This window comes from Pyrgilauda ruficollis, unplaced genomic scaffold (assembly GCF_017590135.1).
Source record: "Pyrgilauda ruficollis isolate IOZ18807 unplaced genomic scaffold, ASM1759013v1 scaffold3, whole genome shotgun sequence".
Classification (NCBI taxonomy): Eukaryota; Metazoa; Chordata; class Aves; order Passeriformes; family Passeridae; genus Pyrgilauda; species Pyrgilauda ruficollis.
Genome location: NW_024524377.1, coordinates 19825703 through 19886766, shown reverse-complemented (window position 1 = coordinate 19886766; position 61064 = coordinate 19825703). Strand labels below are relative to the sequence as shown.

The window sequence follows — 61064 nt, the reverse complement described above, 5'->3', positions numbered from 1 at the left end:
AGCCTCTGCCCCCTTAGCTTGGACATGGGGGCGCAAGGGAACGGAGCTCCCAAATGCTTCCCGGAGCGTCTCGGGGACAGTAGGTCTGAACTAAAGGGGATAGCTCCCTTTTCTTCCTGCCAGGTTGGGAGTCTTAATTCAAGAAGACAGACTCTGATTTTTGGAACGTATACCTTGCCTTTAAGCAACCATAATTTTTTTGGTCTTAATTCTATAACAGGAAGACTGCTTAAGTGTTGGAAAATGCTATAAAACTACATACTCAGTATGTTGATTGCAGAGAAGATAAAGGATATGTGAATTACTTGTTTCATTATCTTGCAGTCCCTCTTGATCCTCATTTCTTCAGCCGCACTTCAATAAGAATTAGAATATTTCATTTTATCAAGTATGACTTGCTTTGCTGTGAAGGACAGATAGCACAACATTTCAGTCTTGTAAAATCTTAAGTGTTTTATGTACAGAGGACTTGGGATATAAACACGTATTAATGTTTGCAAAGTAGGTGAAACTGCCCTGGTGACACTATCAAATCATTCTTCACATGAATATATTTAATATATTCTTCACATGATAGTAGAAGCATGCCATCTGAGCAGAAGAGACAGTAGATACATTGGAACAATGGACTGAGGACTTAAAACAGTGAAGTTTAAGACAACTGATTATTTTTAAATGCTGATGAAAGCTTCATTTCTAATTACAGCTGTAAGTTGGATAGCATTGAAATTACAGAAACTCTGAGCAGTCTTGAGAAGCTGAGTGGCTTTGCATTAAGAGATTGCAAGAGTCTAAATTAAGCTGGTTTGTGCTGTTTGAGTCCTTTCATCAGCAGCAGTACTTAGAAGGCTAAAAACACAAGCCATGGGCAAAAGGCCAAGCTTGGACTAGGGATAAGCTAGGCCAAATACATATATTAGCAGCCAATTAAAAAATAATGTTTCTTTGAAGAGCTCTGTTTGACACAGAGATGTCATCTGCAGAAATGGTGGCGGATGATGCAAAATAAATCAAGGTACAAAAATCAGAAAGTAATCTAGCAAGTATGAACAAATAAATGTCAACAGAAATCTGCTGCCAAATCCAAACAATTAGCCAAAACAGGAGAAAAAGTGAGTGGTGCTCAGGCCATGCCTCCAACAAGTGGCAGAACACAGACACTCAAGCTTCTGTCTCTGGGACAGGAGATTGGAGCAGTAGTTTTGTTTCTGCATTCCCAGTCCTGCTCCTACTGAAAGGACTGTTTTAGCAGAGTACCTTCTAGGAAATCCTCCAGGAAGATTTCCAGGGACAATAGATGGGAGCAATGAAACTGACTGCATCCCCACCTTCAACTTTATTCAATATGCCTCTCTCCTCCAGCTTTTCAGGGAAATGCATCAGTCTCACGAGCCTGGCTTTCTGCAGGATCTGCTTGTGAGTTGTTCCTTCAGATGGCCTCACCATTAACAAACTTCTTTTTGGTAGCTCTTGGCTCCATGCCATGGAAAGCTCCCTAGCTTCCCTAGATTTCAAAGGTTTCACAGCAGACCTCAAGGTGTTGGTCCCTCTGATTTCAGTGCAGAGAAGGATGCGCTTTCAGCTGGGTTTTCAAGGGAAACTGAAAGCAGAATTACACTGTCCCTTTGTCTTCACATTTCAGAAGGTCAGCCCTCAATGAGGGGGTGCTAACACGGGCACACCAAAAAGATGGAGTGCAGTTTTCTCGTAGCCCATCTCTCCACTGGGCTGCCTTTACCCCGTAAGGTATTAATTGCTAGGGTTAAACTGACTGCAGGTGAAACAGGACTAGGACACATATACATACATTGCTTTTTAAATAGTATGGAACTTGGATAGGATTAATATTCTGCCTAGGAAAAAGCAACTGTTCTTATTAGTTCCCTTAATATTATTTAGACAACTTTTAACATCTGTTTTTCTCTGTTAATATTTTACAAAATATATGGCTAACAATAGTACATACCTTTATCTGCAGAATGAGTTCTTTGCAGATACAATTGTTAGGAATACTTTACAAAAAGAATTGTGAGATGACAACAAAAGACTTTTGGTCTTGTGCATTTTTTCAAGCTGTTTGCTTTGTAACACTATTGTTACACTATTGGCCATTCAAATTACAGTCTAGCTAGCCATATGGATGACAGTAGATAAGATTAAACAAATCACCCAAAAATGAAGGCATTTAAATGAGTTTCTCCAAAACTGAGAACACTGCTAGGCGTCATGTGCAGTTCTCAAGTTCATGAAGCACATTATGGGCTAAGTCTGGTTTAAGGTGGATACAAGAGTATTGTATCAGCCCAACACTGATTGCAAATATTCCTCTTCAGAGAACTGTTGAGGTGGTAGAGGACACTGCAGAGTTGATCTGTGTTGCAGTATAACCTTTCTTCATGCCAAGACAGCAAGCTTGGGTCACACACTGCTCAGCAGACCTCATCAGAGCACTTTCTCAGTGCACACGTGGGGATGTCTGCCCAAAACACTGCTCTGCATTTCCACAGAGCAGGTCTCTAACAAGTCAGGCCCTTCCAAGACACAGGAGGAATGCTGACAGTCACAAATTCAATTAGCAATGGTTCTGTCAAAGAGAACGGTGCAGAAATTTTGTGCATGGGTGAAGTGTCTGAAGACTACTTGTGTGGGACAGCTGGAGTTTTGAGAAAAGGCCAAGAAGTAGAGAGACATGGGGGAAAAAACAGCACTGAAATGCCTTTTTCTTGCCTGGCCCACAGTCAGGCTGCCCCTCTGGTGTAACATAGAGCATCCTGGGGACTGCTCAGCGTTATGGTGCCTGTCAGTGTCTTTAAAGAGCTATTATGGCTGCTGGAAATCTCTACAATGAAGGAAGACTTGAGTAAGTCCTTCCCTGCCAGCACATCCAGTGCCAGGCAGCAGCAGGAGGGTGTTTTTAGCATGACTTCATGCCAGAGGTTCTCTGTACACTAAACAGTCTGGCAAAGTACACAGACCAACAGAAACAGATGAATCGGGAGTAGCATGATCAAATGGATCTAATAGGGCATTTGGTATACTTTTAAGGCAAGTGTTTGCCTATCAGCCATTTCATGCAATCCACTGTTCAGCATGAGGAATGGTGCCAAAACTATTCAAGCATGAGCCAAGTTGCAAATTTTTCAGTTTTTCACACAGGCCTATGATTATACTAAGGAGATACCATTATATGGAAACTGAATTCAAAAGTGAGGCCAGACTCAACCCTGTAGCTCCAATGCACTTGCTTGGGAAGTTGGTCTATATTTTTTGTAGTAGTGTCCCTGATGGAGTAAGAAATAAAGTTGGGTTTATAAAAGTTCAGCTGTGCCTTACAATCGATTTTCATACTAATAAAATTAATTGCATGCTGCTGACAGTATTTTCTTATTTTCATAATCAGATAGGCTCAAAAGGGTTTAATGGTTGCATAAAGAAGACAAGATATTATTTCTAAGAACATATGTCTATAAAAATGTAATAGTCAGAGTACTAACATTAATCACTTCACACTTAAGGAAGATACTGCATTCTTAATTGACAAACAAAATAATGCTGATGCATTTTCCAGCAACCTACATGAAGATAGAAAGGGTTTATTAGAGTTTTAAGAGATACAAGAATAGCATTTCTGAAAGCAAACAGGGAATCACAAACTCTATGAATGCCATTAGATTAATCATTTTCTTCTCCTTTTCTCACCTCCTTTTCTGCATTCTTTTATTCAGTAGGGTGAGATTTTCAGGGGCGCCAGGCCTACTGTAGCGCATCTGTCATCCTTGCAGCTGCACTGAGCGGACATCAAAGCAGCTGTGCAGAAACCCAAACTTCACTATTTTACTCACTGAAGGTGTTAGCAGCCCCCAGGCTCTTGCATATCCCTGTCATTCCCAGCAGCTGCTGAGGGAGCTTGCTCTGTGCTCTGAAATAGCTAAGATCTTGAAGTCAGACCTTGATGTTCCCAGCTTTACCTGAGCTTTCCCAGAGCAGCTCTGCAGGTGTGCAGGGCACAGCCTCTACAGCCCATCCCAGTGCTCTCGGCCCAGGGCATCAGGCACTTCCACAGGGACAGGGGCATCAGCTCATAGGTCAGAGTCTAAATAAGGAGGAGCCATGGCTAGGCAAAGAGGGCAATGACCTGGACGGAGCTTTGAATAGCTCCACTGGGTCACTGGAGGGGAGGCTGTCCCAGCTGGGGCCCAGGACCGTGACAGTGTCTCAGCTGCCCATGGAGCTTATTTCTCCATGCAAGTGGTGCATTTAGAGCAACACGTTTCACACAGCTTATGCTTTATGGGATCACGATTTGACTTTTAAACAAAAGCTCAGATCAGAGGGACCTGCAAGCAGGAGCTTCCAGAAGGGAGACAACAGGTTTGTCCTGGTTTCCCTGCCTGTGCTGCTGCACAGTCCACCCTGCCTTCCTCTACTCTCCTTGCCAAACTCTGCCTTTGGTTTCCTTGGATCCAACCTGTGTTAACAGGCTGCTTCCATACTTGTCTATCTTTTTTAATCCCTAGTTGACTAGACACCAACAGGTCTTTTTTTTTTTTTTTTTTTTTTTAAGCGTGGATCCGGACTGCATTGGCAAAATGGCACAAATGTCAAAGCAGCAGTCATGACTCCAGCTTGCAGCAGTGTCTGTAAAGGTTCATCCTGATATTTATGTAGCTCATACTGTAGCAAAATCCAGATCCATCTTGTTAATGAAAATAAGAGTAATGATTCACAATTTGACTGTAGGCACTGGTTAGGCAAGTCTTCTCAAACTCTACAGATGTTATCTGGAAAATTAAGGAGCTGCAATTCAGTTTCTGGACAAGCATGGTAAATACTGAGGAGGTTTATTAATTCATCAAAGTTCCTTGTGAGAGGGTCTAAATCCTTTTCTGGAGGCCAGCATAGAAAGAAAGTACTTTCTCCTTGCTGTAGAAATGATCAAAACTACCTACCCTGCATGGAGGGGAGAGGCAGCTGTAGTGAAATATTTATCTGCAACACAGCATAAGAGGGATATGCTGTGAATTATTGTAGAGCTGGGCAGGAAATGGTTGCCTTGTCCCAAAAGATTTTTGAGATTAAGAATGTGTTTCTATTCCACACCAGGGTAAAACTAAAACCCTTTGAATTATCTAAGAAAGGGAGAGGAAGCAAGACCCACCTACAAAACCCTCTCATCAGTCATATGTGTGGAGCTCTTAGAACACCTGAGAAGACAGTTTGGTAGAGAATTCATCAGATCCAAGCCAGCCCATTCAAACTCCACAGCCCTGGGGAGTGCTTTAGGGAAACCAACATGCAGGAGCAGGGACATGAGCCTTGCTGACCTTGTGTGAATGCTGTCTCTGCTCAGCCAGGATGGGGCTTAGGACTTGGCTTTTCATGCTGTTCATTTCACTTCAGCAAAAGAGTTGTGACTGGTTCTGCCTCATTACTTAGGCAACTATGAGGTTGCTCCTCATAGAAGCAACCCATTGTTTATGGGAGCTTTTCCATTTTTACAGCTAAATGCTGCAGAGCTGAATGGTCTTTTATAAAATTTTTACCTCTAGATGGGAAATCTCCTCTTTTAAAAAGCTTACATGGAAGTGACTTTATTTTCTGAATAATTTCCCCCATGTATCTCATAAATAAGAAGTTTTCTCTAGTGGGATTTGTTGGGGTTTTTTTCCAACACCTCTGGTTTAGACACATAGCCTGATCATCAGAGTGCCATTCTATATTTTTAAGGGAGGCTGAGAACTGATTCAGTAGATACAACATAGCAGAAACTTCAGAAGTTGAATCTATTCCATCTAAAATCATTGTCTTGTTCCATAAAAGGAACAAGAAAAGCTTTGCCATATCTTCATTACAGCTGTAGAAGTTCATACTTGACATAGTTTCTCCCCAGGGTACAACTGTGGTAAGGAAAAGAAAATATGCTGACTGAAATAACTTGGATGGATATACATTAAAAACACATGGTCTTTCTAGTTGTAGGTATGAGTTGGTGAGGCTGTGTACTCCCTGAGATTTGTGAGGAGATGTGGCAGATCAGATTGATCCCTTTCCTGGCACCAGGAGAAGATGCACCAGGTGGTTTTTTTGTCTTTGTAGAGACAGAGCCAGCAGAAATAAAAAGTTGTGCAGCAAGATGTGAGAAATGCACCAGGTGTTTTTTTTTTCTTTGTAGAGACAGAGCCAGCAGAAATAAAAAGTTGTGCAGCAATGATTTCAGAACATTTTGCAAATAAGATGCACTTTTTATCTTTTTGAGCACTGGGACATAGAAAACAAATGCCTGGTTGAGAAATATTTTGAGCCTGGTGAGCCATATTCAGTTTACATAAATGTGCAGGGAGCACAGGCTAGCTAAATTTCAACTTAATCCAGCTAAATTCCAGCCTAGTCCAGCTAACAGCCATGTGTATGCATGATGTTCCAAATCCCTTACTTCCTCTCAGCTCCCTGGAGGCTGGCAAAAGTTACAAGGGTAATGTTGCTAGGGCCTGAAAACCCTCTTAGTCAGATCTTTAGAACTAAATGTGTTTGGTTAAAGTAATGCTGGTATGGAAGACTTACTTATGAGTCAGATGGCCGGTCTGCCTGAACTATCAGCAGAGTTGGATGCAAAGACCAATGCAGAACAAGCCCTGAGACTGACAAATCCAGCAAATGTGAGCAATTGGTGATATTACTTGTACATCATGTGGCCACTGGCGAGGCTCAGGCTGCAGCTGAGGAAGACTTCAGGACACAAATTGCAGGCTGGCAGTGACCACAGGTCTGGGTGTCTATGTCTGGGTGTGACTGATGCCAACAACACCTAGATATGCCATCCTACCATCACCTTTTTATTAAATACAATGAAATTCAAATTTAGGAAATTTTTGCTCAGAAAAAGAGGCAAAGCCATGTTCTTCCAATTCTTGAAAGCATGGCTGTCTGCCTCTGGAATGGGTGAGCTCTGTTGCAGGCCTTAGATCACTGGTGATGGACACACAGCATCACAGATGAATGGCACTGACAGCCTGCAGACAGGATGTAAAGGTTTTATTCTTGTTTGGGTGTATCTTTATTTTTTTCTTTCAAATTCATTCTTACACCAGATTTGTGAGAGCCATTTTCTTGTCTAACTCTTGCTGCAGCAATTCGCTCATGTAAAGTCCCAAATCTGATTAATACATCTATTTGATTTAGTGCTACATTTGAAAAGCAACCAGAAGCACCAGGTGGTCCATTTCTTAAGTGAGACGTGACATTAAGAATGTTCAGCCAGTCCTGTCCTGTATTTTTGAACTTTCTGCCTGATCATTGAAATTAAAGTCACAGTTCTCACAGTGCTGGTTACAATTACAAAATTTTACAAAATCTTGGACCTATTAGAAGATGTCACCCTGTTACGTGCACTGTTGGGGGCTGGTCTCTCCAGCATGAGAAAATGGGGTTGATAGCTCATTGGTGTCGTGTACCTACTAGACATTTACTCAGCTGGATTTCTAAAGGGAAAGATAGATTATTTTATTGATAGGTTTTTAACACTGTTTGATAGTTATCATTGGATTTGATACATTTGGATGTTGAAGAAAATGTCACTTCACATAAATTGTGTAATTTATAAATCTATAAATGTCTGTGTATTAAAAATAATTATACCAATATCTATGCTTAAGATATGGATCAAATACTAGAGGTTGCCAGGATTAGAAACTGTTTCCATTATCTGAACAGTGACTGGGCAAAATCGGATCTGAGTAGTCATTAAAAAATTTAGTGATATTTTTATCTATTTTCAAATACCACTCTAAACTTTATAGTGTTTAATCTAGCTTACTTGTTAAAGAAACATAAAAAGAGGCATTAGGAATGTAGATTTAGTGTAGCACAGCCGTTAAGATGAAGAGTAATGGCAGGAAAGCCTTAGCTCTCAGATTCTCCTGCTGTGCTAATGTCACCAAAATCATATTACTGGGTTACAGGTGTTCTTCCTTGGCTGTATGGGCAGAAGGAATGGTTCTTTTTGCCCCACAGAAGCAGGTCTTCTGACTCACTGAATTCACACATGGGTGGCATTTTATGCTCACCCACAGCAGCATGAATTGATGCATTGCTGAGGTCTTTGTTCTCTGTGTCAGGGCTCAAGCACACAGGTTAGTGCGTCCCCCATGCTGGTCAGTGTAGGGGTCTCACTCTAAGGTCAGGGCCATAGGCCAGACTGGTTGAGTTAGACCTGTTAAACCCCTCCATAAGGCATAATACACCATCCTGGTTAAAAATGCCACATTTTTCAGAAGAAAATTAAAATTTTTTGAGTTATTATTTGCAACACTATGCTTTCTGGTGAAGCGTAGTAAAAAAAGATCTATTTTGGAGGTGGTGGGAAGTCTGCTAGGCTAGCAGAAAAGAAACTGACTGGATTTGTTCCTGTGTTTGTTTGTTTACTTAAACTAGTGGTTTTCAATCTGCTAATCACCAGTGGCTGTTGTCTTTTGAAGAAACAAAAGCACAAAAGTACCAAAATTGTTTATGAAAAGCTCTTTTGTGGACCAGTGGTCTAAACTTTTTCAGTATAAAGGAAGCCTTGTCCAGTTTACAAAAAGGTCTCAGGACTGTATCTCCAGCAGAGATTTTAACACTCTATGTAAGAGTAAATTAGCTTAAACAGCCAAGGAAGATTTACAGCCGAGGGTTACTTTGTTCACTTGGCTGATGATCAAGAACAGCAAAAGACTTCCAGAAAAAGATAAACTACAGTAAAACATTGGCTCTGTGGAGCATCTTTTCCCTATATATTTAGTTGGGGGGCATCTTAGACATGTGGTTAAGTAAACGTGTGAATAACAGACATTGTTGTGATAGGGAGAAGAATGATTTGTCATTGGGTTCACCTTTCTTTATCAGGGTGACTTTCCTTTGCCAAAGACTCCTTAGTTCACTGACATTAGGAAAAGTTGTAGAAAAACAATGGTTGAGATTGAGTGAATCACATAAACACATAGCTGTATGTAGCCACATATTGCAAACAGAACAGAATGTGTGTCCCCTAAACTTCAGTCACCTGTTCATGATAAGCTGGTAACAGCCACGTCTCATCTGGGGTTTCTCTCCATATCTATTTCTCTCCAGTCAGGCATTTGCAAGTGTTCTTGGGGGTTCCTTGGCACTTAGGCTAACAGAGGACAAATCATAAGTATGATTTCTTAGCTGCTAGAGACAAGTTCTTGGAACTCCAAGGAGGTGTTTGCAATTTGTAATTTTGTCTGCAAAGATTTTTCTTAGAAGAAGTAATAGTCTGCTCTCCTCTGCTAGCAATATGTACCATTATTAGCACAAACCACAGTTCCAGGTTGTACCAATAAATAATGGAGAGGGACACTTTCAAAAGGAGATTAAAATGTGGGGGTTGGGTTGCATATTTTTGTTTTCTACCTTGCTGCTGGCTTCTTGCATGGTCAAAATAAACCTGGATATGAAGCTCATTTCATAAAACAGTCGTTGGTTTGACCCTGAGCAAAGTGTTCCCTGTACTGTAATTCCAATTTAGTAACATCTGGTCCACTTGGGAAGACAGATACCCAGGCAAGCCTGGGTTCTTGCCTAAACTTGGTTTTCAAAGGGGTGCGTTCTTCTGTTATCATTTACCTATCCAAAAGATATTAAATCTCTACATTCACATATACCACTTAGGAACAGTAATTTTACAACTTTTTTTCCTCTTGGAAACCTTCCAAATCAATATTTTTGTTCTGTTTGAGGCAAAATGGGAACACATAAAAAATTACTTTGTTCATATCCCTTTGTAGCCTGGGGCCCTTTGAGCAACAGTCAGTAGGCAAAAAATTAATATATGACTGAAAGAGATTGGTCTTTCTGTGGTTTTCTGATGATGGCTGAGGAAAAATAATGCCAGGAAATAGTAGTTTCATAATTTGTGAAAAATTATATGGCAGTGGGTATCTATTGAGTCCAGTCTGGAATATTTTGTTCCGATTGCAGCGAAAACTGCAGCTTGTGCTCTTACAACTAGCTGCCAAATCTAAAACTTGTTTCCAACTGCTGGGCATCAAATTGAGCATGTGTGAAACACAACTCTTGGAATTAAGTTTATATGAGTGAATCTTAGACCTTATCTATCATTTATTTGTCTCATGTGTGCACACACAGATATCACAGGCATTTTTATTTAATTATTTAAGAATTGCCATGTGACTTGCATTAACTCCTTCCTTTGGGTAGCTTGCTGACAGAATAGTGCAAAGGAGCAATACCTAATCCTCATACAGCTAGAACTGTTTGTGAAGAGAAAGATCCTATTAAACTGGCCCTGTCATGTGAGCAGAAATCACAATTAATAAGAAGTACTGGTTCTTAAGACAGAATATAGCTGTGCTCATACCACCAAATTCAGACTGCCGTGAGAGAGTCATAAGGTTTCATCTTAATTTCAGAGTAAATCTCTGTGCATTCAGTCTGTGTCATTTTGATGGATACAGAACTGTGCACTGCTACAAGGCCAGGACATGTATTTATTTATTCAGGAAAATATATGTCACGAAAACATTCATTGTAAAAGACTTAGTGTGCTCTAATGGTCTGATCCAGCACCACTGAAATCAATGAGAATATTTCTTTCCATGTTGGTAGTGCAGGAGTGTGCCAGCAGTACAAGCAGCATTCCTCTGGCCTGAAGTGCCTGGCACAAATGTCAAAATCATTAGGAAAATAAAAGGCTGACAAACAAGCAACCCCAGAGACATGCGACAAATTTGGAGGCAACTGAAAATACAGCTGTTTTCTAAAGTTTGTATGTGAAACATGTGTTCTGAGTAAAATGGGTTATTCGAGCTGTATGTCTATGCTCATTTGTATTATCAAAAAAAAAAAATGAAAGAGTCGTAACAGAGGAGTTCATAAAAATGGACCTTAAAAACAGCTGCAGAAAAGGGTTGGTTAGCAGTGTACTTGCCTTTTAAATTCAGCTTGCAAAACAAATTTAATTTATTCAAATTTTCATTAATTTTACCAGATTTTGATTTATTCTGCTTTAAGTAGCACCTTAAAAAAAAAAAAAAAAAAAAAAAAAAAAGTGGCAGAAATATTATTTCCTGGTTTTTAATGAATGAGCAGCCTGCAGTATAAACACTTGTTTGGTGTCATTACTTTAATGAAGAACTGCAAACCACACATTTTGGTTGCAGCTAGTTTCACACGAGTACTTCAGTCCTGGGAATTTTTAGGGTTATGCCATGAAGTGAAGCAGCCCAAGGGATATGAACCATAACTCTATGTACAGAATAAAAATGTGCCTGTGTGCATGCACAACCGTGAGCCTCTAGCAGCATTGTCCTTTGCCAGTACAGTCAGGATATGATGTGTGACCAAACCCTTCTGTCTTGGGAAGTCCCTTCCTTCAGATGTTCACTATGGGGAACATCCATCTCCTTGTCAAGGAGGCTCCTGGCCCCGTTTAGCCATGGATTTGTTGCCACAACATCATCATAACTTGCCTGCCCAGCTTTTGGGAGTGGTTTCCCAGGGTTTCCACCAACCTCTGCTGAAGCTTCCATCAGCAGTGGCTTCCCAGTCCCTCAGCAGAAGTCTTCAGAAGAAAGCCTTAAGCAGAAGGGCACCCGAGGGGATGGAAAGTATTACACAGAGTAAAAATCTTCTTTGTTGCAGACTTTTTGACTTGAGACATCCATCTTCATCTTCTCTCTGTGTTCGTTTTACCCAGCAAGCATCCAACAAAGACAAATTGTTGTTGGTGTCTGGGGTTGGCTTCCAGACAGGGACCCAGTGCACTTCACAGGCCCCCTTGAAGCCTCTCTCCCCTAGTCCCATAATTGGTTTTTCACCCCAAAGTCCAACACTCAGCAGAAATCCAGGGCAGAAAGAGGCTTGTCCAAAATAAAAGTCCTGTCCACAAATAAATAAAATCACCTTCATGTAAATCCAGATGTCATTCCTCTCCACATTGCTGTTTTGCTTTCCCATGCACAAATGGGAAAAAAGTCTAAGCTTGGTTCCTTTGTCCGCTTTGATACTGTTATTTTATCTATGGGAACATTGCCAATCTTTTTTGTGCAAGTATCCAAGCAAAAGACCCAGGAATCCTCATCCCTTTTGCCAGCATTAGTCTTTGGTCAAACCCAAGCATCTTTCTGAGCTTCAACAGATCTTGAGGTTTTGCATGTGGTGAGATTTGTTCCAAACAGATTTATAATGATTCAATTTTTTAACCATGAGATACAATGAAGACTGAGAGGGCTAAATGCACTGATTCCGGCCCTAGATGCTGTAAGACGCTTTATATTGTCTACAGACATGAGAGGGGAGCTGGGAGTCAGCATAGTGGCCACTGGCCAGTCCTGGGCTGCCAGAGAAATCCCAGCACCTCTGCAACTCAAAAGGGAAGAGGTGCTCCTCTTAAGACTTTATTTCTTTTTAAATTTTACCTTGCCGTTTTTTCTGTCAAAACCAGATTTTTTACTAAATCAGTCACATCAGGAAAAGAAATGAATGAATGAATGAATGAATGAATGAATGAATGAATGAATGATAAATACAAGCAAAACCAGCCTCTTTTTTGCAGCAATTTTGCAAAGGGCAGGGCAGAAGACAAGGACACTTCTTTCAAAATGGGGTCTTGGATTCATGCCATGACCATCCCTGACCCTTCCTGTAAGAGGAAATTTCCCTGTTCTCCCTTCTCGGGGTTTCTCCCCTTCTGTACCAACGCTGCCTGAGCCCATGGATCTGTCTTTTTAAATGCAAAACGAAGAAAGGGTCGGGAGCACGGGGCAGCCGCTCCACGCACCCAGCTCCTCCCGAACCCAGGAGAGCTGGCAGAGCCGGTCGCTGCCCTGCCTTGGGGAAGCGGCGCTCTCCGCTAACTCCTAGCTGCACCCCGCCGCTGCCTCGGCCCGGTCCGACACCGAGCAGCGGCGCTCCGGGCCGGCGGTTTTCCCTGAATCCTCATAAATAAAACTGTACATAAAGTTGCAACAGAAAAAGCGGAACTGCACAGCCGCGGTCCCGGTGAAGGAACAGCCGGTGCCCCGCCGGCCGCAGTTTCCAGCCCAGCCCCGGCGTCCCCGCGGGCCCCTCCGTGCGGGCGGCGGAGCCTCAGGCGGGGCCGCCCGGGACAGCCGCGGGCACGGCTGCGGGGGCGGCCAGCGCCTCCCGCTCCCGCTTCTTCTGCTTCATGCGGCGGTTCTGGAACCAGACCTTCACCTGGGCGTCGCGGAGGCGCAGCGAGCGGGCCACCTCGAGGCGGCGGGCCCGCGACAGGTACCGGCTGAAGTGAAACTCCTTCTCCAGCTCCGTGAGCTGCCGGGTGCTGAAGCTGGTGCGTGCGGAGCAGGCGGGAGGTTCCCCCCCGCACGGCGCCGCACCGCCTGCAACGCCGAAAAACACCGCGCTTCAGCGGGGGCAAAGGCGTGGGGTCGAGGCAGGAGAAGGGCAGAGGGGAGCCGGGATGGGAGCAGCCCCCGCCCGCTCCCCGCCGCCCCACTCACTTCTCCCGGGCGGGCTCCGCTTCGCTCGCATCCACTCGAAGGTGCGGGGCGCCGCCGGGGCCGCCGCGGGAGTCGGGCAGCCGGGCGCGGGGGCGGCCCCGGGGCCCGCGCCCAGCGCCAGGAAGGCGTCGTCCTCTCGTCGGGGGTACGGGACCTGCGGGGCACCGCGGCACAGCCCCGGCGGGAAGGCGAGAGCAAAGTACCCCAGGTCCATGACCCACGGGGCACCACGGCGTCCCGCCGGGGCAATATTGCCCTAATATAGGCCCTGGAGCGGGGCGGCACGTCCCGCCCCGCGGCCAATGGGAGCCCGGAGGGGGGAGCCCGAGCCGGGGGTCCCGGGCGCTGCCAGCTCCCCTGCCCGCTCCCGGCTGCCCGGCGTTTGCGCGGGGCTGCAGGTGGGCAGCCCGCCGCACCGGGATTCCCCCGGGACAGGCCGTTCCCCCTGCGCTCGACGGAATCGCCGCACACTTGGGACGTTTGCCGGGAGTTTAGCAGGTGAGTGAGCTGGCGCTTTCCCGCTATCCGGGCTCCCGTCCGGGTACAGCTCTGCGCTCTCCCTTGCCCTGCAGCCGGCCAGACTCCTGGGGGCTCCCACGGGAGCCCACGCGGGCACACCCAGGTCTCCCCACCCGGAGGCTGGGGCGAGGGGCGGGTTGCTACTGCACCTCATGGCACTTAATGGTCTCGTTCCATCAGATAAGTGCTCTGCAGCCTCTCAAAAATGAATCTCCTCACCGTTAACAGGCTCACACCGTTAATGGACTTTTATTTTTCCCTTGGCGATTCAGCATTGTTTACTGAGTGTTTACAGCTGGCAGAGAGCACCAAGTTGCTCTACCCAGCCAAATCGTCTAACTCTCTCTTGGTTTTCAATCCCCCAGAACAGTAGGAAACAGCAACAAGGTGAAGGAAGCGAAATCTGGACTCCCGATGTGATCATCTTTCCCTAAATGTCTCCAAATGACACTTGACCATCCAGTCTGAGCCATGGTGATGTTTGATTTGGGTAATGATCGGTTTCATCCAGTGCCTTGATAACCATGTGATATAACCATGTGTCAGTGCAGTTCAGAATAGCAGAAGGGTGTGCTGGGCAAAGTACACCTGGGCTTTGGTGACTTGGGACTGGACATACAAGGAACTTGAAGAAGGGCTACATCATGCTGCGTTGAATTAGACTTGCAACCCTCTAATTCTTTGTAGGAGGAAGTGAAGTCAGCTGGGAAATGCAAGGGTTGTACATTATTAAAAAATATATATTTCTAAATAAAAGCATGAAATTTATATGCTTTCATCCATCATCCAGTGCCTTCCACTCAACAGCTTAAGGAGCTCTACAATCTCTTGGCAAAAGTGCCATTTGCTGTGGTCAGGAAGAGGCCACAAATTTTGCAAGGACCGAGCATGATGCCAACCTCATGAAGGCAACCAGAATCCTCATAGAAGAAAACATTCCACTGGATCTCCTGTGGATTTCAGAGGGCCAGACTGTTGACAGGAAAAGGATATAATGGGGAGACATAATCAGACCATTTCACTGAGTCAGTATCAACTCTTTCCCATGGAGATTCATGCTCCGCAGCTCAGCTCCACCATTATACCCAGCTGATGAATTCAGAGCAGATCTGTCTGTTGGGTTTTTCTTGCAGGGGCCCTGAGAGGACACATTGCTAGGACAGGCATGCACATCCTGCAAGGGTACAGGAGCATTTCCCTGCACAGGGACTCTGATCAGTGACATGGCCTCAGCCCTACTTTCTCCCCAGCTAACATTGGTTTTCTACTATAAACCAACTATTGCAGAGCAATAATACGCTGGCTTTGTAGGGATTATATCCTGAACTTTGAGTCTACAGACACAGCAGCACTGAAATCTCAGAGTCCTGACACTCAGTGTTCTCCTGGCACAGACTTGTTCACTCTGATGGGCTGTGCTGCCCTGATATTCTAATAATGGAGGATCACCTAAATTTCTGTTTTCAGGGGGTGCGAGTATAAATAAAGAACAGTTTAAATCAAATACACTTTTTAGGAAACATACATTTTGAGGAAGGGGTTAAGTTCTGGATGACGCAAACTTTCTCAGCACTCCCCTGACAATCAGAGCAGTTTGGAAAATGTTATCTTCTGAACAATCAGAAGCCTGGGAACACCAGGTTTTCTCTTTAGCAGAGAATGGCTGTCCATGCAGCAGAGCATCTGTGCTCTTCAGTCTCCCCTGCTGTACAAATTCCTGCCTGCAGTGAAGGAAAGAAAATTGGCTTCAGAACAGGTCTGCTGCTTTACTTGGGTCTTGTGTTTGCAGAATGCAACTGGTTTAATTACACCTAAGACTGTTTTAAGTGCTAGAAAAGCTGTCTGTGTTCACACCAACATATGATCTTTCCATTTACCCAGCTGGATGCTGTTACGAGTTTCCTGTTCATTACCTGTTTGTTTTGGCAGGACTGTTCAAGGGTGACAAAAGCAGAAATCAGTGGCTAAATACAGGCAAAACATCTCTTGTTGATGCTCTGGCTTTAGAGGGAGGGTTTTTTCCCCGACGCAGGAATTTCAGTGTTCAGACTTAAATAGTTAAGTTCCAGTGATACAGAATAGAGTGACTGAAGCTGGTTTTTTACAAGGAGTTTAAAGGAAAACATCAAGGACTTGTTGGAAGCCAAAAGAAAGAAGAAGAAAAGTGGAGAAAAAAGAATGTGAAGAACATGATGCTGTCAGAGACAATTTGAGAATGGCTGGGAAGTTTAGGGATGCCTGTGTGTGTAGTCAAGTGATGGCGAGACAGGGGAGCTGCTGGGGCAAAAACCTCTGTGAGAACAATGGACCAAAGGAGTCCTTGTGTCACCATGTTTCTGGAAGTATGTGGGGCTCTACAAAACCTGAGAAAGCCGCTGTGGAACCAAGACATGATGTAGGAGAAAGTCCAGCCAAAAAGCCCTGAGTCCCGTTGGGTGCACTCACCTTAGGGAGGCTGCTTGAGCAGCATGTGTTGAGGGCAATGGCAGCAAAAACTGGATATTTAAACAGTGTCTCTGTTAGCACAAATAAATCACCTAAGGCTCCTGTGAGAAAGGCTATTACAGAAGGAGGGGAAGCTCTTGGGAGTTTATTTTGTAAAATGTGAATAAACCCAGGGATGCACAGAGACTCCAGGGAGTTGTTCTGGCACGTCAGGGGAGCCACCCTGTACTAGCACAGCCCTTTCAGACAGTCACAGCAACCCTCAGGAAGGGGTGTTTCCCTCTGCCATCAATGTTTCCCTGCCACAAGTTCCTCTTTCCCAGCTGACCCCTGAGATAGGAACCTCTGTTCTCCCAGTATGTGGGATTAACAACAAAGATCCTCTATATGGACACAGAGAAGAGGATAGTCCATCCCTTCTTCTGTAAAGATTTGCTCTGAAGAATGATTCCATGCTGGCCCCTTGCCAAGTAAAGCCCTGTTTCCAGTCCCACGGCTGTGACTTTTGGGACAGAAATATTACACATATTGATAACCCAGATGTGTCAAGGTAAGCCATGCTGCTGTGTGCAAAATGGGTGTCAATGAGTTTGCAGCCAAGATTTCTGTCTTGTCTTGTCTTTCTTGCTCCTAAAGATCCTAAAATGTTTCTTAGAGGAAAGATTGAGCCCATGTACCTCAGCATGGGATTGCCTACTGCTCCCAAAACTTCTGTTGCAAGAAACACTGCACTTCAGCAAATAAAGAAAATTGTTTAAATCCTACATTCATGAGTATTTTTACCCAGAAGATATCCATCCTGTCTAGTACAAATTCCTTGCTGTCTCACTCTGCTTTGTGCTTATTGTCATTGTAGCTGAGTCTTTCTGTAATTCATCCCAGAACATTCGTAAAGCTTCAGGACCCTGTGCTCCAAAAAGGAGGACAAAGACTCATCTCTGCTCCTGAGCAGCATCTGCAGAGGCTTAGGGATGTGCAGGCACAGATACCTCACTGAGTCCCATTTTGTATCTTAGCCTATGTGATCGAAGGGGTTCAGTCCTGCCCTGGTACTCCATGGCTCTCAGGCTCTGGGACTGCATTCTGCTTCTGCTGGATGGGGTTTCTGCTCCAGTCCCAGCTGGCTCAGGTCCAAGCAGAAGTAGGAGGACCCACTGTCGAGTAAAAAGTGCTCTTTGTGTGATTGATGACCCTTAACAGAGCCAACCCTCTCACTCCCCTGGCAGCCCCACTCCAAGCAAGCACCACGGGGTACCCAGTGCTGCCTCTCACGTGGGAACAGAGAGACATTGCCCGTTCAGGGATTCACTTGCCATTCAATCCCTGGTGAGTGGCTGCAGCCAACAGAGGTCCAGTTTATCTTGCACCTTTTAAAAGCAGAGGTGTGTTGTTCATCAATGTATAACATCATGTGACCACTACAGCCCTACCTGCCCTGGCAGCACCAGCCCCTTTGTGCTGCCCACCCAGCTCCAGCTTTTGTTCCCAGGCAGGTCTGCAGTGGAGTGCTGGACATCTGGGCCTGCCCACCGTGCAGTACACTGTGCCTTTGCCAGGCTGCCATTGTGTGTGGCCACTGGGCACGCACAGCAGGCTGGCATGTAGAAGGATGGCATCTCAACCTGCAGCTCCTTTCTTCTCCCCTCAGCTGACACTAACAGCAAGGCACCCTCCCAGTGGTAGACCAGCAGCCCCATCCCCTTTACCCTGTTTTTTCCCCTGGGTGTGCAGCCAGCTGCATCCTCTTCATTTTTGGACAAGGTTGCCTGCAGCCCCAGGTGACCCTGGTGTGGTCTCATAGTGGAAGCCATGGGGGTGCCCCTGAGTCCTTCCCTGGCCTGCCCATGGACCAGGGCTGGGAGCCTGCAGTGTATGCTCAGGAAGTACTTGCTAATGGAGCAGGAGGCATTTGGCTTTTTTTTTTTCCAGCCAAACACAAGTGGCACCTACAAAACTGTGGCATCGCTGGAAGCCCCTGGCTGTGCCTATCTAGGTTCCTCTGCCCTGGTGCTGCTAACCAGGCCATGCACAGTGGGACAGTGATGCCCCCCCCTCAAAAAGAAACAGGATGCAAAGGGGTAGCTCAGCCTCAGTACACTGACTGCATGGAGATAACACAAAGCCTCAGCTCCTTTTTGCACTGGGGAAACTGCTGGAATGCCGTCCAATGGTGGGTTACTGTAAAGGCCAAACCAGAAAGTAGAGACCCAAACCCCATTGATCTGAACAAAATAACTCGCATGGCCTCACTGAAGCTCTGTGCACCCCTGATATCTCTCAACCAGTGCTATCAGCAGTTGCCTATCCCAAATAGTGCAACATCACTGCCAGCATTTAGAGAGCCTGTCTCACTTTTATGGGTCTGGAGCAGATGGAGGGAGCAGGGAAGGAGAGGAAGGGGTGCCGTGCCTCCTATTTGTAAAGAAAAGCAAAGCTAAGATCAGCCCCAGGCCTGGCCTTAGCTGGCTAGTTGTGTTTTAAATAGGTGACTGGAGTTCATCACATCAGATGTTGTTGCAAAGGAGCTGAGCTCCTGTTAAGTGTGAAAGGGGGTTGTTTATAATTTATGGGTTTTAAATGATGGGCCAAGAAAAAGTCTGGCTTGTGCCAAAGTGCATCTCTCCTCTAGATTGCTGATGCTTGTACAAACATTGTAAAAATGCCAGCAATCTTGCTAAAGTTACATTACTTCTAATAATTAGGTTATCATCATGGACTTCTATTGCATTACAAAGAAGACGCCTCTGCCAGAGTCACGGAGAAGAAAGTGAGTTTATTTACAAGAAGATTCTCCCTCACACAGGCTCCTCCTCCTCCCCCACTGGAAACCATATCTGCTGGCCCCATCTTTCTGCAACATGAAAGTGATTCAGGACAGTGGGCCTCAGTAACACTGTGTTTGTGGTCAGGGCTCCTCTGAACTCCCTTCCTTCCCCAGATCTCTAAACAGCCTTTTCTTTCTTAACAGATTTGATGAAGGACTAATAGTGTAAGTCGGGGCAGACCCTGTTTCACTAACAGCCTAGAGAGCACAAAGCAAAAGGGAAAAGGACGCTGGATGTCCTGCAGAAATGGTGGCGCCTTGCTGTTTCACCGATAGAAGCGGGTGATGCAAAATATATTGTGTTTCAAGAACACACAAAAAACCTACATGGACAATTTTGTTTGTGGACACATTGATTGCAGAAAGTTTTGGAGAGACAAACGTATGTATATATTTATGGCATATTACAGAAGTATCAATCACAAGTGGTGTCTAGCATTACTTTTTGTGTTGTTTGTATGTTTTGTTTACTCCTGGGTGATGTTTCTAAGAAACAATTTGTGCAAAAACTTCCATAGAATACAATTTTAGGGCTTAAAAGGGTTAAAATATGTCTCCAAACAAAGAAGTTTATTCTGTTCTGTTTACAGATCTGTAACACATATATCCAAATTTGCTTGGTTAAAAGTGGAATTTAACAAAAGATACACTTTTCACTGTATCACAGCATTGCTGAAATCTCACAGAGGGGAAAACAAAACCCTAAGTAATATTTTAAATCATTAGTGTTCAGCTGAACATAAATACCAAATGGCAAAGAAGAAAGCAGGGATGGGATGGGAAAGAAAAGAAGAATAAATAAAAGAAAACTTGTCTATATTGACCAGAATGGGAGGTGGCAAAATATTTCTCACAATAGGAATGCCAGGTCTGTCATTAGAGGATGGTGTAGGAGCTGCAGTGTTTGTCAGACTGGAAAGCGATGCATCAGACGCTTTGGTGGGGAATGTAGAAGTTTGGATTAATATTTAACTCGACACTTTTAGAAAGAGACAAGAATAGTCTTCTCAGAGCGATATGTACTGTCAGGAAGAGACTTTAATCACAGCGTTTACAAAAGAAGTATCTCTGTAAATCCAGCGAGTTCAATACAGCCGTGTAACTAGAGAGGAGGAAACACCAGGGTTCAGAGCATCGTTCCCTTTCTTTTTCCATTTTTTTTTTCTATCTTCTTGTTACTTTAATTTTTTCTTCCCCGTGTTAAGTGTCCTGTTTGTGGCAGGGAGAGGTGGCGGTGCCCCCTGCCGCGGTCAGGCCGGGTGGGACTGTCCTTGCCGGGCACCGGGGGAGCGCGGCGGCACCGCCCAGCCACTGCCCGCACCCCGAATCAGCGTCTCCCTTCGGCTGTGTGTATCTGATTGTCAATTTTCTTTCAAAGTTTATATTTATGGAAAGAAAGAAAAAAAAAACACAAGAGGAAAAGCTCGGCCTTCCAAAGATGTCTAAAAATTGATTTATGGTTAGTATAAAGACAACAGTATAAAAATAACAAAGGAGGTGGCAGCTGCTGCGCGGATTGCTATGGAGACCCTAATGAAATTAGCACTATCAGAGGGTTTCTAATTTTTTTGCCTTCTAAGCTCCTAATTTCTTTTCTATTTTGGATAGCCAGAGTGTAATTAAAAAAAAAAAAAAAAAAAAAAAGAAAAGAAAAAAAGAAAATAGCCCACTCAAATAATATGCACGATAGATACCCAGCCAATAAATAAATGTTAACCTCACCGAGGTTTTTATATGCAGGATTTGATCTGAAACAAGATGGCCAAGAGCCCCTCTTTGTAGATCGCCTCCTCAAAGCGGCTGCGCTTCCAACTAAAGGTGGCTTCACGCGGCCGAGCCAGCTGCCAGCCACGCCACCGAGGCGCTCGAGCGGGGCCAGCCGATTAGAAATAAATACTTTAAAAATACTTTCAATATTTTTTTTAAAGTGTAACGGCTCTTTGTGTGATGCCACAGTTTGTTTTACTCTATTAATGATTTACGACTTGCTGTCTTAATTAATCCTTACATAAACTACAAACACCAGCCACTGTTACAACTGTTCAAGACTACTCTCTCAACTAGCTCAGACCGATTATACTAAATAGGTGAAATGTAAGTCACCACGGACCTGAATCCCTCTCCCGAAGTATTGGTGAAGAAACTCTACAAATACCCACATAAATACATTAAGACGAGGATAAATAATCAGTGATACAAAAAATGTCTCGCTTAAAATAATAAATACATATCATTTAGTCCAATGCGATCCTTACGTTACGGAAGAACTCATAAATTAACTTCTCTGAAATAAGCTTACGCGCGGGCGAGTTCCGGCGGCTCACGACTGGTCTAAAACACCTCAGCATGACGCGCTGCTAACACTACAGCATCTCTAAGACTTACCTTCAAGTACATCATTACCAGCTTATCAGTCCCTCGGTTGGCAGTATATTGCACTGTCATGCTTAAAACAGCTCTAAGAGAAAGGCTCCTGTTCACGGACCTACTCGGGGCTGCGGGAGAAAGAAGGGAGCTGCTAAGGGAGACAAATCCACTAATACTGTTGGCACTCGAGAGCACAGTAACACTGTCCCGTCAGAAAAGTGAGGTAATGGAGAGGGGAGCGGGGCCCGCTGGCCGCCGCCCCGCTACAGATGCGTGAGCTTGGGCGCCTCCTGCATCCGTCCCTGAGAGGTGTGGTGAGAGGAAAGGTCCGTGTAGGTAGGGTGGGGGTCGCAAGGTCCGTGGTGGTGGCCACCGGGGATCTGGGCGGCGCAGCTGTAGTCCACGCTGGCGGAGGAGGGGTGCTGCAGGTGCCCCAGGTTGAACATGGGGCCTGAGGCCGGCATGGAGTCCACGAAGTTGCCCCCCACGTAGACGGGGCTGCCCTGCAGGCTGGGGTTGGCGAAGCCGCCGCCGCCGCTCTGCATGGGGTGGGGGTCGTACTCCGCGCCCGCGTAGCGCTTCTGCTGCGGCAGGCAGCTGCTCAGCGGCGCCGTGTAGGCGGCCAGCCCGTACATGCTCTGCTGGGACTTGGCGAAGGAGGTGGGCGAGGGCGCGTCGTAGCTGAGGCTGTTGACGCCGGGGAGCTGGCTGGAGTAGCCGACGTGGTTTGGGCCGCTTAGAGGGGGGCTGCGGTCCGGGGACTGTCCGACGGGGGAGTGCATGATGCCTTTGGCTTTTTGGTCCTTTTTGTACTTCATCCGGCGGTTCTGGAACCAGATCTTGATCTGCCGCTCGGTCAGGTTGAGTAGGTTGGCCATCTCCACGCGGCGCGGCCGGCACAGGTAGCGGTTGAAGTGAAACTCCTTCTCCAGCTCCACCAGCTGCGCGCTGGTGTAGGCTGTTCGCACCCTCTTGGAGGCCGGCCCGGGCGGGCTCTTGTCCTCGCAGCTCTCTCCTGCGGGGAAGAGGCACAAAGAGACATTGGTTCCCCACACGAAAGACAGCCCCCCGTTCCTCCCGGGGTCCCTCGGAAACCTGCTGTACCCTCTCGCTCTGTCGGCGCCCGGGGAGGGGGTGCAGAGGGCCCGGGAGCGGCCTCCCACTCCTCGCTGCCCGACATACAAACCCTCCCGCAGCTGCCTCCCCCCAGAGACCACCAGCGGCCACCCGTCCAGGCAGCCCGCCCCCAGCCTGTCCCACCTGCAGCGCCCGGCAGGGCTGGGACCGCTCAGCGGGGTGGGGTGGGGGGATAGGTGGGCGATGGCAGCTGGAGGAGCAGCAGACAAGGCCCGGAGCCAGGGGGCTCAGCCCGATGGGTTCAGCCCGAGGGACTCAGCCCGACTCTCCGGGCCAGGAGTGGGTCGGGGCGAGGGTTTTGGGCTACCTGGGGGGGCGCAGGTGCTTTTCTGCTTGGAGTTCTGCCGGGACTCCTTCATCCAAGGAAATATCTGCTTGCTGAGGGTGGCGCTGGCCGAGCCCGAGGAGTTGGGGCCCCCCTTAGCTTTTTTCGGAGGGGGCACACTGGGAGGGGGGTTGGGCGGGGAGGAGGGCGGCAGGGCCGGGGGCTGGTGCTCGCCGATCCCCGGGGGCTGACTGCCCCCGGGGCCGCCCCCGCCCGGCCGCATGCAGCTCCCGCTCAGCTCGCTGCCCTTGTGGGCCGGGGCGCGGCCGGGCGCCGAGCCCTGGACGGAGCAGGCGGAGCCGGGGTACTCGCCGTCCAGGCCGGCCTGGCCGTAGGGCTGGTGGGCCGCGCCGTAGGGGTAGGCGTCGGCCTTGCTGTAGGTGTAGCCCCCGAAGAGCCCCGCGTTGTCGTAGTAGGCGGCTTTCTGCATCCTCTGCTCTGCGATCGCCGAGGCCCGCGGCCCCCGCTCAAATAACATTGACCGCCGCCCCGCGCCTCACGTCGTCGGCCCGGGCCACTCGCAGCCACCTGGGGAGGGAAACAGCCGGGACACAAAAGAGACTTTTAGAGGGGGAAATCGGCTGGTAGCCGCTGGCACGGGACGGTTCCGGCACCCCCCGCCTCCCGGCACCCTCGGCCTCCCATCCCGGGGAGGGCTGGGAGACATCAAGGAAGGAGCAGGGGACCCAAAGAAGGACCAAGAGACAAAAGGAGAGGAGCAGGGTCACCAGGCAGGAGTCAGGGCAAACTGGGCCATACCAGGGAGAGAGCAGAGTACACCAGGGAAGGACCCGGGGCAAAGGGGAAAGAGCCACCCCAGAGCGATGGTGCAGGGCGGAACGGAACACGTTGGCGGGACATCCTACAGGCCACCTTTTGAAGCATTTTGGGGGATGTTTTATTCGCTTTGTTTTGCCTTTGGACCGTTCCCGCTCCAGTTTGGCTGGATGGGACCCCGCGGTTGTAGGCAAGGGCTCTCAGGGAGCAAATGTGCTGGGTGGTGTCCCCAAAGACCCAGTGGCCCATTTCGGGCGAGAGCATCCGCGCCCCCCGCCCCGCACGCGTGCGCACGGCCGTGCACGGTTGACATGATGGATGGAGCCCGGGCTGCGGCCGGGCAGAGGCAGAAAAATCCCGTCCCCTTTGTAAACCCGCCCTTCTTCTTTCCCCGGATTCCACCAGAGTTAAAGTATAACCGGCGCCATTCACTCCCTTTACTTTGCACTATAAAGGAAGTCGCAGGTCAGCTCCCCTATTTTGATTCTGTGATGAATTAAATTCCCTCACCCAACGTTTCTCGTCCCTTTTATTTGTACCCAGTAGAAAGAACCTGAGATATTTGAGGTAATTTTTAGAAGGTTCTTTTCTTTTTTCGGCCTGCAAGCTTATGGCTCTCCCCTCCCCGCCCCCCGGCTCCCACATGAGGCTGCTCCCACCGAAAGGCACGGTCCCCTTAGGGCAGACCTTTTGAGACAGGGTGCTGTTACCTTTCTCCTTGCTGCTCCCAAAACTTCTCTGCGCTTAGTACAAGATGGAAACTGTTCTGCAGTTTTGGTGCGGCTTTTTAATATTCCCTGCTCTTATTTTTCTTGTGGGATAGGGGTTTTCTCTGACACTTTTGGCAAATTTGTAAATTAGCACATACTTCACCTGACAATGTAAGTCTGTAAATCAACATATCTTGAGACTTCCTTGTATTTCTGCAGGATTTAAGGCTACTAACATACTAGAGAAAAGTAGCTAGAAATCTTTGAAAGATGTCCGACAATTATAGTTCTCCTGCCTATACTTATGCAATACTAGGAGAGTACTCTTCTTTCTCTCGCAAGTACCCTTGGTCCCGCCAAGTATCGTTGATCTGTTCTCTAAAATTCACAGGCAAACACATCTCTGTAAGTCAAAATAACCTAAGCGAGCTGCGATCCACGGCCGCTCTCGGCGGTTTATCCCGTGTCACAGACCGCCGGGGTCCTTTTCTTTCCTAAACAAAAGCTTGAGATGATCTGTGGAGCTGACAGAACGGGAATTGTTTTTTTTCTCCTGGAAAATTTTTGTTTTAAAAGTCAGCAGATATGGACGATGGCCATAAAAATGAGTTTTAATACGATGTGATAATCTTGACGAGTATTGGAAGTATTTTTGCTCAAATAACTCTGTCTCTCTTTTCCCACTTCTGTCATCTACATTTTCGGGACCGGTCTGGACTGAGGACTTTTGTTAGCACAACACTGCCTTAAGCGTAGGCTTTTATATGCCTTGTGAAATATAGTTCCCAAAAGAATACACAGAATCTTAAGAAAGAATATTGCTGTTAAGCTGTTAAAAGCCTTATTTCTTTTCTGAAATACCAACTGCTTGTGAACTCTGCTTGAACCTAAAAAGGAGGCTATGGGCCATAAATCACATGGACAATGCTCAACTGTTTGGTGGCTCATCTTTAGATCTTAAAAAGAGAGAGAGGGTGAAAAAGAGGGAGAGGGAGACCTATCCAGGGTTTGATTTTCCACGAGTGAAAGGCCCGGGGTGATGTTTTTATAGGTAACACCAAAGCAGAGGCTCAACACTTGGTGATTTGGCCAGAAAGAGCCTACGGGGAAGAAAAAAAAACCAAAAAAAAAGGTGACATCCAAATGGTGAGGCCGAGCCGTAGGAGGTGGGCTTGGAGGCACTGAGGGTAGGAAACCGCAAAGTATCCATGTCTGTGTTTCAGATTTCCCTTCTTCCCCTCCAGAAAGGTTAACCTCATCTGAACTGTTAGGCGTTGCACATGATAATGGGACTTTTTGTCCTGCCGCTGGTTCCAGCGCTTTTGCGGGATGCCGACCCTCTCGCGGCTCTGCCTGGAGAGCAGCTGGGAGCCCAGGCGTCCAGCCGCGCGTGTGCGCGGGAGCCGGCTGGCCCAGGCGCTGCCAGTCGCTTTCCTCCCGACACTTTCATATTAAGCAGTTCTCTACTAAAACTTCCACTACACTTAATTCTGCTTCGGATCAATATCTAATATGATACCGAATAAATAAGAGGCGGTGAGAGCGGCCAGCGAAGCGGTTATTAAAGCAGCCGGAGCTCTCAGGGTGCATATCAATGCACCTGTCATTGCGGTTGTAGCAAAATTTATGACTGCTAGCGCCGTGGCAGTAAACGCTCCGGCCAGGAATGAAAAGGAAAACACTTCCCAAGCCCCGGCACTTTCAGAAGTGCAAAGCAGCCGGCGCGTAGGAGGGAGCCCGGCAAAAGAATCTCCCGCTCGGCACGTTTCCCGGCCGCCGGCCCGGGGCAGCCCTGTATATAAGGAAAGCGCTGGGGCCGCCGCCGGACCCGGCCGCAAGCAGGGCAGCCGGGCACCCACCGCTGGGGCTGCGCCGGGGCCGCGGATGTCTCGTCTTTGAGAGCACTGGGGAGCGCGAAGGGGCCCTGCGGGACACGGAGCGGGGCCGCCCTGGGGCCTCTCAAACCAGCTATGGAGCCCCCCAGGGAGCCACCCGCGACCCGCCGCTGGCTCCAGGCCTTGGCTGCTCCCCAGCCGGGCTCGACTTGCGCGGAACAGGGGCGGCTTCCAGCGGGGCTTTCTGCGGGCCGTTCTTTATCTGACGTGGGGGGCGGCGAGCCCGGGGTGCAGCCGCCGGCGGGTTCCACCGAGCAGCTCTCCCGCTCGGAGGGCATGGGCCGGGGCCGGGCTGCGCTCCCTGCGACGGGCCTGTCGCGATAGGGAAAGCGAGAGGTGGATGGAAAAGGAAATTTAGAGAACTCACCAAACTTACGTTTTTTCTTGATTTTTGACTTTAACTGTGTGAGTAGGATCTTCAGGTTCCTTTGGATAATCCGTGGGCACAGACCTGCAACAGAAGTGATAACTCTCAGCGGAAACTGCTTTGTTTTGGACTTTCTTCCTTAGGACTTTGTTAATAAATGCACATCTCGTCCGCAGCCCCTCACCGTGTCTTTCCGTCCGCGTCAGATCTTTTACCAGACAAAGGGTAGATGTTTCTCTTCATTTATTAATAGCGCATTGAGAGAAGCGGGGAGCAAACAAAAGTGCAAAGTGCTCCGGTTGTGGCTGGGAGACGGGCAGGGCGGCCTGCGGCAGCCGCTCCGGCGGGCCCCGGGCCCCGGCCACGAACCCATGCCTGCCTTCCCGAGCAGCCAGCCCAGTCCCGGCCGGGGCGCGGGGAGGCAGCGCACGGGGAAAGCGAGCGCCTTTGCGGGGGAGCTGCGGGCACCTTCGAGGGTCACAAGCACCTCTCCCGCCGCCCGCACCCACGGCCCGCGAGGAGTTCCGCGGAAACGAAGCTAGCGCGGGTCTGTCTCCGTTCTCCCCCCAGATACCGAATAAGACCGAGAGAAAGATAAGCGAAGAGGTCCCAGCATTGAAAATGCGCTGCAAACATTTGCGTCTCGAAATGAGTATTTTGCCTTTGTCTGTGCAATGTGTCGATTCAGGACTTTAAGAACTTAAGAGTGCCAGAAAATCCCCCACAAAGAAGCCCAGGTCATTATAAAGACGATATCTAGCCACCATAAGCCTTTGAAATGACCTTTGGCTCTTATAGCAATAACTCACCACTTAATGAACAACCAACGGAAGCGCCTCCGATAGCTCACAACACAACAGATCTTACAACTTTCCACCAAGTCTTCTCTCTCCCTAACCAAACTCAGTAGGATGCTACATTCCCCTTCCAAATCACCTTAATTTATGCTGGCAAACTGGAGTTAGGGAAGTGGAGCTTCATGATTACACATGATGCTCGCTCAGGTTCCTGGCCCAGGCCTGTCCCAGTAACGTCTTATATAATGTATTCACGTGGGCGTACGTCAACTTTAAGTGCTTTATTTTTTTTAAAGAGAATTCATTAGAAATAGCACTTTACACGGTGTATGAAGGCAACCTAAAGTGGGTTGCACCTTAGCCCCTGAGCGGAGAGATCATAATATTGCAAACCAAGTCATTGTTAGCCGCTGTTGATTAACACGGTAAGTTTTCATTTTGTGCCTAATTAATTATCGACTTCTCATCCCTTTCCGAAGCAGCTTCTCAGCCTCACAAGCGATAGCCTTCTAGCTCTAGACATGCTTTATTTAGCCAGAGCTTGGCCAAATACCAAGACTTCCACGGCCACAGGAATAACCCCCAAAGTTTGTACTGCGGAGAGAGGAGTCTGGGCACGCTGGGGTTGTGCTCGTCTCCCAGCGCTCGGAGAAGACGTTGCCAGAGCTGAACCCAGGAAAATCTTTAGAATTATTCAGGCGTGGGACCAATATAGGTATTATTGAAATTTTAGGTGAAGTTACAAGTGAGTGCTTCCATCGAGCCAAATGAAATGCTGCTTGCAGTAATTGGATTCAGCTGACTAACTTGGCAGGCCAGCAGCTTGGAGGCATAGAGCTAAGAAAAATGTTCAGTGCTTTTAACTTCTGATCGAGCAGAGCAACACGCAACAGAAAATAATAAATAAATAAATAAATAAATAAACAAACACCCTAAATTTCTCCTTTTCCTTTGGCCTCCCACCTATTTCCTTCGGGGCTCTCCGACCCCCGCCGAGGACTCGCCCGGGTGACTCGGGGAGGGCAGGGTCCGTTCCAGCCTTACACACATTCTCGCTCGACAGCACAACGCTGGGCTTTACGCAGGGGCTTTACAGCAGACATAACCGAGAGTTCACCCGGGCTCCAGGCAGGCCACCAGTCAGTAGAAGCAGGCGTTCCTGGGAGAGTCGGGCTAGTTGCAGCAGCCCAAGCGGGAGCTGAGCTGTGTTTGAGGGGAGGCTGTGTGGCCACTTCCAGACCCCCAGTCCGCCCAGAGGCACCGGTCCCCCCCAGGCATCTTCCCACCGCCTTATTGATCAAACCACACAAATGCAGGGCAAGAAACTTCTCGGTAGATAAATATCAAGCCGTGCTTCAAGTCGCAAGTGTAACTCGAAGGCATGAGCATACTGGTAACAACAGTACTAAAACAACTGCGGAAGGAACACAACAGCCACTAAGGAACACGAATGCGCTGCCAGGGAAAAAGGTTCGGGAAGACACTTGGCACGAACATTTGAGAGATCCTATGTAGGGGCTACGTTACCGATGAGCCTATTTTAAATCGCCCTTTACAAATCAACACGGCTACCCCCTGCCCGGCTAACCACGGCAATGCATTAACGTGATGCTCAATCTCACTTTGGCAATGGGAGCATCTAGCAAAGTTCTCTCCCTCGTTTGTTTGCTTATTTGTAATTCCCTTCCTGAAACCACCGAAAACTGGGGAAAGGACAGGGTTAAACGTATTCCCCTAGCTTTTGAAAATGAGTTCACTTTTTATTTAAAGAACATAATAAAAAGAAGATACAGCTTAAAACGTTCAAGTAGGTGGAGACCACTCCATACATTTGCAGCCACTATGGGCAGAGATTGCAAACAAATTCCAGACCGTCTCTGAGTAAAGGAGATAATACAGCCCCTGCGGTTAAACGTCCCATTTTGTCATGCAGTTGCTTACCTGTGTATCAATTTATCATAAACCTGGGTTCCTCACTTTTCAGGATCTGCGCTTGCAGTTCTTAGAATATATCCTTCACCCTTTGTCTGCAGACAATACTCCCCTAAACCTGATCTTGCGGTTTTACAAATATTTCCATACACCAGAATTCCCGATAGAACGAAAACAGGCTCAGGCTCAACTACCAATAAAAGAGAGCGAGTGGAAATCGGAATTTGTTGGGCTTTAAAAAAAAAAAATCAACACACAACCCTTTAGCCATCAGCCTCCTGGAACCAACGACAGCAATTGGCCGGCTCTTGTTTTGTTTTGGTTTTAAATCGTGCGGCCATTGATGAATTTTGGGGGCGAGCAGGAGAAATCCCTTTATAATCAGAAATATAGGCACTGCCTTAAAATACAGGCATATTGGCCCACGTGATCGCAGAGCAGCGCGCCGGGGCCGAGGCTGGCGCGCTCCCCGCGCCCCCGCGCAGCGGGGCTGCCGCGCCGGGCCCCGTGGGGCGGCCGGCCCCGCGCCCCTGCGCGCCCGCCCGCGCTGCCCAGCCCGCTCCGCTCCGCTCCGCACCGCTCCGCACCGCGGCCCCCGCACTTACGCGCCCTGCGGGGCCGGCGGAGCAAGGGAAAAAGGTGAATTCCGCGGGATGATCCCAGCGCGCAGAAATTCCCAGCGGAGACAGAGGAGGTATTTGGAACCAGCTGCGGCCGGGAGCCTGTGCAGGGGGCAGCTCCGCAGCAACGCTGCTCTGGCGGACAGGCGCTGGGGCCCACTGGCGTGCGCGACTTTTTGCTTTCTCCTTCTCCGGACCGGGAAGATGCGGGGCAGCGGGGACTACCCCTGTCTGGAGGCTAAACAAACGTTGGGGGAAAAAAACCCTCACGACATTTGTGCGTGTGTGTGTCTGCCCTGAGCCTGCCTCCCTGCTCTGTGTGTGTGAACAGACATGGAGCAAACCCTGTGTATATCTGTCATGTGTGCCCACAAAGCTCCCCAACAATACCAGCTAGGCAAAAGGAAAAAATATATATGTATTAGCTTCTCTGTTTGATTTTTTGTAACATATCTGTAGCTATAAATACAACACACCTAATCTAACATCTGCTATGATTTCATTACCATCCAAAGCATGTGGATGTGACAGTAACGTATTACCTTACAATACTAACCGTAAGTGCATTGTAACATTTATCTAAATTACATTGCTTTTCCTGACTTTGCAAACCAGTTATAAAAAGATTGGAGTCCAGTGATGGAAACATAAGTTCAATGTAAATTATTGTGTATGGCTTCGGATTTATAATCCTATATTTCTTCGAAATGGTGCACTTAAATCTCGCCTCAAGAAAGAGGTAATGGTTCTTTATATCCTTTTTAGTCAGCCATATATTTTGGTGTCTGGGTAGTTTTGCCGAGCCCCCCGCGCTCGCGTGTCTGTGTGTACATACAGCAACCCCTACACGCACAGCGTGTTCTGCATACTTGTGTACATGCACACAAAGCCGAACATAATTCTGGCCGCTGTTTAGACATTTTGGATGACGGAGAGGTCTTTAGCTTCCTACACAAAAGTGAGAGGGGGAAAGCTGGACACGAGCAAAGAACACGAAGAGGATTCAGAAGAAAATGCCTTTTTGGAGGGCAGTTCGGAACCCCCCGGAGAAAGCCTCCCAGCCCTTCCGTGTCTTTTCAGAGTCTAGTGAAAAGAAAAAGAAAAAGAAAAAGAAAAAGAAAAAGAAAAAGAAACGGGGAAAAATAGAAAGAAAAAGAAAAACCAGGCAAATTTAACGTGAAAATGGAGGACGGCTGAAAGAAAGGAGCACCTTTGCCACCAACGCCAGAATTAAGATATCGTAAAGGGGACTGAAAAAGTATTAAGGAACTGTTAATCCTTTGGTTGGTGGGACTCCAGCTTTGCGCGAATTTGTCTCCAGTAAAGGATCTAAGACTTCTTCAATCGGAGCATATGTTCATAGAGCAATAAAACAGAAAGATTTACAGTCTCCGCCCGCCCCCCAGCAGCCTCGCACCCTTTCAGGAATTACTTATGATGATTTATAACAACAACTCCGGCAATTGTCAAACTGATAAAATAGCCCGGGCTATATGCGAGAATAAACGCTCTTATGAAAGGGTTGCGATTTATGTTCAGGTCCATTTTACTGCGTGTCTTGGTGGAGTTTGGTTTCTTTCCCGGCCCAATAGGATAATATAAAACTTCATTGATAAAAATGTAGGAGTTCTCGTGAAGTAGCGAATCTGTTCCTTAGTCACTACCACAGCACATAAACATTTGTCATTTTTGAATAATTGAATTAATGTGTTATTGTTTGAATGTATAATTCATAACATAGGAAACTTTGTCTCTGTCCTGCCACCGAAACGGAAGCAATAAAAAGCTACAATCTAGGGTTTTTAGAAATTACTCCAGCAAGGGATAATAAAGAATATCCTGTTTGCAGGAGGTATTTCCAGCTGACTGGGATTTCACAGAGAAATCTCAGACTCGTCCGTATTCTATGGAGTTTATAGAGAGTGGCTTTGTACAAAAACAAAAATGCTATTTTTCCCCAGTCCGAGCTATTGATCGGGAACTTGCAAGCCGGCATGCCCGCTCCGGGGGCTGCGTGCGGCCGGACTCCCCTGCAGCCCCGCGGCGGGGCCGGCCGGGGCAGGAGCGGCGGGGACAGCGGGGCCGGAGCCGGCCTTTGTGCGGGCGGCGGGGGAAGGCGCGCCCGGCCCCGGCTCCGGCCCCGCTGTCAAAGACCCACGGCAAAATTTACGAGCCCGCTGGCGAAGGAGCCGAGGGCCTTTCCCCGCCGCTGGGAGCGGGCAGCGGCTGCACTGACAGCCGCATTGTTTCCTCCGCTCCGCTCCGCGCCCCGCCGCGCAGGCAGCCGCGGCCGAGCCGCCGCTCCGGGAGGCGGTCCGGCCATCAGCCTCCCTGCTCCGCGGAGCTCCGCGGCGCTCCGCGCTCGTCCTCTTTCCCCCGCTCCCTGGGAAGCAAAGGTCATCGCTTGCGCCCGGTCCGGTTCCCGGCCGCTGCCGCGCTGGAAATCAGGAAGCAGCGTGCCCTATTTGTCAAGTGTTTGACAGCTGAGTTCATTAAGGCTTAAATAAGGAGGAATAAAAGTAAAAAATATTTACGTACCGGGCGTCTCTTTTTCAGCAGCTACCCAAGAGCTAGGTGTGCAGGGAGAGGGACGGCACCCTTTGTATATTATATTCTTGGGATCTCTTCAGTTTTCAAGTCTGATAGAGTCCTTTGCTTGGCAGATTAATGACGACTCCGTGTTTCTTAAGGGACGTGCTGAATTAATTATTTCGCAAATCACGTGGTCAGGACTTGTAGAAATCTATTCTTATCATCTTCCTTGCACTTTGAAATTCTGCCTGTTATGACTGTTCCTAGCAAGATTATTTTGGTCTCTAGGCTTGGGGGGAAGGAGAAAAAAAAAAAAAAAAAAAAAAAAAGGAAAAAAGAATCAGGGGAAAGGGCTAACAAACATGGCCGTTGGAAGCGGTGTGGCTCTGCACCGAGAGGTCCCTATTTACTGTACTGTACAGTGAGTGGGGTTTGCTATTGACTCTGCCTTTCCTCTTCATTCTTACCTTAACGACTAGTGGTGATATAATATACAGAACTGTATTGATGTATCGGGAGTAACAGGAGGAGCCATTAAACAGCAGAGAGAGAAAGTATAATCACAAGATATGCCTCAATATTTAAACTTAGCGAGTGTGTGCTTAGAAAGGCAGCCCCAGCCTCCCCTCGGCGCACTTGGGCAGTAAGGGCACATGGTTTCTGCTGGGCACCCTGCTCCCTGCCCGGGCTGAGCCACAGACTGTATTTTTGGACTCGTGCCTTGACCACGCTCCAGGAGAGGACAAGCCCTCACTGACAAGTACTTATGACAAAAATAGTGCAATCGACTTCTCCTGGCTGTGTTATCGTCTGAGATACTTACGCTGGGAAGAAAAAAAAAAAAATGTGCTTGCCGTAGGTGCATGGCAAAGTTTGAAGTCTCCAGGTTGTGTTTTCTTGTGATCTTTCTTTTGTATCCGCTGTCAAAGTGAGAGTTACTGCTCAGGAAAAACTACTCTCTGCATTGCAATTTCGAATTCCCATTTCTTTATTTAATTGATTCTTTCTAGGACTCACCTAAAAGACACACATCTGTGTGGGCATCGAGGTGACTTCAGGTGTGGCTCCTTGCCTCCTACCACACATGCAGAAATCCAGGAGTCATTCTAGGAGGGCTTGTTAAATGCAAAGCAGCAGCAAATGTATGACAGGCACTTTTAACTGCAGCCCAAAAGTAAATATAGACTCCAGCTTGGCCTAGAGTCACACCATTATGGCTGAGGCAAACAGCAAACCTGTTCAAAGGGACATTTGGAAGGATGCTATGCCGAGTCACTCATTTTTTAACACTGTAATGAAGGGAGGGACCAGCATTTTCACAGAAGAGAGACCCACCTTGTAAAGACTGATTGTTCAAGGTACAAACCAGAATCTATTTCGCTACACCTTTTATTATTTCAGAAGTATGTGGAGGGCTTACATCAAAACTACAGGCGACAGTTAGTATAAATAACGCTTTAATCAATGGCAGCAAAACATCAGCAAAGTCTATAAAAAGCATCACACTTTAACAGAGATGAGAGCAGCGCTGGACAATGCGACCGTTTAACAAAGGCTCCAGTACACAACCTTTACCCGGGATAAACAAAAATAATCAGCTTCCCTTCATACAAAAAATAACTCTGGAGGAGGGTTACAACCATTGAAAAAAAAATCCAAAAATACACCTCGGGTTCGTTTTGCATGGGAGATAACGACCAGTGGGTGCTACTGGTCATTATTACAGACATTCCTGACCATTCAGAGCAATGGCAGCTGGAAGCTGTTTCTGTTTGGTACTCTCTGCCTCCACTTCACATATTCTCCTGTCTCACGGTGCAATCACACCTATGTGAACCTATAGTGCTCCAGCCTCGCTCAAAGGGGACGTGCAAACAGGGTTGTGAGAGCTGTGCCTGCTGAAGCCAACACTCGTCCTGGAGTTATTAACATTTCAAAAGACAATGAGACAAATTCTGCTCGCAGCTACATGCCTGTTTGACTTCAGTGGGCGGGGGAAGGAAATCTGGGAGCAGAAGTTGGTCCTTTAACTTCGGGAGCCATGTCGGTTGATTAGAAGCACAAAGCAAGGATTTGCTTATCCCAGGCCAGTATTTTCCAGGACTGTACCACAGATGCCAAAGTTGGTAGCTCTCTCTCAAATAACACTTTTGCCCTGCTCGCAGCCAACTTATGGGACTTTAGGAAAACAGCGGGGGTCCGGGAGGAGCATTTTCAAGAAGGGCAGCTAGAGGGATTTTATTTCCCCACACCCCTTTTTCTTCTTTATTTTAATAGATACGTATGAAGAGCAAAAGGATGGCTTTGAGCAGCTCTGGAGAGGAAAGGCCACTAGTGCAGGAACCTAGTGTAACAAAACTTGCAAACTTGTCTCAGGAATTCCCTCCTCAAGCGCTGCTGCTAGCTGCTCTCCATGCTAGAGAAAGGGAAGGGTAGTTTGGGTCCAAAAGGTTAAGGGTTTAGAGGTCACTCTTCCCGGCTGAAATACAACTAATCGAATAGAAAATTTGTCCTCTGGGTGAACCTGTTCCTGCAATTTAGCCGAACTTCAGTAAAATACCTTTTCAGCTTCTCAACGTGAAGGCGTCAGAAAAAAGACGTCTTTACTATGTATGAACTCGGTGCTTTTTGTCATAGAAACAATGATGCGAATAATGCGGGAATATCCATCTTTAATATCACGACGTGGAGATATTCAAGTATTGCCATGTGCAAGTCTGAGAACTGGGCTAACCCTAAGGAAGAACAAAGAGTTTTCTCCAGGCTCTAAAACAAAAGGCCAAGTCTTAAAGACACTTTGCGGACTTCAAGGGATGAGAAAAGGGCAGAAATTAACTGCTGGCCACAGTTAACGTTGCCGAATACACTCTTGTTGAAAAGCTCGCCTTTTATTTTCGAATTAATTCAAGCCCATTTTGGCCAGTGTTTTCCCGAGCGAGCCCAGAGAGCCGTGAGTTCTCAGTGGGAAGCATCCAGCCTGGAGAAGGGCACGTTAACTCACCCCCTGCTCTTTCCACCTCCCTTCAGTGTTTGCTGAGTTTCCTTCTCCGCCACTTTTTTCTTTAATAAAGGGATCACCCCGTTACAATTTTGGCTATGTGGTCCCTTTCCTAGGCTGCCCTGAGGGTAAAGGAGATAAGGGCTGAGCTTTAAAACCGCCTGAGCAGAGGTGTAAGTGGCTCAGGGAGCTGGTTTGGCTTGGTTTGGTAGTTACAGCGCACTAAAACTTTGACAACCAGCAGGCAGGGACAAATTCGTGGGTATTAGACCAGCTCTGCTCCCATCCAAGCCTTTCATCTTTCCTGAAAACAACTTGCTGAGATTTCCAGCCATTGCAGTCATGTGTCATGGTTTGCTTAAAAACAATCACTGCTCTTAAAAAAAAAAAAAAAAATTTAAAAAAAAACCTCAGACAAACAAAAAAACCCTCCAAAAACACCAAAACCAGAAAAACCCCACCAAAACAAAAAAAGAAAAAACCCTACCCAATCTTAAAAAAAACACCCAAACCTAAAAACCAAACAAACCAAAGCCATAAACAACCCAATATAAACCCAAAACAAAACAAATCAGCAACCCACATAGACTACCTCTCTCTAGCAGAAAAGAAATTTAAAAACAGATTGAAATAACGTGTTCAGCTTTCAGCTTTGAGTGGCTCAGTTTATATCAGAAATCACATTAATTTTTCAGTCTGGGTTGCTGTTGTTTTTTGTGGGATTATTTTTTGTGGTCTCGCCTCTTTCTTTTTTCTTTCTTTCTTTCTTTCTTTCTTTCTTTCTTTCTTTCTTTCTTTCTTTCTTTCTTTCTTTCTTTCCATTTTTAAATGAGGTATCGATGGTTTAAAGCACAGCGCTGAACAGAGCAGACTTTGGAAACAGATTTCAAGCCTGTTAGCTCTGGATGGCACACGGTAAGAAGCAGGGACACTTTTCCTATTCACAAAGATGGAAATTTCAAAAAAAGGGTGGGGGGGAACAAGAAAGTTGTGTACGTTCAAGACAAGTAAACATTACATATGTGTTCATGAGACTGGGAAGGAAAAATACTGTATTTCAGTTCCCCTTCCTCCTTTTTGGTTTGACTATTTTTCTTTTTGTATTCATTCTTCTATGCAACAAATAAATAAATACACTAACATTACCAGAACATAAAATAACCCGTTTTCACTTCATTTCTATGCACACTTTCTGAGACGTTATGGAAATGAGCAAGAATTTTCATTACACCGAGAAAGGTAAAGCAGCACCAAAAAAAAAAAAAAAAAAAAAAAAAAAAAAGTTCACAATTACTAGTCTTTATGTTCGAATAAAAGACTATGCTATGAATTTCCTGTCCTCAACTTGCCCAAAATGCATTCTCCCGAAATTGCATGGGATAAAAAGACAATTAAAAGTATAAATCCCAGAATAAAGCATCCAATCTTCACTTTAGAATTCAAAACTGAAACACAGGACAGTTTCATTTTCAATGATTTATTATTTTTTTAAGGACAGAAGGTCTCATTTAATATTTTCCCAATTCCCACTGCCTGCATGATGGTTTGTTTGTTTTTCCCTCTCTCTTTCTTTCCTTTTTTTTTTTTTTTTTTTTTTTTTTTTTTTTTTTTTGTTTTGTTTTGTTTTGTTTTGTTTTGTTTTCCTTTTTTAGGTTGTGCTAGCAGAGGCAAATAAAATAAAGTCCAAAGCAGCGTCATTTTGTCTCCTTTGTACAACAGTACCTTAAAGAAAGATGACAGTTTCTCGTGTCCTTAGCTGCTACATGCAGGTTCTGCTTGGGCAGTGTCAGTTATGTACAGTACTGGTCAGAAGCGAAGGATGAAATGGAAAATTTCACCTCTTCTACAAAGTTGTCAAGTCAGTCTGATGGTCCTTGGAACCAGTTTGTAAATGGGGGTTTGAACCAGAGGAAGAAGATCTGCCCTTCGTGTTGGGCAGTTTGTGATCTTTTTTCCACTTCATTCTTCTGTTCTGAAACCAGATCTTGATCTGGCGCTCAGAGAGACACAAAGTGTGGGCTATCTCGATACGGCGGCGCCTGGTCAGGTACCTGTTAAAATGAAATTCTTTTTCCAGTTCTAGGACTTGCTGTCTGGTGTAAGCTGTGCGGGAGCGTTTAGGTTCCCCTCCGTTGTAATTGGGATTCACTGGGAAAAAAATACGGAGAACTTTTACAAAGCTAATCTTGACTTGCCGGTCCGACTTTACAAAAGAAAACCTTACGAGCTGCGAGCATGTGGCCGAGCTGGATTCGTCCCAGTTGCTTACAATGGCCGGGCTGCTTTCCCCCCTCGTTTGAGGTAGGCACTACGGGCACACGCAGCTAGGTAGGCTGGGAGCCTCTAGAAGGCTCCTAAAATGGAGTTTTATCCTGCACGGCAAAGCCCCGCATGGCCAACGGCCTATTTCCTCAGCAATAAAAATTTATGGCGAGTGTAATTGGCCACCTCGGTTTAAAAAGCTCGCCCACGAGCCTGGCAGGGACTCGGCAGAGCGCCGCTGAGGACGATCGGAAGCAGGGTAGAAGAGCAAAGTAAGAAGAGGATCCTTACCCGAGTTAACATGGACTTTCTTCATCCAGGGATAAACTACTGCTGGCTGCTTAACTGCGGAGCCGTTTGGGGGTTTGAGGGCCGGCTGCTGGCTGCAGGCTCGCGAGTTGGACATTGGAGGCGGTGGACAATGCTCTGCTGGGCCGGGGAAGTGGCTCGCCGGGCCGGATTGCTCCTGTCCGTGACCCCGCGGCTGCCCGGCAGAGCCCTGGGCATTGCTACAGCTAAAGGGCTGCTCGCTGTAGTTTGACCGTGGGTAGAGTCCCTGGTGCTGGAAATCAGCGCCCTGCGAGGCACTGTAGTACTCGGCCCCCTGCTCGCCTAAGTAGCTATTCTGCAAATATTCCTCGCAAGGAGGAAATTTGGGATCCACATACTTAGAGTTCACCATATACGAACTCATGGCCATTAATTTCTGAAGGTAGAAAATACTAATTTTTCTCGTGTTGTCTTTTTTTCCCCTGCCATAGAGCCCTCCTACTTGCTGTCAACTGAATAAAGTTAGGCGGGCATGTGACCGGCCCGGCCAATGGGGAGCCGGGCGCCCACCGCCGCATTTCCCCGCATTTCCAGCGATTCCACTCAATAACATCCCTCTAACCGAATGACCCCCCTCTCCGGCGGGCCGCACCCGCAAACCAGGTACCGGAGGTGTGGGGGTACCCCGGGGCGGCGGCCGCTGCCCTGCCCACAGCCTTTTGTCTGAGCCGGCTTCCCCCAGCCCCGGGGGATGCTGCCCTGCCGTCCGATCTACTAGCCAGGATCGCCACCGGGGCTTGGTACCTCGCTTTAAATAAAATAAGAAAAAGAATCGAAAGGAATATACAGAGCGATGAGCTGAAGCGGGGTTAAAAGGGAAGAAACTGATAAGCAGGCGAGCAAAAGAAAAGCCATCAAAGACGAGGGTAATATGACGTACAATAGATCTGTCCTGTCTTTGTCTAGCAGAGGTCATCCAAAAGTTACCAGAATTTAGTTCTGCTGAATAAAATTAGGCAATCAGTAACTTCTCATTCACTTTCGAGCCTCAAAATATACGTGTGCATACGTATGCGTGCACAGACGCAAACGCCAAGGTATATTTATAAATCTATACGTGTATGTACATAAAATCATACAGATGGCAAGAAAGAGTTCACTTTTAACCACTAAAGTTCAATCAATTGAACTGGAGACGTCATTTAATTAGGTTAAAAATATCACGGGTTTAATGAGATAAATTCGGTCTTCATTCGTCAATATCATTCCTGGAGCACAAGTAAATACATTCCAGCGAGGCGAATGATGCTTTTGCTGCTGTCGTAAATATTTTGATGCGATCTGGACCCTTGACAGGGAAATTTTGCTAACGTCTGGCATATCTAGCTAATTTATGAGTATCTTATAAAAGACTCATTCACTGATTGGTAGATAATATCTTTTTTTTTTTTTTTCCCAGAAATTTTGTAAGTTCTGGTGAATTTAACTGCTTAAATTCACAGATTGTCAGTGACAGTTAGGACTGAACGACAACCGAAGTTTTAAGAAACGTCCTAAAACCTAGCGAATAGGAGCGAGGCAGCAAAACTTTTATAATTTCTGAGTGTTCAGCACGCACATGCCTCTTGATTCCGCCAGTATTTTAACTTCTAACCATCTGCAGAAAGGTGAAGTTTTTGCATCGACCATATATTCCCCTAGAATCGAATCTGTGACTATATGAATATCACACAAATTCGGTTCTACAGGGTATATATAGACAACGTAATAACATTCTGTTTTCATCTACAATATAGCAGGTCTTTGCAATTCTCTTAGTCTCTTACTGTCTTCTGAGGAATGCAAACTATTCTGCTGGGACTCAGTTCTGAAATACAGATTTGCAGGAAGGTGGGATTTCAGAAAAGATTCACGCTTGTTATTATTTGCTGCAATAGAGCTATACGACCCTCCACCAATTCATAGAGACGAATTTCGCCTACCAAATTCTCAGAAAGACCTGCCGCTTTCTTTATATTCTCTGCCACTTACGTCCTCGCTATGGAAAATGGACGTGGTCAGTCAAATTGAGCTATTTAGAATAATAATGGTTAAAGTAATTTAGTAAGGAGTCTTTAAATATTTAGGCTAACACGAATCTGAAAAGATTCTCCAGAATTAGAAATTCCCCCCCAAAAAAAAAAAAATTAAAAAAAAGAATTTCTAAAAAATCGAAACAGAAGTAAAACAGCCTACAACAGAAACAGCGTTTGGTGAAAAAGATGAGATTAAAAGCTGGAGTTAGTTGCTCTCGGGAAAAAGAGAGTTTCCAAATTTACCTTCATCCTATTATGCTGGTCTAGCTATTATCCCCGCGATCTGCCTGCGAGCCTTAGCCTCGCACCCTCCCAGGTTTTCCCTGCCGTAGCGTTTATGGTGAAGGGCAGGGCGAGAGGTCAGCCGAAATCATTTACAAACATATCACAAAGTTTCATTATTTTTACTTTGTCGACAGCGGCACACAGGAGTACAAAAGTTCATGAATTGTGTCTGACCCAGCTCCTCACTGCTGTCCTGCGGTCAACCTCTTCTCCTTCCACTATTTAAAACAGGCACCATAAGGACAAATAATGGTGCGGGTGTGATACATCCAACCACTGCGGAGGGCAGATTTGGGGGTGTTGCGCTTATCCGAGCGATGTGTACCGGGCTGTTTGGCTGCCTCCAGCTCCCAAGTGCCTGAGCTGGGAGATGCTATTTTCAAACGTCTGCTTTCTGACCACTGCGGCGGTGCCTCCTTCACAGCAAGTGCAACTCAAAACGACTTTATATCCTTAATCTCCCCACGGATTCTTCAAATCCCTACCCAGCTATTTTCAGCATCTCTCCCTGCTTTCGCATCCTTTCTCTGAGGGGAGAGGGGACACCCCCCCGCCCTCGCGGGGGTTATTTACCACCCGGCTGAACTGGCAGGGTAACTCCCCTCCGCCCCCCAAAGAGAGCTATCGTTTGGGGCAGCCCCCGGGAGCGGACAAGCCCGCCTAGGGCTGCCCAGGGAGCAGCGACGGAGCTGGGGAAGCAGCAGCTCCCCGTTCTGCTTAATACTACACATTTTCATATTTGTTAGACGCTGTGACCTGCGTTTCACCTTATTGCACGACTTGCTCAGACAGGTCAAAGCCAAAGAGTTATTGATGAACAAAAGCGTTATATATTCACCTCCTGTTCAACTGCCCATACAAAATACTTTTGATCTATCAGGCTTTTTGTATTCTGGTTCATAATCAGTATGCTAAATGTACGTTGGCAGAAAACAAGTAATCCATACATTTAGGGCCGACCCTGTAATAAAATGCCAAGGGCGTCTACGTAGCGCAGGACTGAGCTATGGGGGAAGGAAAGTTACCTATGGAACACAATTAAAATTGCAACGCTGAAGGCGATTCTTTAGTTCGTATTTATAGTACTCGAAAACCAATATTGCAACGGAAGACAAAAAGACCAGGAGAAGCTTGGCACACATAGTGAAATAGATTATTTATCAGGAAACAGGGAGAGGAAGCGGGGAAATGCAAACAAACACACAGGCAAACACTCCTCTCCTTTACATGCTCCGGGTCAGAGCCGGGCTAGCAGAAACGGGAAGGGCGATGTACAACCTAATGAATCTCCAAATATCACAGTCTTTCCCTCCCTCTTTGAGAGACAAGCCGGTCTCAGCCTGGAGGACCAGGACCAAGGCACTCAGCTCCTCACTGGAGCCAGAAAGGTTCAACAGCAGTTCCTGATGCACACTGATCTTCTGCCCTCCCCTCCGTCCCCCCTGGTCTCAGGCAGGACCATCTGGGATGCGAAAACCCCTACGGTAAAAGATTGCCCTGCTAAGCTCTGATACCCATTCTGTTCCGTGCCTTCACAGCATTTAAATCCACATTGGAGTCTCCCTTGCCCCGAGACCTCTCGCACCAGCAGATCAGCTCTGCTGCCCGCAGAACCAGGCTGCAGCTGGGCTGCCCGGGCTTGCCAGAGCTGACCGCCCCCAGCTCCTGCCGCCTCTTTCACCCAGCCACCAGCCTGTGCCAAACGAGGGAACATCAGAAAGCAGGCACAGCTCTGCTTGGGATCCCGTCTGGAGAAAAGAGTGGGAGTAGCCAAGGTTATGAGGTGCTGGGATACAACGTGATCCGTCTGGATTCTGCACAGGGAGGCGCTGTACAGTCCCGCCGAGTTAAAATGGAAACGCTGCTAATTGCTTTGGAGTGCTTAAAAGCAGGACGACACCTGTACAGCCCTGTAATAAACCCCTAGGAGACTGCACCTCTGCTTTTAATGCTAGCCAGGATTATGACATGGTACCACAAACTGACTCCACAAGAACCTTCACATGCTGACATAGTCCTTTCTCCTTTTTTTCTTTTTTTCTTTTATTTTTTTTTTTCTTTTTTGGAGGGGAGGGGTGGTGGGGGAGGAGAAAGAAGAAATATTCATCAGGAATCATAGTTTGGGTTTATTTAGGTCTGGAGGGAAGAACCAAGATTTTCGAATAACACAAACTCCACAAGAAATAAAAGGCTACTTACTCTGGATGTTCTTCCATGCTGCAGAACCTGTTGCAATAAAAACGTTTGTTACTGTTGTATTCCACATACGGGTGATATTTCTGGAGAACAATTACAAACCACGTTTGATAGATGAAGGCAGAGAGGAGCTGGTGGCAAATCCTGCAAGCAGAGGAGTGGTGGGACGGAAGACCCTTCCAAATGAGGACCACGTTGCATTCAGGCAGTTTTTTATGAATACACGCTTTCTCGGTGCCTGGGGTGTGATCTTTCACTTTTAATATTCATAGTCTAAATTTTATACCGGATAATTTCTAAAGAAATGAAGAGCCAGACCTCCCTCTTTCACTAATGGAAAAGAATAACAAAGGCCTTTTTTTTTTTTTTTTTTGTTCTGTGGGAATCCAGTCACATTCAGATCACCTTTGCCAAACCATCACCCACAAAATACGCCATGCAGCATTATATCCTTGCTAAACACAGAAAGACCTACAATTTTATTAGAATAAATATCGGGTTACTCCAAAATAGTTCTCTTTTAGGATCACCTAATCAACCTATCAGTAACCACGAGATATGCGCCTTTGTTTGCATTACAGAAGGATAGATTTGACTTCAAATTTCCTTCAAATATTTTATTAAATGTATCCAAAGGTCACATAAGGGAAACAAATCCACACTCTTAGTCTAGTAATCCTGAAACGCGTCATATATTTGAACGTAAATACTAGTGGGGGGTTCTTTTCTGTAAGCGACTTTTCATCTCCTGTATGCCTTCCTACGATATCTTGGCGAGTTATTGTATTAAACACAGGGCAAATGCCTCGGTATCAGTAGTTCACTGCATAGAGCTTCCCAACACCTTTCCTGTTAATTTTTTTTTTTTTTTAGGTTCTGCCCAGTCTAGGTAACATTCATAGCCTGCGAGGAGAGTGGATTAATATCAACATTTTGGCACTAAGCACCCCCTTAAGGAGCCTTTCCTTTTATCTTCAATTTGTATTAAAATAAATGGTTTTTACTTTAAAAAAAAAAAAAAAAAAAAAAAAAAAGCTTATCTCCATTAAGAAATCCCATTAAATTCCGAAATCTCAGAGAGCAGCGGGCTCATCCCGGCGCGGCGCAGCACCTGAGCGGTACCTGCCGTGTCCCCGGCAGAGCCGTGCCGCGTTGCCGGCGCAGCGCTGCCCCGCTCGCAGCGAGGCGCTGGGCTGCGGGAGCCCGAGCGCGGCCGCGGAGGGGAGGCGGATAGCGGACTTACTGTGCGCTCCCCCCGCGGCCTGCGGGACCCGGGAGCAGAGGTGCCTGCGCGGTCGCATTCCGCCGACGGTTCCCTGCTAACACTTTCCCGATTACTGCTTCCAGGAACGAAAGCATCTGCACTTGTATGCTCTTAAACTAATTTATGGTGGGAATTATATTTTGGCTTGTCAACTCTCAAGCCATAAAACAAAGTTTATTGGAATCACGTGCTTCTAAATAGCCACTCAGGACTTATCTCTGTGGAACCATAAATAACCTTCAGCTTTAAACTTTTATTCGCTAAATAAAGGTTCTCTGAATCTGTCCTATAAAACGGGACCGGGTCGAAATAGCGGGGATGGGTGGAAGCTCAGCTGCATGGCGTTATGCCGGCCTTTTTGAGGAGCGTGTTTTAGGAAAAGCTACAAAGGGGACTTATCGCTCCCAAAGTGCTCTTGGGAAAGGAGCCGGGCGTGTTTTCTGTGGGTTCCCGTCCAAACCTTTCTTTATAGCTCTTGGGGAGCTCTTTTCTTTAGGAGGAAAGAAAAAAAAAGTCCCACCAAAACAAACAAACAAACAAGAAAACACACACACACACAAACCCACAAAAAAAACCCAAACAAACCAACAGAAAGATGGAACCTTTTCTCCCTTCCCTGGGTGTTTATGGCATTTTGGTGAGGCTCCCCCGCAAAACGGCTTTGAGTCATTCATCTCAAAACTTGGGAGAGCTGTGCCAGGGTCTGCAGGTTCGCCGGGCACCCGAGGGACCTTTGTAAGTGACCAAACTGCTGCCAACAGTGAGTGCACAGGGCTTCGGAAAGGGAGAAAGTGTGAAGCCTGCCACAATGAGATCTTTGAGGACTGGAAGTTTAAGGACGGTTATAAAGCAATAAAAGAGCCCTGGTGTGAAGGGAGCAGGGTGTGAGTTCGCAAATGAGAATTTCAAGGAGCCCGAGCACAGGAAGTCAAATGTCCCTGGCAGTCACACAGCATGAAGAAACCCGGGCATCAGCTCCCAATCTATCACGGCTAAGATGAGCACGTCGGAGCGGCCAGCAGCTCCTGGAGCATCCCAGGAAGGGTTCGTGCCTTCGCCAGAGGGCGGGGAGCTGTGTCAGCCCCGCCGGGGACCGGCCGCCTGCAGAGGGGACACGGCCACTCGCCCGGCCCGCGGGTGAGAGTGCGCCTCCGCCCGGGGGCTCAGCTCTGAAAAACGAGCAAAATGCAATTCCTTGCTGGGTGGTGGCACCAGCTGAGTGGTGCCTGTTTAACTCTACAGTTTGCTCTTACTTCTTATGAAGTCACCAAAAGGGCCAGCTCAGCTCTCTCTATATTTTTTAGATGGCTGGACAATTACTTTTCCTTCAGACAACAAGAGGCATCCTGAGGTCCTTCCCTGCTCCTTCTTTATGATCCAGAGTGGCTTTGAATTCCACTATTTTTCTTGCTCTTTGCAAGGCCTTACTCACACAGCATTGCCTTTGTTGTTTTTTAGTGGCCTAAGCTGTGGAACAGCCCTTTCCCCCTCCCTTGTCCAGGACAGCTGGCAGAGACTGTGCACAAGGTGGCATTTCAGACACAGTGCATGGTCTGGGAAACTTTATCAGGCCCAGGGGCTCCAGCCAGCCAGCCATCCCAGAAATAGGAGTGGGTTGCCTTGCATGGGGCTGGCCGCAGGTTCTCTTTCAGCTGGTGCATGACCTGTGCTCCCAGTCCTGGGCAGGCAGAGGGACAAGGTCCCTGGAGCTCCCAGAGCCTTGCTCAGGCACCTGGGCCTGGCCACAGTGGGCCCTGGATCAGGCTTTGTGGTAGCCTCCAGCTACTCTCCTCCCCAAACACATCACCCTCACTGCCTTCTGGAAGAAGGGCTTCAGCAGCAGGCAGCTGCAGGGAGCCAAAGCAGCCATACCTGGAGAGGGGCAAGAAAAGGCTGTGTACTGGGACGTGAGGGGTAGGGTGTAATGATAAAGTGCAATAAAATGTGGGGAAAATCGTTTGAGACAAGAATTACGACGCAGAGTGGAGTGTGCTTGCCCCAGGTCTGGCACTGAGTGCTGGGTGTGGCAAAGGTCAGGTCTCAGGCAGCAGGGCCCACAGGTGGGCTCCAGGCCCTGTGCAGTACAGCGAGCATCACATCCCTCCCTCCGTGTCTGCGATTGCTTCAGCTCTCTTGGCCTGTCTCGTGGGCAAGGGAAGGCCATAGTTTGGAGATCAGAGACTGCCTGGTGTGTGCAGGAGGAGGGGAGCCATGGAGAGGCAGGTGGCACGGCAGTCAGGCTGCAGAAGTGACAGCCCCTGGCAAATGGGGTGGCCCAGGCTGGGCATGTGCTTCAGACACACGTGTCCAGGACATGGGGCTGTGAAAGATGAGGCTGTGAGATAGTGAGGAATTGATGATTGAGATACAGCTCCCTCTCATTTAAGAATAAGACAAATGTTTCAGTAACTGACTAATTCTAGCCATGAGATTTTTGAAGTGGGAATTAGAATGATTTTCACATTTCCTATTCTAAAATGCAGATGTGAAATTTGACTTTGAAGCTCTGGCCAGTTCATTCTCTAGCCTTTTATGCAAGTTTTCATATTTGGGGCTGATGATCTGGAGACAGATAAGAGGTGTAATGACATAACACAGTAACAATTGGTTTCCCTCTAGTAATTGTGATAAAGAGGTTGGGGGAATTGAATCACATGTGTATGCCGCCATCGCTCTCAATGCGACTTGGCAGACATGACGACCGGCATCCTACCCCGAGGACCACATTGCCAGAAAATTACAGGCTCCTTGTCCGACTTTGAAGACCTACTAAGCACCTTGATAGCGTCCAACGCATTTTGCCCCTCTGCTTTTATCACAACCCCGACTTTTCAACAGTCACCTCGTCGCCCATGCCCTCGCAGAGCAGGATGTGGGCATGCAAAGTCCCCTGCCTGCAGCACCCCACGCCCGCAGGCAGATCCGGTGGCAGCAGGGGCCCGGAGCGGGCAGGGCGGCGTCGAGCCGCGCCTCAACATCAAACGGGGCAGCGGCGGCGACACCTCGGGTCCGCGGGGGAAGAGGGCGAGGAGTGCGGGGCAGGGAGGGGAGGCCGGGGGCCGTGGGAGCGTCTCGCCGGGGTAGGCACGGCCCGTGGGGGTGGGTGCCGCCAGGGTCGTGTCCGGGCACGGCTGGGGAAGGTGAAGCCTGCAGGCAACAGGTGAGGCGGAGGCAGGGAACTCTGCCGGGCCCCGGCTTGCAGGAGGCAAGGGAGGGTGTGCGGGGGCCGGGGGCTCTGCCCGCGGGAAGGGAGCCGGCGGGAAGGAGGGTGCTCTGGCACCCGCATCAAAGGAACAGGGAGGGAAGAGGCGGCTGCCCGACATCAAAGCGCGGGGTGGTGACCGGGAGGGCAGCGGGGCACACGAGGGGAGCCCCGCGGCACCGCGGGTTAGGCAGGGAGAGCGGGAGGGCGCGCACGGGGAGCCCCAGCGTCTGCGGACCCGGGTGAGACGGGAAATCGCGGCGCTGGAGAGAGTGGGACAGCCGGGTCGCGGCTTGAGACGCCCGAGGAGGGCGGTGGAGCCCCGCCCATGTCCCCCGCCCGCCGGTGGGCCTCTGCCGCGGGCAGGCGGGCTGCAGGCGCGGGTCCCGAGGCTGGCGGCGGGGCTGTGGGCCCCTCGCCCCGCGGAGGGGAGAGCGGCCAGGCTTGTCCTACAGCGCCTTCTCCTGGAAGAGGCCGTGGAGACATAAGGGCTGGTGGCTGCGGCCGGGGCCTGCCGCGCCCCCGGCGGTCGCTGCACGGCCCGGCTCGGCGGCCCTGAGGGCGGGAGCCGCGGGCAGGTGGCCGCGTCCCGGTCCGTCGGGGCGTGCGCCCACACGCGGACAGATGCGGCGGAGCCGGGCCACGACGGCGGGGCCGGCCGGGCGGCTGAGATGACCCCCGGCGCCCTGCACTCCCACAGGCTCCAGCTCGGGTGGCTCCGGGCGTGGGGCACTGGGGAGGCACTGCGGGCTGCCTCCCCTTCTGGCCGCACCCTCCCCCGCGGGTGATGGGAGGCGAGCGCTGAGCTTGGGCAGAGCCTGCTGCCGCTGAATGCAGTTTTATTGCCTCTTGTCTCTCGCAGAGACCCTTCCTCCGCGCCCCGCCCGGCCTCCGCGACCTGCTGCAATGTTTATTGCGCCTCATCTTTTCCTTTCGCTTCCTGTTTTTTCCTCTCCCGCTCCAGCAGCATTGAGTGCCGCACTGCAGTAGAGCAGTAAATACCTTTAACAGCTGCCTGCCAACCGAGGGGTGAAATACCGTCTTTGTTCGGGTTTCTTTTTCTACCCCTAAGTGCACATAAAACACCCCGTAGGAATTATATTTTTTGGGGGGAACGAGAAAATGAATCGGCGGGATTTTCAGTTCTTAAGAACGCAAAACCAGCGTGCATATCTCCGCCTAGTCTTATCGATTTTCCCGGGTCCGCAGTTCACAACGCACCCCCCTCCTTGCACCAAAGCCCTGCCCGACTGGGGGAACAGAGGCTGCACTTCTCTTGCAGGCAACCTGCAGCAGCTAAGCGGGAGCCAACCTGACTTCCCGAATGGCAGCCGGTGCCAACGGTGCCCCGGCACTGTCAGGGACAGTGGGCTGCCGCTTCCTGCCAGCTGCTTTGTGGTGGTGTTTTTATACTGCCCGTGCGTCAGTAAAGGGTGCACTGGGGATCGGCTGTTTCCTTTCAACACACATACACAGAGAAAAAAAAAAAAAAAAAAAAAAAAAAAGAGTAAAATTCTGTCAAATACATCGGGAAACGAAGCAAGTGCGAGAAATTTGACTGTGAACCTTGTACTCCAAAAATTTCAGCACACCAACACATCTATACTCATACCATGTTTTATAGGTGCATAAATAGATATAAAAATACAGCCCTTATATGTGCCACATATATATAAGCATGCACATATAAATATATATATATATATGTGCCATATATATAAAGGCGTATTTATTTGCTATGAATACTTACAATTCCATAGGTATGTTTAAGAACATAAACAGACCTATGTGTACTTGAATGTTAATAATAAATAAATAAATACACATATACATACATCCGATAAGAAAAAGAATAAGAGCAAAAGCAAGCCAGGAAGGAAGCCATTTAGAAAAAAGCCGAATTCCCACATGAACCAGTGGAATCATAAATGCATGTGTGTATCCGCATGTGTCAGCAGATGGACCCGCAGACACACACATACATATTAGAATTCGTTAGAACATCCTGCTTTTGTTTTTTTTTTTTCTTTTTCCCCAGGCTACGAATAATTTCAAAACAGCTCAAGGACGAGATTTTCCGAAGTTTTTGGAGAGATTTATAGTCAAGTAGCTATAATTACTGTGTCACCTAGGAGGGATTCTGAGAGTGAAACCTAACGCAGCGCATATTTTCCACGTTACTCTTGAAGACTGTTGCTATGTTGAAAACGATTCGTCCCAAATAATCCCCAAGCCCTGCAGGAGCGCAGGGCGGCCGGCTAGTGCAAACAGGCGAAGCGTGGGGGACAGGGATCTTATCGCTTACTGCAGTGGGGCTCGGGCTCAGCAGGCTGAGGGGTGCTCGGGGGTGGAATAAAGAACAACTTCTTCTGTGGGTTCAAAATATGTACTCGGGGCATGACTGGCACCTTTCCACCCTCACTGTGTGTTGTGTAGCCAGGCGTTCTGCTTTACCGCTAGTTAACTGGCTGCTTTCGGGGTAAATGGCGAGTGGGTAAATTCCTGCAGTGCAACAGCACGGTGCACTGCAACCACCGAGCACCGCTGTGAACGCTAAATATCAACCGGCGGGTTCTCCGCCGTGCACTCACAGTTTGAAAATGAAGATGAAATGAGTAAAGCGTATATACGTTCACAACAACGTACTCCCAAAGAATATGTGTTCTACAGAGAGAAATAGATGTGTAGATACGATATATATGTATGTATATAGGTAATGTGAATATGGATGTACAAACATATATGGGTAACGCAGGAATAGTTAACTATTCTATCTCCTCAGCATATTTTAAAATAAACCCAAGGATTTGTTGTTGGGTTTATTTCCGAGAGCTTGTCCTCCATTTAGCCCCCGGTGATTTCCACGTGGGTAAGTAGCCGTACTGCGGGCGTGCGCTCCTGGCCGTGTCTCCGCGCAGCCGCCCCCGCGTTCCGGCTGCCGAGCCCGGCCCGTGCGCTGCCCACCGAGCAGCTCGGAGCCGCAGCCCTGGCTCCGCGCTGCAGCGGGACAAGGATGTGAGAAAAAGTCCCTGCGGGGCAGGCGAGGGCTCTCGGGACTGGCCCCGGGCACAGCCCCCGGCTCGACCGGCTCGGAGGAGCCGCCCCGCGCCCTCCGCCCCCGCGGGAGCACTGACCCTGATTCTCCTGCGAAAACACCTGTTAGGCTTTAAAGTTACTCGACTGCCCTTCCGCCGTGGGGGAAGCAAACTAGAGCATCACCACAGCACGCTTCAGGCTACCGGGGGAAAAACGTATCCCAAAAACAGAGGGCCTTATATCGGAAGGAACCCCACCGGCGGGCGAGGCACTGCCTGCGCGCACTGCGCCCCAGCCTTCCGCCCCTCACGGCGGAACACCGAGACATCGTGGCCCGCGGCGCGCTTTCCGTGAGACAGCGCGCGCAACAGCCGCTCTCACTCTGCGGCATGCCCACAACCGCTGTTAATAGTAATAACACCACCGATAATTACAATAGCAATAACAACAACAGCAATCGTAGCGGTAATAATAGTAATAGCAACACTAAAAGGAAGAATATGGGTTTTCGAGGGACAGGTGATGAAGAGGGACAGGAGGACAGGGGAGCCGGTGCCGTGCCGCACATCGCGGGGTACCGGCCCGAGGGGAACTGGGTGCTTACCGGTTCGCGGCATTGCCCGCCTGCGGAGAAGCCCGGGAGGGTCGCTGTAATCCATTTTGCACCAGCGTAGCAATCCGTGTGCCGGAGGAGATAGCGGCAGCGGGGGCATCGAAGGGTGGGAGAAGAACGAGGGGCTGCAGGCGGCGCGGCGGCGGGCGCGGGTCTCCGCGCATCCCTCCGTGGGCGCGGGAGAGCAGGAGGCGCTGGACCGGGGAAGTGTCAGTGCAGCGGCGGAGGGACATGCTGCGGGTTTGGGGGAGCGGGGCACAAACATGAGGGCGACTGCCATACACCTCAGCCTAGACAAAGGTTAGAAAAAGAGGGGCTGAGTCTCTCTGAAGGCAGAATGCAGGGGGAAATTCGCCAGGGAAATCAGGAAAAGGCCATGAAAGCGCTCGCTGCCTGCACATGACCAGCCGCAGCCAATGACGAGCCCAAATAGGTCATAAAAAGGTCTATTACCAAGTTGTAAATTTTCTTCAAACAAAAAGGAATTTACTGCAATTCCTTGCGGATTTTGCACATACTGCTTCCCAGCGCCATGTTTCTTTCGCCTGCGCGCTGCGCTTTTACTGAGGTTTCGGTCCCGCCTGCCCCCGGCCTGCGCGCCACGGGCGCGGTGGCGGAGCCCCGCAAGCACGGCCGGGACGCGGGAGATCCGCGCGGGCCGCGGAGAGAGGGGCAAGCGGTCGCGGAACGGCATAAAGAGGGCCAGGGCACTGTGCCGAAGGATCCGTTTCTTGCCAAACGAAAGGGGGCTTAACCCGCATCCCCACCCTCTTCTCCCACCCCTCCCCAGGGCACTAAAAGAAACCACATCTGCTTTAGCGCCCACTACTGAAGCGGAAGCCGTCACCGACATAAAAATGGTCCGAGCCTCTTCCCCACACCGCAGTGTGCGGTTCCCGCAGGTTGCACCGGGCACTGTCACCGCGCCCGGTAAAACCTTCCCGGGGCACCAACAGGGAAAATCCGATTCCTTAGGAAGTATTCTAAAAAAAATTTTAATGGGCCTGTGTCCGCAAGGAATACTCGGCTCGGAGATGGAGTACTGTGGATGTTTCTTGCTCAAGTTTTGTTTCAGGGAATAGCCAGAGCCCTCAGTCCGTGACCTCCGTGCCGGTTGTAACTGCTAACAAAAGTAAACACGCCTAAAGGTGTAGGATCGAGGTTGGATCTTTTTAACACGCTGCTTCAGGCAGTTGCACACCTTTGAATATTGCCTCGGCGGAGGCTATGGCAACTCTCGTGGTGTGTCTGCAGCACGCATGGCCGCGCTGAGCTGCTCCTCAAGAGAACGGAGAAATTCCGCGGAAACCAAAGGCGCGGTGCATCCACTCCGCGGCCGTCTCAGGCGGCCTCTCGCCGCCGCTCCCGCCTCAACCCGCGCAGCTACGGCTTTTCCTTGCCAAAAGTCCGATGGCTCCAGTTTTAGAGGGGACTCGGTAGCCGTCTGGGTCAATTTCTGACTCCGTTATCTTTTTTCTTAGCAAGTTTCCAAGTGAGACGGAGGGAGACATCCAGATGCCAGGCTACGGGGGTAAATGCCTTAACTACAGCGATGTTTTGTTATTCTTAATGAGTAAGACAGGGGCGATTCCAGTTACCACTAGGCCTTCGCCAATTACGCGGGCTCAGGGAAGTCAGTTTTTGCCTGCATGGCTGCGTTCCCAGTCAGTCCTAGGAGAGCAACGCAACGGAAACTTCTTCAGGAATATTTTAATTTTATTCTTTGTCTGATAATTAAAAACAACTATCGCAGCAGCTCTTTTCCGGACAAACACCAGCCTAAGGAGTTCTCCGCTGGTGTGTGAAGGTCCTCGACGTGCCTTTGCCTCGCGGGCAGCCCGGGATGGCGGCGGGCGGCACCAGTACGGCTTTCCCGCATCAGGGCCGCCGGAACCGTGTTGAGTCCAGCCTCCGCCGCCGGCGCAGCAAAAGCGAGAGGCTTTTCCTGCCCGGAGACCAAATATGTCGGTGCCACTAGCACGAGTATTGTTTTGAAAAGCCAAGGGGTTTTGCGCGTCAGGCCACCGGGCTACTTTAAACGAGCAGCTACCAGCCCCACATCCTCCCTCGACACTACGGATACCGGTGTATTTATGCAAATCCACGCAGCAGAAATGTTTATTTCACTGCTTCGTTGCAGCTTCCCCTTGTTTACAACCTTTAGCCAGTTAGGCTATTAAAATAAAACCAAGAACAATAGCTCCTCTTGCTCGTGCCTCCCTCCAGAGCTAGCGCTTTGCAGCAGTGGAAACGTGCCTGCCTCGGTGGTGGGGAGCGGGAAAGAGGAAGGGAAACTAAATGAACCAAACCCTCCCTACAAGTTCCATCCCCGTGGACGGCGGCTCTCTCCGCGCCGGGTGCATTCCCGGGAGGGAAGCGGTGGGTGCGAGAGAAGGGCCCAGCGGCGGGCGGCACCGCCTCGGGAACCTGGCTGTGATTTTCCGAGCAAGGCCTCGGCTCAGCCCCGGCCTCGTCGGGATCACGCTCGTTTCTGGGCAGAAAATAGGATTATATATCGTGTTTGTCGCAGTTTGTGGCGCGTCCATTCGATTTCCTTCACGGAGCCATTACTGAGGGGAGCGTCAGCCGGTAGGGAAAAAAATGATACAAAAATCTTGGTAGAGATTTATACCTCATCCCTCGACCCTCTGCCTGCTACTCCTAAAAAGGATTGCTCTCGGCCGTCCTGTTTGATACCGCGCTCTGCGGGACCCTGCCGGGAACGGGAGCAAGAGCAGGGAGGGGAGAGAGAAATTAAATTGTTTTGCTAATCAGAGCGGACCTTTCCTCCCGTGGTTGCGTGAACCGTGAGGCAGGCTCTGTCCTCACCAGCTGCGGCCTCTGCTGGGAAACGCATCATATGATAATATTTAGGGGTAGAAACATATTTCCTTCGGTCTACACATGGTTGGGGACTCCTAAGAATTACAGCCCTCGAGAAACCCCCACGCAAGGTCGCAAAAGCTTTGTATTTCTCTGCTTGCCAGCCACCCTCGGGGGAAGCTGGGCCCGTTTTGGCCGTGGTTTGCGAGGCGCTTGGAGCAGCCCTTGGAGATGGCGAGGGGCCGGAATGCTCTCCGGGCTCTCTCCCTCCAGCCGGGCTGGCAGCAAATGGCTCCGTAGGCTAAGGGCCGTGTTTGCCGGGCTGGGGGCAGCAAAAGGCGAAAGCAAGGCCCAGGCACACCCCGGGGCTCCGCTCGCAGGTGAGGCCGCAGTCCCCGCTGGCCGCTGCTTGGACTACGGCTCCGCAGCGCTAGGGGCAGGCAGCAAAAAGCAGGTTTTGTACGCAACGTGCCATTCCCAGACCCCGCATAAACACCCGGCATCGAAGGAGAGACGGGGCAGGGCGCAGGGGAGATCCTGAGGGTTTCTTACAAAAAGAATATAGAGATGCCGATACATTTTATAATTGAATAAATTCGGTTTATTTTAATCAAATATTATAGAAGAGGGTTAAATATATTCCTATGATATTTTCTTCAAGATTATTAAATTTATTTAATTTATTCAACATAAGATAAGAATAAGAATTAAAATAGTACAAGTGCACTTGTCTTGATTAATAAAGAATTGTTAAATGTCTTACTTATTGATATTTATTATTAGGAAGTTTATGTCGTTTCCCACAATCACCGTCTTTTAAGATTGCAAATATATATATATATATATATATGTATATCATTAGAAATTTATTGCTAGAAACTCTGTATCAAATTTGAAAAAAATAAGTAGATGAAATGTTAAATCTAGAGATCGTTCCGAATACGCTAATAAACAAAATAAAAGCACAAACAAGTGAAGCATCCAAAGCAGGGAAATGTCAGACGGAGGGACATGGGGTCACTCGTCCCACGACAAGATCACGTAGAGGTGTGGATGAGCCGAGATGTCGGGTTTAGCCCTGGTTATTTTTGATTGACTTTCACAAAGACAATTGGGGCAAAAATTAATTCGTCTGGCCTTCAGCTCTGTCTTCTTCCAGATCATGTGCTTCCTTTTTGGCCTCCCCTTCCTTTCCCTCCTGTCTGGAAGCGGGGAATTTGTCCTTGTTGTTCTCTTTTTTCCATTTCATCCTCCTGTTCTGAAACCAGATCTTTACCTGCCTCTCGGTGAGTCCTAGTGCGTGGGACACCTCGATCCTTCTCTTCCTGGTCAGATAGGGGTTAAATAGGAACTCCTTTTCCAGCTCTAGAGTCTGGAATCGGCTGTATGTTTGTCTTCCTCTCCTCCTACCCGGCGCTGCTGTTTAAAACAAAAACATAGGGGTTTGGAGGTTGGTGTGGCCGTTCAAAACAAGGCGCAGGCAGGCAGCGAGGACTCCCTGTCCCTCCGGAATCCCTCGAGAGAAGACCCACAAACCCGCAGGGAGAGAAAGCAGAGGGCACAGAGTCTAGAGCTTGACACTTGAGTGAGAGGAACACAGCGACAGTAAATGCACGAAGCCCCTCAGCTGTCCCCTGCATAGGATGTTGCGGGGTCACTTTATCATCTCGTACACCACCCCCTGCCCGACCCTGCACCCTTCCCGTTCAGGCAGCGGCGACGGGAGACAGGCGAGCGTGTCAGCTGTGCCTCAGAGTCCGAGAGGCGTCTCAAAGGCTACTCCTGGGTTGGTAGCTGCCTGCTGCAGAGGTTTCTGCTTGCTCACTGCATCTCTTTATTATCGCAAGCCACCGCGGTGTAGGAATCACGGTGAGAGAGGTAGGGAGTGGGGGAGACAGAGGCAGGGAGCGAGAGTCAGCGAGAAAGAAGCAGGAGGAGGAAAAGAAAGTTTCAAACTCAGACGTGAGATGGAAGCAAATTTTTGACTGCGTCCAACCTTGTGGTCTCATCCAGGGAAACATTTGAGCAGGAGACGAGCTCTGATTTAAGTGGTCTGGTTCCTCGCCAATATTAGCACTGGACGATTTACAGTCAGGATATTGTACCAGCTCGGCCTCTTGCTGTGTCGTAAAAATCTGCTGTCTCTGTAAGTTATCGTATCCGTAAAATTTAGCGGGCTCCCCGTGACAGGTAACCCCGCTGCAGGGGGCAGGAGGCGGAGGCGCGGCGGGGGGAGGAGGAGGCGGCTGGTAGGCGGCCGTGGGGCTCCCCCCGGCCGGGTGGTAAAAGTCCGCGGCCGCGCCGCCGCCGCCCCCCGCCCCGCCGGGCGCGGGGTGCGGGAAGCCGGCGGCGGCCGCGCCGTTCCCGTAGAGCAGAGCGGCGGCGGCAGCGGCGGGGGCGGCAGCGGCGTGTCGGCCGCTCACCTCGGGTGCGAAGTGACAGTCGTAGTACGGGGAATTGATGGCTTCCCCCGCCGCCGCGGCCGCCGCCACCTTGTACTTGGAGTACAGCGGGTTGACAAAGTAGGAGCTCATCGGGGAGGGGGCAGCGGCGGGCGGGGGCACGGGGCGCTGCTCACGCCGCCGCCGCCGCCGCCGCCGCCGCCGGTGCCTCTACGCCGCGCTCATGTCGCCGCCGCCGCTGGCCCGTGCGCTCCCCGCTCCTGCTCTCCGTGTATGTGGTGACCAGGACTGGATTATAATCGCTCCCAAAATGACCTGCCTCACTGCTTTTACTATTTCCTATTAGGCACACAGCAGCCCGCGCACGCACACACACACACACACACGCTCATGAGCTCAGGGGGGACTTTTGGCTTCAGTTTACATGTGCCGCTCCTCGGGCAAGAAAAAAACTCGGCCCAGCCCTGCCCGGATCCACCCCGGCCGCGGCACCCCCGCTCCCCCCTCCGGTGTGCGCTCGCTAGGAGCCGCTGAAACCCCCGCCGCGCAGGGGCGAGGCTGCCGCGCAGATCCCGCGCGATAACCGCGGGCGCGCTGCCCGGGGCGACGCCGCCCGGCTCACCCGGGCTGTACCGCCCGGAGCGCGGCCTGCACCGCCAGCCGGCAAGGGCAGAGCCCCTCAGAGGGAGCCTATGCCCACCGCAGGGTCTTGGGGTGTAGGCGAAGGCAGTGGGGTGCCCGTAGGGCGGCAGCGTGCAGCGCCAGGTCCCCCTTGCCAACGGGCCCTCCGGGTCATTTTCTTCCAGGCGAGCAGATCGCTGGGAAATGAGATGCACATTTACCCTTGAAGCCTTGCACGCATGGCTGAGGCTCCAGGTTAATTGATACTTAATGGAAATCATGCCTATGAATATACTTTCCATCATTTCACCCTTGGTGGACGTCATTACCGAGGCAAAGAGGGGGGGGGGGGGGGGGAATAAAAATGTGTGGGTGAACGGTTAGCACCGCTCGGGGACTCGGTCCGAAATAAGTGAGCCCTGTTCTCCGGGAGGAAGGAAGGAAGAAAAGCGCTGCCCAGCAGGCTCGGCGCTGCCCCCGCTCGGGCCGGCCACCCCCGCTGGCCCCCGTGCCCCAAGAAGCGTCGTCTCCAGTCCTCTCTTTCCCGCTTCGTCCTGCAGTGGGAATCAGATTTTTGGAGAGACGCCCTCAGGAGCTCGAGTCCGCCCTATTTTGGAGAGAGACGAAAAACGTAGGTGAAATATAATACAGGCCCAGCCAGAGCCACGTGTGACCGTCTGATGTGAATTGACAAAAAAATCCTTGTGGTTACATAAAAGGCATCTCAGACTCCTTCCCCATCACACCCCGTTCTTCCACCACCCCCACGCTTCCAGGCCGATTAACTGGCTTTGTCTGGCTGACCAGCCCGGCTGCCCGGCATGCGAACACCCCGGCGGGCCCTGTGCCCGCAATGACACCCTCGCCTGGGCAGGGGCTCCGCGGGCCGGGGCGCACGCCTTTAGGAACTCGCGAAGGCGTAGGGACCCCCGTGCAGCCCAAGGAAAGGCGGGGCAGGCGGGAAAGGCCCGGGCACACGCACACGGACAGACAGCAGCAAGATCCCTTCGCCCGAGAGCAGCAGGAAGGCAGGAGGCCGGGCCTGGCAGGGTGAGCGGCAGCACAGAGACACTGCCTCGCCCTGCGGAGGGGCACAGAGGGGCAGCGGTCGCTTCCCGCATCCGCGCCAGACACCGCCGCCCCTCCCTGTGCCTGCCGGCGGGCCGCCCACCCCGCCGGGGCCGCGCCGATCCCGCCGGGGCCGCGGCGGAACCGCGGGCGCGCGGAGCGGGGCGCGCCGGCCGCGCAAGGGTGGAGCGCGGGCGCCCTCTGGCGGTGCGCTGCGGCAGCGGCAGGCAGCGTACCGCTCCGCGCTGCTCCCGCTCCGCGCGCACGTTTCGGTGACCCTCTTTTATTTTTTTGCCAGAGCTATAATTAACTGCATACAAAGAATGTGCCTCGTTTACACATGGCAGCCAGGAAAGACGCCTGAGCTTTGAAGACGACTGCTATCGCGTTTTCGATCATGTTTCCCCACATATTACACCATGAAATCTCCATGTGTGGTAGTTTCAGAGTTATACGTTTTTGTATTGAAGATGTTATTTTGTTTGCCCGCGCTTTTATGTATTTATGGATTGATTTATGTAAACAAAAGTACAGATGAATCTTTGTTCACCCTCTCCTTCATCACACACCTTCGGCCCCGCCGCCGGCTCGCCATAAACCCCCACTGCGTTACGCCGTGCTGACCGACTGTTCCCTTGCTTTCTGGTTTTCCGTTGGGTTTCTTCATTTTTCTTTCTTTTTTCCTTTTTTTTTTTTTTTTTTTTTTCAGTATAAAGAAGGAAATTCTGTATAATGCCTGTGCACGAGACTGTGCATATGTGGAAACATATATTAACACAACCAACGGGTAGGAATTAAATTATTCTGTTTGACACTAAAAGTAATTTCCATAGATGAACTGCATTTCGTTGATAGAGATGTTTGGTTTTCTTTCTGCCATTTTGAAATAAACGCACGCAATATTAAAAACAGGTAAACAAAAGGAAAAAATATACGAGGTAAAGTGTGTCAATCTGCCTGATGTAAAATATTAAGAAGATGGTGTGGGCTTGGTGAAAATTTCTTAACAGAGCCTCTGCTGGGATCAACACAATGCAGTTTTGTGTACAAGGATATTGTTTATGTGTTGTTACAGATCACACCCCCCCACCCCCCACCCCCACCCTCCCGCCATGGGTATTTGCGAAAATATTGAGGCTGGCATCATAGGATTCATTGCAGAAGAATATCCAATAAAATACATTTCAACAAATAAGTGGACTTCGTAAAATCTCTGTTTCGTGACCTTCAGGTCCTTTTTGAGTCTGTTGCCTTGGCCCAATGCTGACATACTGAAATTTATGGTCCAAGGTTTTAAGACCTAGTTTGTCTGCATTTTTTTGCCTTTTTTTCCCCCCTAACAAACACAAACATCAAAATAAGGTGCTTTCAAAGAAAAGTGCCATAGCATATCGTAAACTCATTAGGTCCAGACGTCTAGCCATCTCAATGGTTTTATTATACCACGGTTCTTCCTGTTTTAAAAGAATTATAGGTATCTTCTCGACAATGGATGGGAAGCAATGCAACACCTTTTCCTGGCGGTGCATGCTTTTTCTTTTTTTTTTTTTTTTTTTTTTTTTTTTTTTTTTTTTTTATTCACAGAGGTAAAAATCATTAAACACCAGGTCTCTCAGCTCTCCCCTTAATCTTGAATTAACCGAACTGCTCGTAAATATTTACGGGTCCTTCATTTTAATGGTTGCTCTTTAAACAAAGCATTTTTTACAATGAACTTCATCTCAATTATCTTGATAAAGTCATGTGTGTTTATAAATGCAGAAGGCATGAGGCGCGTTGCTAAATGAGCTCTCGCCAACAAAGCCGAACCTTTGGCAGCAGCCGTGTCCCCTCCAGAGCTTCCAGCCTCCCAGTTAAAGAAAGCAGAGGTTAGAAGAGACCCAGCAGGAAAAATAAAATAGGAATAAACCCCATGTTTAACCCAATAGGCATCATTGTGTTTCCTTGGCTCCCGAGGGCTGGTGTGGAAGTATTTCCTCACCGACCCCAAGGGATCGCTGGTGTTTGTAAGAGCGCGGGTACCTGAGGCCCGGCACGGCACGGCACGGCACGGAGCACCTACCCGGCCTCTGCGCGCTGACCTCCGGCAGCAAAGGCGGCTCAGGGAGAGGGGGAAGGTGCCGGAGGTGCTGCTGGCGGGCAGCTCGGCCGGCCTTTCCCGGGGGCTGCGCGGGGCTGCGCGGCAGGGCCGGCGGCGAGGGCGCATCGCGAGGGGCGCACAGATTTCTCCTCTCACCGCAGCGCTGTCGTTCGGTCACGGCAGACTTTATTGTGTAATAAGTGACAACAATTACAACAGGTCCGCGGTCCGAGACACGGAGCGGTTAATGAGCGCAGGAGTCACCGCGGGCAGGGCCGGCGGCCAGCCGGGGCACCGGCGGCGTTAGGCCTGTGGCGAGCGGCTCCAAGCGTGAGACAGCCTCCTAACAGTGCACTAAAGGGGGGGGAAAGCAGCTCGTGGCCTCTCTGTGGCATCTATTGCGAAGGATTCAGACCTAGAAAGCAGAAGTTTGGGGAAAGATTTCCTCTTAGTAGGTCGTGGGACAGCACAGCAACCCCCGCTGATTTAAGCGGCTGTAATTTAATATGTATTTTATTACCGTAATTATAATTAATTTCCTTACCTTTATTTTGGCAAAATAACTATCTAGTCTACATCACTTTTAAGAAACATGTCAAACATTTAACATCAGATAGAGTTCCCAAAGCTAACGTGCACTCACAATATTGTCATCTAAATGGTCTGGGAAGGAGGAGGGGAGTATCAAGAGACTGAAAAACACGTTGTGGAGCAAGACAAAATTTCCGGAAATACCTGACACAGACCACGTTTCACTTCTACCAAGGAAAAAAAAAAAAAAAAAAAAAAAAGGGGGGGTCCCTGGGGTGGAGTGGCACAGGAGGAGGAGGAACGTGTTGGGGGCTAAGGGTGCAGAGAAAAACTAAAACCAAACTAAAAAAAAAAAAAAAAAAAAAAAAAAAGACAAACCAAACCACAACCAAATCCCCCCCCCAAAAAAAAAAAAAAAACAACAAAAACACGCAACCAAACAAAACAAGCAGCCACAATCCCCCCCCAAAAAAAACAAACCAAAAAACCTCAACAAACAAAACCCCACACTCCCCCGATAAAAATCCAAACTCAAAACTAAATCAATAGTCTCCAACTACGTTTCCACCCCAGCGTTAGTCTCCTTTATTGCCTT

The 61064-nt window shown here is 49.0% G+C and overlaps 5 protein-coding genes across 7 annotated transcripts in view; all 5 read right to left on the bottom strand.

Annotated features, from left to right (window-relative positions):
- Nucleotides 1–11082: 11082 nt before the first annotated feature.
- LOC121356489 (homeobox protein Hox-D1-like) lies at nt 11083–13592 on the bottom strand. Its single transcript, XM_041472973.1, has 2 exons — nt 13497–13592; nt 11083–13376 (listed from the first exon to the last, which is right to left on the bottom strand). Exons 1-2 carry the CDS (start codon nt 13525–13527, stop codon nt 13105–13107), a joined length of 303 nt encoding a protein of 100 aa, XP_041328907.1. The 5' UTR covers nt 13528–13592; the 3' UTR covers nt 11083–13104.
- Nucleotides 13593–19820: 6228 nt separating this feature from the next.
- On the bottom strand, nt 19821–51346 carry HOXD3 (homeobox D3). The gene is made up of 4 exons (XM_041472971.1): nt 50936–51346; nt 26872–26946; nt 23096–23641; nt 19821–22666 (listed from the first exon to the last, which is right to left on the bottom strand). Exons 3-4 carry the CDS (start codon nt 23589–23591, stop codon nt 21915–21917), a joined length of 1248 nt encoding a protein of 415 aa, XP_041328905.1. The 5' UTR covers nt 23592–23641; nt 26872–26946; nt 50936–51346; the 3' UTR covers nt 19821–21914.
- HOXD4 (homeobox D4) lies at nt 37343–40089 on the bottom strand. The gene is made up of 2 exons (XM_041472972.1): nt 38295–40089; nt 37343–37889 (listed from the first exon to the last, which is right to left on the bottom strand). Exons 1-2 carry the CDS (start codon nt 38701–38703, stop codon nt 37585–37587), a joined length of 714 nt encoding a protein of 237 aa, XP_041328906.1. The 5' UTR covers nt 38704–40089; the 3' UTR covers nt 37343–37584.
- Nucleotides 51347–54393: 3047 nt separating the features above from the next.
- HOXD8 (homeobox D8) lies at nt 54394–56568 on the bottom strand. 2 transcript variants are annotated; one of them, XM_041473087.1, is made up of 3 exons: nt 56191–56562; nt 55764–55911; nt 54394–55186 (listed from the first exon to the last, which is right to left on the bottom strand). In XM_041473087.1, the coding sequence occupies exons 1-3, from the start codon at nt 56299–56301 to the stop codon at nt 54891–54893; spliced, it is 555 nt and encodes a 184-aa protein (XP_041329021.1). In that variant the 5' UTR covers nt 56302–56562; the 3' UTR covers nt 54394–54890. The 2 variants fall into 2 exon arrangements, with proteins under 2 accessions (XP_041329021.1, XP_041329019.1); XM_041473085.1 differs by having other exon boundaries at nt 55764–56568.
- Nucleotides 56569–60980: 4412 nt separating this feature from the next.
- The window catches only part of HOXD9 (homeobox D9), a 2885-nt gene continuing 2801 nt past the window's right edge, over nt 60981–61064 (bottom strand). For both annotated transcript variants that reach the window (XM_041473191.1, XM_041473190.1), the window contains one exon: nt 60981–61064. This exon is cut by the window's right edge and continues 222 nt beyond it. In XM_041473191.1, the coding sequence (XP_041329125.1) occupies nt 61045–61064 (20 nt within the window). In that variant the 3' untranslated portion in view covers nt 60981–61044.

Bases quoted from the DNA above. Each gene is read 5' to 3' on its own strand.
- HOXD4 (XM_041472972.1), bottom strand. From the start codon at position 38,703: ATGGCCATGAGTTCGTATATGGTGAACTCTAAGTATGTGGATCCCAAA. The intron at 37,890-38,294 runs GTAAGGATCCTC...TTTTTTTCCCAG, and splicing joins GAAAGTCCATGTTAACTCGG to TGAATCCCAATTACAACGGA.
- HOXD8 (XM_041473085.1), bottom strand. From the start codon at position 56,301: ATGAGCTCCTACTTTGTCAACCCGCTGTACTCCAAGTACAAGGTGGCG. The intron at 55,187-55,763 runs GTTGGACGCAGT...TGTTTTAAACAG, and splicing joins TCCCTGGATGAGACCACAAG to CAGCGCCGGGTAGGAGGAGA.
- HOXD3 (XM_041472971.1), bottom strand. From the start codon at position 23,591: ATGTTATTTGAGCGGGGGCCGCGGGCCTCGGCGATCGCAGAGCAGAGG. The intron at 22,667-23,095 runs GTAGCCCAAAAC...TCTTCCCCGCAG, and splicing joins AAGCACCTGCGCCCCCCCAG to GAGAGAGCTGCGAGGACAAG.
- LOC121356489 (XM_041472973.1), bottom strand. From the start codon at position 13,527: ATGCGAGCGAAGCGGAGCCCGCCCGGGAGAA. The intron at 13,377-13,496 runs GTGAGTGGGGCG...TCGGCGTTGCAG, and splicing joins GCGGAGCCCGCCCGGGAGAA to GCGGTGCGGCGCCGTGCGGG.